The 72,089-nt window shown below is 30.6% G+C and overlaps 3 protein-coding genes and 2 long non-coding RNA genes across 13 annotated transcripts; 3 read left to right on the forward strand and 2 right to left on the reverse strand.

Moving 5' to 3' along the window:
* Positions 1 to 5,795: 5,795 nt before the first annotated feature.
* On the forward strand, positions 5,796 to 13,147 carry LOC107950307 (kinesin-like protein KIN-5D). Of its 2 annotated transcripts, none has more exons than XM_016885123.2 (23): positions 5,796 to 6,017; positions 6,420 to 6,644; positions 6,736 to 6,865; positions 6,996 to 7,151; positions 7,526 to 8,002; positions 8,182 to 8,279; positions 8,361 to 8,517; positions 8,676 to 8,745; positions 8,848 to 8,924; positions 9,036 to 9,089; positions 9,177 to 9,257; positions 9,363 to 9,474; positions 9,699 to 9,785; positions 9,868 to 10,043; positions 10,403 to 10,564; positions 10,648 to 10,755; positions 10,842 to 11,000; positions 11,086 to 11,169; positions 11,280 to 11,485; positions 11,971 to 12,072; positions 12,156 to 12,265; positions 12,389 to 12,540; positions 12,620 to 13,147. In XM_016885123.2, the coding sequence occupies exons 2-23, from the start codon at positions 6,475 to 6,477 to the stop codon at positions 12,866 to 12,868; spliced, it is 3,177 nt and encodes a 1,058-aa protein (XP_016740612.1). In that variant the 5' UTR covers positions 5,796 to 6,017; positions 6,420 to 6,474; the 3' UTR covers positions 12,869 to 13,147. The 2 variants fall into 2 exon arrangements, with proteins under 2 accessions (XP_016740612.1, XP_016740615.1); XM_016885126.2 differs by having other exon boundaries at positions 5,808 to 6,017; positions 6,425 to 6,644.
* On the reverse strand, positions 11,473 to 19,455 carry LOC107950305 (uncharacterized). 5 transcript variants are annotated; one of them, XR_001697981.2, is made up of 4 exons: positions 18,985 to 19,455; positions 14,616 to 18,839; positions 14,325 to 14,362; positions 11,473 to 11,961 (listed from the first exon to the last, which is right to left on the reverse strand). XR_001697981.2 is itself a non-coding variant. In XM_016885121.2 (4 exons), exon 3 carries the CDS (start codon positions 18,730 to 18,732, stop codon positions 14,629 to 14,631), a length of 4,104 nt encoding a protein of 1,367 aa, XP_016740610.2. In that variant the 5' UTR covers positions 18,733 to 18,735; positions 18,808 to 18,839; positions 18,985 to 19,454; the 3' UTR covers positions 14,175 to 14,362; positions 14,616 to 14,628. The 5 variants fall into 5 exon arrangements, 4 of the variants coding, with proteins under 4 accessions (XP_016740610.2, XP_016740611.2, XP_040946276.1 ...); XM_016885121.2 differs by lacking the exon at positions 11,473 to 11,961 and having other exon boundaries at positions 14,175 to 14,362; positions 14,616 to 18,735; positions 18,808 to 18,839; positions 18,985 to 19,454; XM_016885122.2 differs by lacking the exon at positions 11,473 to 11,961 and having other exon boundaries at positions 14,175 to 14,362; positions 14,616 to 17,756; positions 17,844 to 18,839; positions 18,985 to 19,453.
* Positions 19,456 to 21,949: 2,494 nt separating this feature from the next.
* On the forward strand, positions 21,950 to 25,895 carry LOC107950883 (uncharacterized). Of its 3 annotated transcripts, XR_005911483.1 has the most exons (3): positions 21,950 to 22,476; positions 23,034 to 23,169; positions 25,301 to 25,895. It is a non-coding gene; the product is annotated as an uncharacterized lncRNA (long non-coding RNA). The 3 variants fall into 3 exon arrangements; XR_005911482.1 differs by lacking the exon at positions 25,301 to 25,895 and having other exon boundaries at positions 23,034 to 23,271; XR_005911481.1 differs by lacking the exon at positions 25,301 to 25,895 and having other exon boundaries at positions 21,950 to 22,442; positions 23,034 to 23,271.
* Positions 25,896 to 38,145: 12,250 nt separating this feature from the next.
* Positions 38,146 to 39,614, reverse strand: LOC107950884 (WUSCHEL-related homeobox 3). Of its 2 annotated transcripts, none has more exons than XM_016885806.2 (2): positions 39,156 to 39,614; positions 38,146 to 38,656 (listed from the first exon to the last, which is right to left on the reverse strand). In XM_016885806.2, exons 1-2 carry the CDS (start codon positions 39,483 to 39,485, stop codon positions 38,375 to 38,377), a joined length of 612 nt encoding a protein of 203 aa, XP_016741295.2. In that variant the 5' UTR covers positions 39,486 to 39,614; the 3' UTR covers positions 38,146 to 38,374. The 2 variants fall into 2 exon arrangements, with proteins under 2 accessions (XP_016741295.2, XP_040946278.1); XM_041090344.1 differs by having other exon boundaries at positions 38,146 to 38,653; positions 39,156 to 39,609.
* A 25,357-nt stretch (positions 39,615 to 64,971) lies between these two features.
* LOC121215561 (uncharacterized) lies at positions 64,972 to 65,837 on the forward strand. The gene is made up of 2 exons (XR_005911484.1): positions 64,972 to 65,266; positions 65,636 to 65,837. It is a non-coding gene; the product is annotated as an uncharacterized lncRNA (long non-coding RNA).
* The last annotated feature ends 6,252 nt before the right edge of the window (positions 65,838 to 72,089 follow it).

Here is a 72,089-nt window from a genome sequence, read left to right on the forward strand (position 1 = left end):
ACATATTTGCTATTTGTCATAGCTTCTTTTCAAAGTCAGTACATGACTTTAAAGCTCTCTCTCTTTTTTTCTGTATTCATAGTCAAATAATATTATTTTTTCTTAATGCATCATATATATACAAGGGTGTAACATATATAGTCACATTAGAGGATCATTAGTTGTCCAATCAAATGACTATAAAATCACACATTTATTCACCATTCACCATGGACTTTATCAATTATTTTTTACTATGATCAAAATAATGTTCATCACCTAAATGGATCAAATAGCATTCATATTGTTATTTTTATACTCATGAGATCTTTGATTCATGGCTTCCAAAGTAAATTTCAAAATTTACAACATCTCAAAATTTCATAGAACCTAAAGATGATAGATCCTATCCAAGCCATATAAAAAAATCACATTCACCATCATAAATATGTACAATATGATCTCGAATTCAAATATATGATTATCACATTATATATTCTCACTAGAAAATTTCATACCAGAATAGTGATCTTATTATATAAGTATCTTTTTTGGTTTTAAGAAACCATCCCAATTCAACATTTTAAAAGTATTCGTTGGATTTAGTGACGTAACTTTTCGATTTGGGAAGGCTCACCCGAATGGTCATAATACTTCTGTTAAATAGAAACATGTTCAACTAATGTTTGAAAAATGCCATCACCATTCAAAATGAAAGTAATTTTTCGATTCATTAATAGATTTTTCCCAAACTTGCATTTTCATTTCATCTTCCTTCTTTCTTTCTTTTTGGCTTTCATTGCCCAATTTTTAACTCTAGGCTACTTCTTTTGGATTTTGGCAAAGCCTCCAAAAAGTTGGCTTCTCTTGGTATCACCTGCCATCATCTAAGCTATCGAATGGGACATGACTAAGTTGTAGTGTCAATGCACTAGACCTATGAGTTTGATGGTTGAAGCCACGTTTGATAATGGTTTAGCACGCATTTGTCATTTTTCTGTTTAATCCATGATGTTTTTTGGTATTGGCTTTTGAGGTTTATTTCGCAGAATGACCTTGGCTGGAGGTAGACATTCGAGCGGTGGTTGGTGAAGACTCCAAACCCCTGCTAGTTTAGGTTATTTTTCTTATTTTTCGAGATTTGTGTTCACTATGAGTTAGGTTGAACTTGACTTTATTTTGATTGACTTGTCATACTTATTTTTGTATTTTTTGAAACAACTGGACCTGCTGTAACTATCCTTCTCTTAATAGATATTATTATTGGTTTTTTTAATTAATTAAATAAACCTAAATTTAAATATGGAAAATACTAGTGGCTTGTAAGCTTTAAAAGTTTTAAATGGTTAGATTAATTTGAGAAGGTAAGTTGAAAAGGTATATAAGTAGAGGGGCATGTGCCTCCTCGCATCACTCTTTATCACGTGGGGCGTCTTTGCCACCTCATACTAACCCCACTTTTTTTTGTATTTTTTTTCTCCTCTTTTTCGATTATTTTTGGGTTAATTTTTCCTATTCCAACTTTTTTGACATTTTACCTAAACTTAACCACCTCCGAATTTAGCAATTATTTTAACCTCGTAATTAACTTAATAAACAAATGGAATTTATTATTTATCTATATCTATAATATATAAAAATACGAATTTAAAAAAATTGAACTAACAAGAATACTTTTTATTTTTTATTGCATTATTAAATATACAATTAAAAATAGAAATTGTGATAATTATAAATTTTAATTGATAATTCAATAGAAGTTGTGATATTTACACATTTAAAAATAATTATATTTTTATTTATAAGTATTAATTAAAAATTTGTGCTAATTTTAAAATAGATATATTATTTGAGTGGGACTAAACATAAAATATAGGAAAAATTTGTGATAATTATAATTATAATTATTAATTAAAATTTTTTATATAAAAGATAACTTGTGCTAATTTTATTGATGTAAATTTGAGTTATTAGTTAAATAGAATTTTAAGCATCTTAATTATAACTTAATTATTATTAGAGTTAATTTTGTTAATTAATTATTGAGTTATTAATTAAATAGAATTTTAGGCATCTTAATTGTAACTTAATTATTGTTAGAGTTAATCATGTTAGTTATTGTTTTGAATAATGTTACTTGCATTAATTATATAAAGTAAAATTATATTATAGGTTGATTATGTTAAAAGTGATTTAATTATTATTTGAAAATTTTCTATTATGAAATTTGAATGGATAGGTTAATTGCTTTAATTATATTCAATAATTCAAATAAAAATTATTTTATGTTAATTATTGTAATTAAAAATAAAATATTTAAAAAAATTTTGATTAAATGTTTTAACACATAAAATCACATGCAACACATGTAATATTAAAAACTAGTTTTTAACTAAATGTTTGAGATTAAATAGTTTGCTAGTGACCTATAGGGATGAAAAAAAAATCCAAATTCGCTGAGTTTTGAATCATCTAATTTGATAAATTCTTTTTCTTGGATTTTGGTTTTGGATCATGCAAGTTTAGTTCTCCAATTAATTAGATTGGGTTGAAATTAGAAAAAAATTTCTCAAGATAATTACCAAAATATTCTTTTATATATAATATTATTAGTTTAAATTTGATAATAAAATTTATATTAATATTAAAATATTAAAAACAAAAAAATATCATTAAAAATAATAAAAATATATAAAAAATTAAAAATTATGACATATTAAATTGATTCAAAATTTGATATAATCTTTTTTTTAATTGAGTTCAGGACAGATAAATTAATATTTAATTTTAAATAAATCAAAATCAAATTATATTAGAAACATATGGAATTGAGATTGGAATTGACCCTTTCCATGTAAGTGTCCAATATATATATTAATGGTGTTTGGTACACTAACTCTTTCAATTTGTAGAATTTTCTTTGTCTTTCCTTTTCAAAAATATTAAGTTGTCTATTTCTTTTCAGGTAGATATGTATGTATTTGTATATCCATGTGTTTTACCTAAATTCAATTTTCCATTTGATGTTGCTGAGTATACTAGGAAGTCTATATACTCTTTTTTAAACTCGTTACATTTATCAAGCGGATTATTATTATTATTATTATTATTATTATTATAGGACACATAACAGTTTTACAATCCTTTTAACTCCATTGAGTAATTGTCCTCTTCCGAACATAAATGCATAAATTAGGTACATTGAATGAGATAAATTAATCTTAAGTGCTCAATTGGAATATGCACATAAAATTTTAAAATAATATACATAAAATAATTTTAATTTTAAACTCAATTGGAAATACTATATATTACTACGCCTATGATATATTTATTATGTGGGTGAAAAAAAACCTTTAAAATAAAAAAAAATAGAGATATATTAATTAGATAAATATGTTCAAACAAGTTAGATAACTTGTACATAGGTTCAGGTGCTGACATCAGGGGCATAGCTAAGGGTAGTTGATTGAAATAATAACATTTTTAGTCCCTCTCAATTATTAAATATTCCATTTAAGTTTTTTTTAAACAAAAAATTTCTCTTTCACCTCAGAAAACTTTTAAATTGTATGTCTTCCTTGCTTCATCCGTGGTTAACATGTTATCTAGAATTCGATTCCACTATAACTCTTTCTCCTCCGATTAAAACAGACTGCAAGCTTTAATTATAAAAAAGAAAAATGACTTTTCTAGAAAATGTAATAAAAAGAGTTGAAATTCAAATTTCAAAATTTCATCCATTCACACGAAATAAAAAATTAAAATAAATAAAAGGTTTTCCTAATGGGTTGATGATTATTGGTTAAAAACAAGTTTAAATTTTATAGAAGAAAGCGAACAAAATTTTAAATTATTAGAAGACAAAATTAGTTGTTAAATACAAAATTCATCTTGCAATGGGTCCCTTTCTCATTGGTTCTTAGTGGCTCCCAACTTTCCTCATAAACAGAAACCTGCTCTCCTCACTCTCCCCCAAAATCTTAATCACATTAAGAAATAATGATAACCTTAATCACATAAAAATGAATGGGGACTAATTATGGATTTAGTCCCTCTATTATGTTCAAACTTGAAATTTAATCACTCTGGTTTGATTCATATCGTAATAAGTTCAATTTGATAACACTGTTAATCTATAAATAAAGTAAAAGGGAGAAGTCAATTTTGATTATATTCATTCATATAAAATCCTTAGAAATTGGAAATATATATTATATAGATACTGGATATGGATTAATATATTAAAAATGTAAAATCTTAAAAACATTATCTGAAATTTTTGTAAATAAAATAAGTGAATTGGAAAAACTATTAATACTGACATAAGCAGAGAATACAAAAAGTTGTAATTGACTATGAAAATTTTAAAAAGATGAAACCAAGAGTGAATTGTAAAAAGGAAATATTAAGTAAATATATTTAATAATTACATTTTTCAATATTAATATAATATAAAAAAGTATATTAAATATTATGATTGAGAACTTAATGATACTACTTTAGTTGATAAATTCAATTGAATATTAATAATACCAAAGAATTATGTAAAATACTTTAATTTTACATTTGTGTAAATTAATCTCTCCCCTCTATATACACAATGGCATGTTTTTTATTCAAAATCTTTTAAGTTTTAGAATTTTAATTGTATTGCAAATTTTAAATATTTATTATTTTATTTTTAAATCATTTATGGAAATGAAAATAAATATTATTATTTTTTAACTCACATATATTGAAATAAAAAAATCATGCTTAAAACTATATGAAAATTTTATAATCTTGAATAGACTTTTAAACATTTATATTTAAATAATTTTTTATAATTATATTTTTACTGAATAATATAATTTCAAATAATTAATTAGATCATAGTTATTTAAAATATTTTAGAAAAAATAAAACAATCTACATACAAATATTATAATTTTAGTTTATGAGCTTTTCAAATTAATCTATTTTAATCTTTGTATTTTTTTAATTTTAAATTTTTCAATCTTCACCCTCAAATTTGTTTGCCCAAATTCTATTATTAATCTTGTAGATTTAGTTTATATTTTTAAATTTGATTTTAATCTTTATATTATTTAAATTTTAATTCAAACGATAATCATTAAATCTATTGTTCAAAATGATATGATTTTTTATGAGTATTTTGTTGAATTAATAAACTCATGTGACATTACAGATTGATAATATGTTTATCGCATAAAATTTTAAAAAATAAAAATGTGACAATCATTCTGGTGGTGAAGGTTATAATTTTAAAATTTTAAAAATATAAATTTAACAATGCTCAGATAATAATACATATATTAAATTCACATACGCACTTACAGCAGAATTTAACTAGAAAAATAAAATCTCAAGTTTAAGAAAAGGATAATTTCGTAATATTAGGGAAAGTGAGAGGCAATTATGCTAATCTCCAATATCCGGTTTTTTTCTAGTTCATATTTTTCAAAAGGTTTTTGTTATCCCCTTTGGCTTTTAGCCATTCGTTTCCATTTATAACGGTCGGATATTACGATGTACTGAGCTTCCCCCAACTTCGTTGCCGTCCCTTCACAGTTTATCCATACTAACGCCGTCAAAATCAAACCATATCTCCTGCCTCCGTCTGTCTAGGGCTGATAAAAAAAACCCGTAGTATAAAAACAAATAATTTTTGTTTAATTCATAATTGTTTTTAATTTTTATAATATAAAAACAAATCTTTTATGTATAAATTATTAAATATATAAATAAAATTATTTTTTAAAAGTGGACCACTGTTCCGAATCGAAAACTTAAATTTTTTTAATAATCGAACCGAAAACCGAACCAATATCATAGTTACAGTCCCCTTCTTGGTGAAGCTCTCTCTCATGTTCATTTTTAAAAAAGAGAACGAAAAATGATTGCCATTTGGATTTTGATTAAGTCTCTCTCTATATTTTAAAAGTTCGAAAACTCTCTCAGCTTCTTATTCTCTTTCTACAATCGTTGCCATTTGAATTTCCATTTAGCTCGCCGGCATTTTGTTTTAATTCAATGTAAGCTCTCTTTTAATGATTTTTCGTCGCCGATTCTCTTAATTTAGAAACTCTAAATCGGTAATTCCGATCCAAATCTATAGATAAATTTCATTCACATTTTTCTGCTTGATTTTTTATGTACATTTTTTTTACTCTGAAGAGGTAAAACATCTTTTTCTTCCAAATCTGTGTATAATTCACCTTTCTTTTCTTTTCTTTTTGTTTTTTATTTCATTCAAAATTTTGATCTTCTGTGGACTGAATTAATGTCTCATTAGTGTCGAGTTAACTCACTGAGTTTGAGCTTTTCTTTAGTCACCGCGTGTACTTAAAAAAGTTTTAGATTCGCTAAAGAAACGTACTAGTATCTACATCTTGAAGCAATACTACGTCATTTACACTGAATCCGAGTTTTCTCAGTGTAGTTACAATTACACAGTGATTTGAATCGCAAGAGTCGCTAGAGCTCTCTGCAATGGAATCTGCACAGCAGCAAAGAAGAGGGGGAGGAGGATTGGTATCGCTATCTCCATCGCAAACGCCACGTTCAAACGATAAATCGGTGCGAGATCTGCGATCAGCCGATTCCAATTCGAGTTCCAAACAAGATAAAGGCGTTAACGTTCAGGTTATTTTACGTTGCAGGTCAGTGTTTTCATTTTTTGTTCAGTTAGTATTTATTTAAAGGATTAAAAATTAATAATAACAATTCCGGTTTTCTTTTTCCTTTTTGTAGGCCATTGAGTGAAGATGAAACGAGAATACATACTCCGGTGGTGATATCGTGTAATGAAAGTAGAAGAGAAGTTTGTGCTGTACAGAATATTGCTAATAAGCAAATTGATAGGACCTTTCTTTTTGACAAGGTTTCATGCTTGTTATAAATTTGCATTTCATTGGCGGAGATTAAATTTTATGTTTTGTTAAAATTAATTGCTTGGCTCTTGAGAAAATGTAGACAGAGTGAAGTTGGAAACATTAATTGTTTTTTGCTAGGTCTTTGGTCCGTCGTCTCAGCAAAAGGAGTTATTTGATCTAGCTGTGTCTCCCATTGTGAATGAAGTTCTTGAGGGTTATAATTGCACTATCTTTGCATATGGCCAGACGGGAACTGGAAAGACATACACAATGGAGGGGGGAGCAAGGAAAAAGGTTTGGTTTTGTTCTAGTTTGTTAAGGTTGCATTTGGAAACTTGAATTTAGAAAATCGTATTAGTGTGGTAAAGCATATATGAATGCAACATTCATTATTATTTTTCAAAACCATTGATTCTTTTATGCCTATGTAGTTGTGAATTTGAAATTCTTTTTGTAAATAAATTTCATGTTTTTATGCCTTTCAAAAATATAATCTTATTAAATTACAAAATATTTTAGATAGAATATATGCTTTTTTATTCTCACAATTTTTGTATAAAAATGAAATTTGAATCCAAATTTTCAAGGTTATGTTTTCAGGCATAGAATAAATGATTTCATGATCTTTTGCTTGCTTTCAGTTCTAAATGAACTTGTGGTTTACGCAGAACGGGGAATTCCCAAGTGATGCAGGTGTTATCCCTAGATCTGTTAAACAAATTTTTGATATATTAGAAGCTCAGAATGCTGAATATAGTATGAAGGTTACGTTTCTAGAGCTTTACAATGAGGAAATAACAGATCTTCTGGCACCAGAGGAAACTATGAAATTCGTTGATGATAAATCTAAGAAACCCATTGCTCTTATGGAAGATGGGAAAGGGGGAGTTTTTGTCAGAGGCCTTGAAGAAGAGATAGTTACAACTGCTAATGAAATTTACAAAATCTTGGAAAAGGGCTCTGCTAAAAGGCGAACAGCTGAAACTCTACTTAACAAACAAAGTAGTCGTTCTCATTCTATATTTTCAATCACAATCCACATTAAGGAGTGTACTCCAGAGGGGGAAGAAATGATTAAATGTGGGAAGCTAAATCTCGTTGATCTTGCTGGTTCTGAGAATATTTCACGTTCTGGTGCGAGAGAGGTATTGTGTCACGATCCTGAATGTATAATTTTCTATGGCTATGAGTCTTATGTATCAATCAAATGACAAAAAACGACAAAAAATTCTATGTTACTCTCTTCAAAGACTGATTTTGTGTTGCCAATGTTAGGATATTTGAACCTTTTAATTGTTGATCCCAAGTTAATTGGCTCTTATAGGGCAGAGCAAGGGAAGCTGGAGAAATTAATAAAAGCTTGCTCACTCTTGGTCGTGTTATCAATGCACTTGTTGAGCACTCTGGTCATGTACCTTATAGGTATGGATGATCAATACGTGAAAATTTCTCATTAGCATCTTGTTTTAGTTTGGATAAATAATATATATTTGCAAATGGCAGAGATAGCAAACTAACAAGGCTATTGAGGGATTCTTTGGGAGGGAAAACAAAAACATGTATAATTGCCACCATATCACCATCCATCCATTGTCTGGAAGAAACACTCAGCACTCTAGATTATGCGCATCGTGCCAAGAATATCAAGAACAAACCAGAGGTCAGTGGATTAGTCTTATGAATCACCGTTTGAGCTTTTCATTGCTAATTCTTTCCCATTATACAAATGAACTATGTCCCATTTCTCTTTTATACAAAGTTAAAATATTTGATCTCTTTGCAGCATGCTGAAATAATTGAAATTTGTTACTATGACAGATTAACCAGAAGATGATGAAATCTGCTTTAATAAAAGATTTATATTCTGAAATTGATCGGCTGAAGCAAGGTAGTTGGCTGTTCTTTAAAATTTTTGCCAAGAAACTTAATTACCTCATCGTTTGGTTCTTATAAGTAATAATTTTTTGCTTCCCTTTTTATGTTCTACCAGAGGTGTATTCTGCAAGAGAGAAAAATGGCATTTACATTCCACGAGATCGTTTTCTCCTTGAAGAAGCAGAGAAGAAGGTAGGATTTAAACCATGTGATTGAATGGTAGAAATGTTTGTCCCAAGTTTCATGGAGGATTGAATTTATTAGTAATACACTATTACTAATAAATATTAACTTTTACCTCAGGCTATGGCTGAAAAAATAGAGCGCATGGCACTTGAATCAGAATCCAAGGAGAAGGTCCTTTTCTTGAAATCAACCCTTTAGTTCTTTTCTGATGTAGGATTCAGTGGTCAAGCTAATTATTCTTTCTTTACTTTTCTGCAGCAAATTACTGAGCTTCAGGAGCTTTACAACTCACAGCAGCTGATGACTGTGGATTTAAGTGAGAAACTTGAAAAGAAGGAGGTATTACAGTTTTGGACGGTCAACGTACAAATATCATATTAGCTCTTTTATTGTCTTATACCATGACAGAAGTGACATTCTCTTTCTCGTTTCCTTTTTCACCAGAAAAAGCTCGAGGAAACTGAAATTGCATTGTTTGATCTTGAAGATAAACATAGACAAGCAAATGCAACTATTAAAGAGAAGGAATTTTTAATATCTAACCTCCTTAAATCTGGTGAGTTGGAGGTTGCTTGGGCAACTTGTCTGGTCTGTTTTTTTTAACCATTTCATTATCTTCATTTTGATGGTTGTTTTGTCACTTTTTTTCATCAGTTACATGGTAAGGTCTTCTTGAGATGTACATGCACATTTCTGATAGAAAATAATGTATAGAATAATCGTTCTGCTTTTTATCTTTTTATAGTTGAATTTTAAATATGCCCGTTGCTAACTTTTCAGAGAAAACACTTGTTGAGCGTGCTTTTGAACTCCGAGCAGAGCTTGAAAACGCTGCATCAGATGTCTCAGATTTGTTTGCCAAGATTGGTTAGTATCCTTAGTACCTCACGTTATTTTTAGCAGGCTTGTTCTCTAAAGGTTTCTTTTCCGAATGCTGTTATGCTTTCAGAAAGGAAGGATAAAATTGAAGATGGAAACAAATCACTTATCCAAAAGTTTCAGTCCCAGTTGACCCAGCAGCTTGATATCTTGCACAAGACTGTGGCAGCTTCTGCGACTCAACAAGAGCAGCAACTGAAAGACATGGAGGAAGACATGCAGTCCTTTGTATCAACAAAGTCTGAGGTATGGTTTCAACTTGAACTGTCATTTCTGACCCAAACCTGACTACTCAATCCGATTAACTCAAATCCGAACTCGACCCAACCTGCTTTGACCATAAAATATCAACAACTCAAACCTACTAAACCTGAATTCAAAAAGGACCTGAACAAGTAACCCGAAATGACTTGAACAAAAACTCGACTAGGAAACCCAATGATCCAAACCTAAAAATTTTAAAACTGAATTGACCCAATCTAGATTGACTTGATCCGAAACGAATCTAACCCACTCAAATGACAAGTCTAGTCTCAACAACACATTTGAACATATTTAAGGACTCGATTGATAGCCTCTATAGCTTATCCTTTGTATAACTGCAGGCCACAGAAGAACTTCGAGGAAGGTTAGGGAAATTGAAGAACATGTATGGTTCGGGTGTCAAAGCTTTGCACGATATAGCCAAAAAGCTTGATGGAAATTTTATGTCAATTACGGGTGATCTAAATTCTGAAGTTGCTAAGCACTCATGTGACCTAGAAGATGTAAACAGTATTCTCATCACTAAGTTTCTAAGTGGACTTTCCTTTTCTACTTCTGCTTATGAAGTTATTTATATGTGGTTCAGCTGTACAAAGGAATTACTGCCGAGGCTGAAGCGTTACTTAATGACCTTCAAAGTAGTCTTTACAAGCAAGAGGAGAAGCTAACTGCATTTGCTCAACAACAGCGAGAGGTTCGTAACTTATTGCTTCATGTCTCAGCTAAACTGTAATTGAGAGGTGTTGGTAGCGGACTCACTTCTTTCTATTCCATCTACAGGCACATTCCAGGGCAGTAGACAATGCAAGGTCAATTTCTAAAATAACAGTGAATTTCTTCGAGACTTTAGACATGCATGCATCCAAGCTGACCAAAATTGTGGAAGAATCTCAAACAGTAAACGACAACAAATTGTCTGAATTTGAAAAGAAGTTTGAGGTACTTAATGGTTCTTAGTTCAGATAGTTTTGCTTTTCTTAAAGCCAGTTAAAGATAACTTCAATTCATTATATAATACATGTAGGAATGTGCCGCTAATGAAGAGAAGCAATTGCTGCAAAAGGTGGCAGAACTGCTTGCAGGTTCAAGTGCTAGGAAGAAAAAGCTGGTAACTCTATACATGAGTTCTAATTTCAACATTCTTATGAGCTGTGTTTTCTTGATCTGTGCTCAATAATTATTTTGGGAGTAATTCCTTTATTTCTGTTTTCTTTTTAGGTCCAAATGGCAGTCCACGATCTCCGGGAAAATGCATCCAGCAAAACCAGTAAACTACAGAAAGAAATGTCTACCATGCAAGAGTCCACTTCTGTTGTTAAAGCAGAATGGAATGTTCACATGGAAAGCACAGAATCCCACTATATTGAGGATACTTCTGCTGTAGAAAGTGGAAAGAAAGACATGGAAGATGTTCTTCAAAATTGGTATGGTTGGTTTTCATTCTTTTGTTTTTTTTTTCCCGATAATTCAAGTAAGCAAAGTTTTGCAACAAAGTTTGACAATGGTTACAAACCCACTCTCAGAGAGTACATTAGCTACTACATTGAATTCAAGTACCTATTCCTACCAAATCATGTAAATATACGAGTTCCAGGCAAGACGAAAAACCAGTGTTTATTGTTCTACCCTTAGCTCTCCTTACAGCTCAATGCAAAGCTACCTGCCAAGAGTCATGCTGCTTGGAACTTCCAGTAGCTAGTGTACTCTTTGAGAGTGGGTTGCTTTGAAAACTGGCCTTCACGAGATAGATGATCCCTTTTTTCAGTATTATCCCCACATGATAAGAATTCAAGAAGAGATGTTTGTCATGATGATGTATTTAAGCACAATTTTCCCTGGCATCAGTATTCTGTTTGCAATGGATTGCTTTTAAGTAGGCACTGAACATTCTACAAAATTCCTGTTGCAGTATGAAGAAAGCAAAGATGAGTGCTCAGCAATGGAAGAATGCTCAAGAATCCCTTCTCAGTTTAGAAAAGAGTAATGTTGATTCTGTGGATTCCATTGTTAGGTAAAGCTTTACTTCCTCAAAAAAGTATTTTAGACAACTTCAGATAAAGATCACTGATCTTTGTTATCTTTTTATTCAATTAGGGGAGGAATGGAAGCCAATCAGATCCTCCGAGATCAATTTTCTTGTGCTGTATCCACTGCTCTTGAAGATGTAGACACTGCAAACAACAGTTGCCTAACATCCATTGATTGTAAGTATCTAGATTCTTACAACTAAATGAATATAAAATATACAGCTAGACCTGTCAATTCTTACTATCCTGAATCTGAACCAAATAGAAAAGGAATAAACTAATGAACAAAATTATGAGCAGATTCATTACAACTTGATCGTGATGCATGTGGGAACATGAATTCGATGATTATTCCTTGTTGTGAGGAATTGAGGGAACTGAAGGGTGGTCACTACCACAAGATTGTAGAAATCACAGACAATGCAGGGAAATGTCTGGAGGAGGAATACATGGTAAGTTTGTAGAAATCAGCAAGCAAGACTGTAAGAAAATGTTATTTATTTAATTTTGGTTGGAAACTCGTAATCTCAGGTGGACAAGCCATCGTGTTCAACACCAACGAAGAGGGCATTCAACCTACCAAGCATGTCATCAATAGAGGAACTGAAAACGCCTCCATTCGAGGAACTATTAAAGTTGTTTTGGGAAGCAAAATCAGCGAAGGTAGCCAATGGAGATATAAAACACATGTTGGGGGAATATGAAGCAGCATCAGCAGCTCCCCAATCCCCATCCCAACAATTGAAAGATTCTAGACTTCCTCTCACTGCTATTAATTAAAAAGTGAATGGACTTTTAAAACAGATAAAAACAAGAAATTAGTATATTATATTATATTATATTATATTATATATATAATATTAGTATAGTGGTAAGAAAGAAAAGGTGTGTACAGTGCAGATACAGAACCAGAATACGGTGTGGCTGAACGACTCCTTCCCTTGGGCTTCCATTCATTGTTTGTTGAAAGAATTCAACTGGAACATGCAGTGAGTTCTTAAATATAATACTAAAACAGTGATTTATTATTATTATTATTACTACTACTGTTTGCTTCTACCCTCCATTTGGTGGTTCATGTTTGAGTTGAGATTTTCTATTCTTTAAATGCCCCATCTCGTAAACTTTAAATATACTCCTTTATTAGTTATATTTATGTTATAAAAAATTAAGGTTAATTGCACAACCATTCTCAAATTATGATTAGAGATGGCAATGGATCAGGTGTTCTTCTGCTCCCCATGTTCACTTGTAAATAACCAACTCCAACCTTGAAATGACATTCAATTATAAATGATATTTATAATTAAAAGGGGATTTTATCTAAACTCAATCTCAATCTCACCTTGTAAATTTCAATAAAAAGTCAACCTGACCCACCGCAAAACCCAATTCACAAAAAAACCTATAGGATTGGGATGTAAAAATACCCCTATAGGGTTGGGATGTCGGTTTAAGGTTTTTTTTTTTGCTACCCCAATACGCTCTAATTGAGTTCATAGAATGTTGGTATATCCGTACAAAAAGTACCAATTAAGTCTTTCAATCAAATTGTAAATAATTTATGCATATTACATGGAGAGTTTGGATCTTATGTATAAAAAATAATAACCCTCCTAAAATTTATTACAATTTCACATGTTTTAAACATACTCCATATCCGAAATCAAAAATGTCAATTAATGTAAATTGACAGCTAGGTTGAATAAAAGAGCAGACATGCTTTAAATACTCAATTAAAATATATGAAGTTTAAGGACTACTATACAATCCAAGCAATATTTAGCAATGCCTGGGGCAATTAGCCCAAAAAAAAATATATTCCGTTAATTAACTTTGTAAGCCAATTTGCATTAAAAATGGTATTTTTTTAAGAATGGGACAAATTTGATAAATGCTTATTATCCCATTACATTAATAGAGAAAAATACTACAACAATGTTATTTATTCGCAGCTTTTGTATCAAGGGAACAAGCTGGTCAAAGTATATAGAAGATATGCAAAATATGCTGCTGTTATAAATAACTAAGATCTGCTCCAGTAAATATGTACATTAAAAAAAAAACACCCACGTAAACCTTGACATTATCAAAAATATAGATTATATTATTATGGTGATGATTAACAGAATCATGAAGTATTCATTGACCATCAGAATATCAGTTTCTAGTCTACATTTTGTTCTAAAATCACTATCTATATGTAAGTGTAACCTTCCAATTTATAAATACATACCTTGAAAGCTTTCTACCCTACCTAAGCTGGACTTTGCCCTGCAAAAATGTCAATGTTACACTCAGTCAGAAATCAACAGGGTCAATGACAAGCACCAAAAATGTACAAGCCATATTAGGAGTGTCATGACAGAGGAACTTACTGATACAATCATACAAGGCTAAAAGCCTTCTAAGTATCAACTAAATTCATAGTAAATATACTAAAACCACTGAGGTTAAAATGGTGAGCAAAGAGTTATTAAAGCACCAACTAGTTAAAGAAAATTTGCATAGAACAATCGAAAACTACCTCAAGTATTTGATCATAATAAGCTTGCATCGAGGTGTTCAACTGGTTTTTCTCTACCATCATCAATATCATCAATATCTTCATTAGTGGAATTTTCTTGACATTGTAATTCGCCATCTTGCACAGGATTTAGGTCAGGAGGCTCCAATGTCATTGGATGATCCTGCTGAGTGGTACATTGCTCAGACTCATGACTAGAGTCAGCATTATCCTCCGCATTTTGTCTATCACAACACTCCATCTCCATCTTTTTATCATTGTCAATGCATGAATGTTCAACATTAAGCTCAGAGCCTAATTCAAATCCCGACTGATCCCCAGTGTCATGAAAAGCCACCGTTACAGCTACTTGATCGGATTGCTCAGCAGTATCCTTTTTCGGCCTCTTCCATTTCTTAGTAGATGAAGTTCCATCATCCTCAAAATCTTCTTCTTCTCTTTCTCTATGCAAATAAACCCACAATTTCCTCTCTCCATCAAACTGTACACAAGGATCACGTTCATAGTGCAAGCGGTCTAAGGCTCCACTAACAATCTGGTTTACTTGTGCATCAGAAACTTCTTCGACGACGTACTGAGAGTCTCTTATCAAAGTACAAACATCTGCACGTGTGCCAATACTTCCGGGCAACCTGGCAGCAGCATCTCTCACAAGACAAAGAATTGTAACATGCGGTGGCCGATCACGTTTCAGCATAAAATGGTCTCGAGCCTTTGAAGTTGGCTTACCTCCACATCTTCTCAAGGGAGCAACTATAGACTTTTTTCCATCAGCAGCTGTGTAAGAGAAGGCCCTGTCAGGAATAGAATACCTAAGAAGCTCCTCCCTACGGAAATAAGCTCTCACTTCTTCAGAACTTGAGCTAATGGTGTTAAGGCTTTTCTGAGCTTTTAGGTCTCTGAACCTTTCTTTCTCATCTAAGTTGACTTGCATCAGTTCAAGCGGAGGTGCAGGAAGACTTCCTATTTGTTGGAGAGTCTCTTGACCATTTTTTAGCCAATTTGCAAAAGAATCAACCAACTTGACAAGCATTTTGTGAGGAAGACCCCAGGCTTCGGGTGATATCACCTCCTCAGCAGTCTCAACATTGTTTGAGCTATGCATAGCAGGGCCAACCCAAGACCAGCTTTTTGTGGACTTCTCATAGGCAACAAGTACCTTCCAACCTTTTGCTCCCAAAGGTGCTGTTTTTGATGAGAAAATCTTCAGAACTCCCCGAACTAAATCTTGAAGCGGCTCTTCTGTCTCAAGGATACACGGATCTCCAGGATTTACTGCCACGCGATGAACAATATCATGAACGGTAAGAAAAGGCACACTTGGTTGCACAAGATGGTCTGAACTGTTGGTAACTGTGTTGTCACATGAGAGAACCCCATTCAGATCACCTTGCTGCTTTCCATTCTGCTCCTCTCTAGGTTTACCAACCTCTAAGGAATCTTCAGGAAATGGAGTAATCATTGCCATACGAACTGCAGAAAGAAGATGTATAATTGAGAATGAGAATCCAGTATGAATGGTAGGGGTAATCAAAGTAAATGGCTTTTTCTGTGGTTTGGTTTCCATCTCCAAATCTGTGGTTCCCAGATCTGCACCATGAGGCTCAGAAGGTTCCATATCTGAAGTAACTGTATCAACCTCCAATTTCCGTTTTCCCTTTTTCTTCACGAAAGGAGAATCATCAGTTTGCTGCTGGGGGTTAGGCTGCACGTTGCCATCTTCACCTCTTCCGTTGACATCTTCCATGTACCTCTTCCCTTTCTTCTTCTTTGTCACTTTGTTGCTCCCTAGCAACGAAGCTTCAGACTTCTCACAGCGATCATATGCTTCAGTGTTCTGTCTTTTCTTCCCAGTTCTACCCAGGTTAAATTCATCTGCCAATGATAGTGCCACAGGTGAACCATCCTCCTCATCAAGATAATCATGCTGATAATTTGACTGAGTAATAAAATGATCATAGGCAAGTTCACCGTTCTGCCTTTTCTCAGTAGGGTAGGCCCTCAATGAGGACCTACGTAACCTGTCACCAGGTTCCCCTCGTAAATGGCCATTCTTGACCAACTTGGAAACTTGTTTCCCACCAACCTCATCGAAAACTCTAGAACCAGAGTTAGGCAAGGGACTGCTTTCATGCATCTTACCCTTCTGTTTTCTTTCCGAATAGTAGCTTTCTACTCCGGCCACGTGCACATTTTCCTCAAAGCTCTTTTTGAAGTAGCGGTTCATTCCATCAAGAGGCCATCCATCCTTCATAGTATATTTCTTTGAAGATTTGGTCTTCTTAGAATCAAGGCCAGAATTCAATGAAGACAGGCGAGGATTTTCTACGATGCCACTGGTGTATGCCAACTTGCCTCTCATTAGAGGGTTGCTCTCCTTCTCATCATCAAATTGCTCAGATGAGTCAGATTCTGTTTCTTCGTTTTTAATAAATGCTCTACTACCTTTTGAAAGGGCCATAACTGCTCCTCCATTTTGCAAATAGTTCCCTCTAATCTTCTCCTGCGATGTTTTCTTTCTACTGTCAGATTTCAAGAATTGGTCACTCATCAGTGGTGAGGAAGCTTTATAAGATTTAAAACTGAGATCAGGAGACTCCCGCAGTGTTTTCCATTTCTTGTGCTTAATATTCCAATCATCAGGTCTAACAGACAAATCCACAGAGAAATCTTCTCCTTGGTTTTCATTTTGCCAAAACAGTTCAGTGCGCTCAGATAAGTCAACTCGACTCCCTTGCAATGGCAGTGAAGGAATTCGGCCTTTTATAGACTTTATTTGATCTCCGGCTGCAAATAGTGGGTCGTTTTTGAAACGCTTGGACTTTTTGGGAAAATTATAAGATGTTCTCATATTAGGAGGCTTTGAAGCGTTCGCATTCCTATTCCTACCATAGGAAAGGAAAGCATGCTTTGAAGACAAAGGCGAAGCCATGAAACTATCAGTGGCTAATTCTTCCCCTCTTAAAAGATTGTACTTCTTCCTTGCTCTCAAAGAACCAGATTTGCCCATGATGCTATCATCGAGAGCATTTTGGTTTCGCTGAATACCTGTTCCAAACATTGGGTCTTCAGCATCATCTAACCTCATCCAATCCCTTGCCCTGAGTGCTGCAGACTCATATTTCTCTCGAGGAAGTGTTCCTGGCAAACCATATGGCTCAGAATTCATATCTAAATCAGGGGAAAAGCGGCTGCCAAACTCTCTTGCAAAAGGAAGTTTTGACTCACCTGTCTTCAGTTTGCCTTTTGGATTCTGCTTCCTGTATTTTGATGGTTCCAAATCCATCAGCTGTCCTCGCGATGCAAACTCTAAAACTGGTTCAACCCCAAAGCCAGAGTAGCGACCTGATTTCTGTGGAGCTTTCCAGTCCTTAACTCTTTTGCTCCAAAAACCATCAACCAAATCCTCTCCATCAGAGGATGCAGAATCCTTATCTTCCAACTTCTCATACATCAAACTATTTTGACTTCTCATAATATTCAAAACACGAAGCCGCTCCTCAATACTGTATCCCCTACAATTAAGCCAAGCATCCCTCATTTGAATAAGATTGACAACCATAGTATTCTGATGCTTCCTCAGATGATAGTAATGCTGCCGCTTCCGAAAGAAATTCATGCCCTCCCGATAAAGTGCAACCCTCGGCTCACACAACCCTCCTTTCAACATATCAAACAAACTCTTAATAGGACTCCCAAAGTGAAGATTATTACCATTAAAAATGTCGATCAAGGTCCGCATAAAGGTATCCTGATCCATATCAGGTAAAAACTTAGTAAGGCTAAACCTCTCTTCATCACTTAAACATTCATTCCACACATCAAGAGACAAAATATCTTCCAATCCAGGAAGATCATATAACTCAAAAGGAACCAAACAGGTCGAGTTCCCGACTTGGCAAAATTCAGCCCCGGTTTCACCTAATTCCAACAAATCAAAGTCATCCGAACCTGCTCCTGAATCAGCATCATCGTCAAATTCATCATCAGAATCAACGGCTGAGCTTGGACGTTGAAGCTCGTCCTCATCACTTGACACAGTCATCTCTCTACTACCAGGCGAAAACTCCGAATCAAAGGGTGAAACTTTGGAATTACTCTTCTCAATCGCCATCATAACCTTAAGCACCAAAAAAAAAAAATCTAATCCTCAATTCTACCAATTTAATATTTCAAAAAGAATTATTTTCACCGTTTTCCGAGTACAACGAACTCATCAGAAACCTAACAGAAACAAATAAAGGAAATAAATTCTCAAAATTTGAAATTGCGAACTAAAAGAAAAACTGAAATACAGTAAAAATAATTAAGTTGAAGAAGCAAAACAACATTCAAAAGAATATAAAAACATATATATGTATATGTATACCTCGTCCGAAAGGAAGTGAAGAAATATCAGCGGCGAAATTGAAGATTTGGAGATCTCCTTTTCTTCTAATTTTCTAATCAAGAAAAATAAGGAGGAAAAAAAAGCAAAAAGAAGAAGAAGAAGAAGAGAGAGTTAAATCTGAGAAGCCCTAAAGGGAGTTTTTGAAATAAAAGAGGAAGGAGATGAGGGGATCAGGGGAAGGGGAAGGGGAAGGGGAAGGGGAAGGGGGGAGTTGAAGAAGACGGAAGTGACGTGGAAGGATGGGAGCCCTTGGATGGAAATTGCAGAGGAAAAGACGAAAAAGGGCATAGGGTTGAGGGGGGGGGCGGGGGAAGAAAGAAAAGAGAGTGGAAAGGAACTTGACTGGACTTGACTCAGTGAGTTGAGTTCGTGCGGGAGAGAAAGAGGGAAAGGGAGAAGCAGAAGAAGAGAAAGGCTCGTGATTTAGCATTTAGGAAGTTTCCCGCCGTTGGATCTTGGCCCGCTTTAGGCGCTATTTTGCCTCTTCGACGTCGTTTAAGTCCCTCAATTCCTTTTTCATTTTTATTATTTTTTACCTTTTTCAATTTTTTGAAGCTTTAGACTACAGCGGGAAGGTGGTGGTAGTTAAATAGACGGTTATGTTTCTCATAAAAAGGAATTTATCTACTAAAATTATTATTTCCTAAATTTTACTTTTCTTTCGTACAATGCAAGAGTTTAATGTGGAATATAATATATTTCATGTATAAAGGATATGAAAAACAAATATTAATATTAAATAAATAAAATATGCAAAAATGAAATCATAAACTTTTTTTTTTATGTCTAAACCTTAATTTAATGTATATATAAGATATAAGTTTGTATATCCGTGCGTGCACTAGTTAATTTTATTTAATAATAAAAATATGTATTAAGATTTATTTATTTATTTTTATATACAATAAAATTTATAATTTAAAAACAATAAATTTTATATACAGTTTAGACAATGGATTATCCATTATTATGACATAAATATAGCATTAACGATATCAATTAGAAAGAAAATAAAACAGCTATTTTATTTGAATTAAAAGCTTACTTTTTATATTATTTTTATCCAATAAAAAATAAATTAATATTATTTTGTTATCACTTTTTGAAACGGTACTTTATTCTTATCATTGATTTATTGAAAAAATATATATTTTTTATTATATCTTACAATTAATTGTTATCATTTATTCATATTGATAAAATTTATTGAAAAATTATATACTTGTTTTGGTGGCATATTAAAGATTAACTCTTATCTTACTAAAAGAATATTAACTTTTATGAGGTTTATTCTTTTAGCATAATGATAATCAAATTTACTATAAAATAGTACAAATAATAAATGGTATGGAACAATCGAAGAATCTAACAAATTAAAATATGTATTTATAGGAACCTATGTGATGGTCTGATGGTCAAAAGGCTCACTGTCCTAGGTATGCTATAGGTTCAAGTCGCACTAATTACGTTCATTATCGAGCTTTGCATTGTTATTGTAATTTACTAAAAAAATACATTTATAACGGCATGAGAAAGTTATTTCATCCATCCAAAAGGCTCCATTTCATAAGTTTGTACAAAATTAACAAAATTATACAATAAATTGAATATTTACTAAATTAAAATTAATATAACATCAAAATTAAAACCCAAAGTTAAAACTTAAAATTAAAAAAAATTAACATCACAGTTAAAATTCAAATTTAAAACCAAAATTAGCTTAAATTTAAAATAAAAAATAAAAATAAAACATATGAAATGACTTTTTTTATTAGACATAAAAAAGACATAAAAAAATGTAAAAATGACTAAAATGTAAATATGTAAATAAAAAAAATATACTCTATATAACAAAAAAAACTAAAATGAAATTATTTAAATGAAATAAGAACTTCAACATAACCATACAAAATACAACATGAACTACAATGAAATTAACCCAAAATTAAACTTTTAATATTAACTCTTCAAATTTCTTTTTCTCTTTCACATTTCTTCTTATATATTTAAAAAAAAATCATTTTCTTTGTAACTTTTATTCTCTTTTAATAAGATCGTTTACCTCCAAATATGTACTATTCATTACCATTTCTGACCCTTCATCCTCTGAAGATCTCTACGTTCTCATTGAGATCATCTATTGATTTGAGTCAAGCTCCCTCCTCGATATTCACCATGATATGATCACCCTTATGGCACCTACTAACAAAACCTCTTCGACTCTTGTGTTGGAAAAACAATGGGGTCGTTTGATTCCAATGTCTAGTAAAATATAGAATGGAATCTGTCAAAAATCAACAATGACGACCTCATCTCTATTTTTTTGTAAGGAACTCTAACATCTTCTATACTGAAAGGTACAATAAAAATATCCTAAGAAAGAATGATTGATGGGTGAAATACTGTGGGATCGACCATATAGGAAGCTTTAAATATTTGAGCATGATTGTTTTAGTTTGTCAAGTTAATCAGTCAAGAAAAATGAATAAATTTATCAAACTTTTAAATTGTATGTTTATCTAATTAAATATTTAATTTAAACATAAAATTAACTTATAATTTTAACTATAGATAATATATAATTGATCATGTAAATTAAATGAAAAAGTAACTTTTTTAAATTTCTATTTATCTAATTAAAATTTTATAAAACTTTTAAAATTTATGTTTATATAATTAATATTTAAATTAAACATAAAACTAACATAAAATTTTAATTATTATATAATATATACAGAAATAAATTATTTCATCTAATTAACTATTTATTTTAAATATAAATATTTTTTATTTAAAGATAATAAAAATTATCTTTTAAAATAATATATAAATTACATAAAAAAACATAATTGTGTCACTTGTTGCAATTTTAGGGTACCTACCTTGTTATATTATATATATATATATATGATTTATGTTAAAAGATAAAAGAAAAAAAAATTGGGTTGTTTTTCTTAAGCAAATAAGCCCTGTGCCTGGTAAGTACAATTAGCCTGTCCCTTACCTCTCCATTCAAACCTTTCAACTTCTGTCGCACTCTCCTCTATCAAGAATGGGTCTCTCGCCACTGCCCTGTAGAAAACGGGTGTTGCTCTTCTGGTAGCCGTTGTTTGCTTCATGGGTTCAGTATCATTTGCTTGGTCAATTTATTCCCACTTTACACACTCTTTTTTTTTTTTTTTTGAAAGCATGTTTATCAAAAGATGAAAATTCTGGTTATTTTCTAATGGAAGAGTGATCTCTTAGAACACAAATTGTTGCCAAATGCATGGGGTAAAAGGTTAGAAATTAGCAAATGCGAAATTGTACTCATCCATAAATTACTATCAAATTCCAAGCAACAATGGTTTTAGTCGGATAACAATCTGGGTTGATGTAGATCATAAAGAAAGATGACAAAAAACAACAGCGAGGGTAAATTTCTTGTATTTTATCTGGTGAGGAGCCAAGGAGGGTCAATTACTTATATGGGTCGGTGGTGTTTGTATCTTTGTAAAGTTATTTTATGTGTTTTAGCAAACATGGCTCATTATATACTTCTTGTGAAATTTTGTACCAATATCACTGGGTTATATATTCAATTTTTAAAATATAGTTTAAACGTGTTTTTCACAATTCAATGTATTGTTGCATGTTTTAATATGATTAAAAGAAAAGAGCTTACAGTCATTTCGACATTGGATTAAAAAAGTCAAATAATTTTTTCTTTAATTTTAGAAATGATGATTGTTTTTCTTTCTATACTGCTATATATTAAGAGTCTGAAAACGAAATCTGTATATATAGAATAAACTAGAATTCTGATGACAAATCATTTTCAAGTAATGTTTTTCTTGGTTGAATTAAGAAGCTAGGATTTGGTTCTTTAAGCTGATCATATTATAATTCCAGCTCTAGTGCTTTTCCTTTATCATGCTATGTGTGTGTGTGTCTTATATGGATTAAAATTCATGACTCCGCAAGATAGGTAGATAATTGATAGGCCATGAAAATGTAGTCTTAAAGGAAGGCCTTTGGTGTATTTGCAGGTGAAAATAGCAGTGAAAAACTAAGTCTAATGAAGACAACAGTGCTTATAGAAAGGTTAGTTTTGGATTTTAAGGGCAAGCTGATGGAGACCATAGTTCGTCACCAATACTTCTCCTGATAGTTCTTTCTCTGAAGGTATTTGATCAATTAAAATTTTGTACTCTTTAAAAAGGATAAATGATCAAATTTTATAGTAAAACTTCTCAATTGAATGATTAATGATAAATTTGAACCTCTCACATAAGTAGATTAGTAAATTTGTACCTTATCCCTAGTTTTATTAAATTGAATTGTGGTTTGCATTTGTTAGTTTGCTAGCAACAATAGAGTTTATTTGTTAAAGTGGGGCTCAACCTCCTTTTTGAGATTTTGAGTAGCTTTCTAACTAATTGACTTTAAGTTTTAACTATATGCATACATATTATCAATTATCAATCTTAAAAATTAAAAATTCATAAACAACAATAACAAAATCCAGTTTTCCCGTACAATTAAAAATCCATGTACTTAAGTGATTAAAAAAAGAGAGTAATAAACAGCACTTAAAATGTTACTTCTCATTGAACTTTTTTGTTTGAAACCTCATTCTGCCTCTATTGCTTTTTCTTTGTTGTTGAGTCTTCTTTAGTCTTGAATATGGATGCAACTACTCTTGGTTACCATCATTCATTGATTGTGACTAGTAGAATTTACACAAAGACAAAGTTAAAATGCATTCGTTCATAATTTTGCAAATTAATTTCACTAAAAAATAAATTATTACCTAGTTGATAGTGGATATTTGTGTACAACTCTAATTATGTCCTGGTTGTTTACATATGCTACAAGTCATCGTTCTACCAATTTTGGTTAGCCTCTTTGTTTTCTTTGTCTTATTAGATTCATCTTGCACCATTTTTACCCTCTTCTTTTTGGGCCTTCTGGCATGATATTGAACTTTGGTGGTGATATTTTTTCATTTCTAATCTTCTCCCACAAGTCAAGTTCATTTATTGGTTGTAAAGCGTACTCATATGTCCTCCTGTACATTTCCTTGCTATACCATTTTGCCAAATATTTCTCTAGATCCTCTTTTTTGTTGTAAATGGCACACACTGCATGTGCACATGGGATGCCTGACAAGCCCCATAATCTACATGAACAAGTCACCCTTTCTAAGTTCACAATATATGTGATCCTACCACGCATGATTTCATATCCATAATTTCCATTGAAATGCACATTCCACTTAGTAGATTCTTTTATGCTCTTATCAAGCTTAGCTCTAATTAGAGGACCAAACAACCCTTTCCATCCAAGTATTGTTTTCCTTTTACTAACAATTCGTTCCATGAAAGCCAACCTCATATCATTTAGCATACATTGGCTTTGACCTAGCTTGTACGATGCTAGCATTGAATGCCTCGGCTAGGTTGTTATCTGTCGAATCACACTTAGCGTTATAGTTGAAATATGCTTTGCAAAACCATGTCTCATTTGCATCTAAAAGAGCTACAACTACCATCTTTTTTTCTTTTTCAAAAGCAACACACATTTGTTCAAAACATGGTACATTAGCGGCTTTCACACATGCCCAAAAAGCCTTTTGCAAACCTTTTCCTCTGAACCCGTTCGGACATTTTCCAACCCAATTTGCCTATACATGCCTAGCACACCCTATGCTCTGCATGTGGGAATAGTTGTTTAAAAGCCTTTTTTTAGCCTACAAAATTAAATTAAACAATATAAAAATATGATATACTTTAAACTATGCAAATTAACAAATTAATTAAAGGTAATATTACCTTTTGTTGATCTGATATGAATGTCCACCCATATCCATCAGGAGTGCCAATGTCTCTTTTCAAAATCTTAAGAAACCAAGTCCATGATGTTGTAGACTCGACCTCCACAACACACCATGCTAGAGGAAACATTTGGTTATTTGCATCCCTAGCCACAGTAGTTAGTAACTCTCCTTTAACTATTCCTTTTAAATAGCACCCATCCAATCTTAAGATAGGCCTACATCCAGCTAAGAAACCTCTCCTCAGAGCATCAAAACAAGTATAAAACCTTTGGAATAATCGTGGAAATCCAGGAGCAAGTTTTTATGTCTTAATTTCAATTGTACTCCCTCTATTAGATATTCTTAACTTTTCTGCATAATTATATAAAGCCGCATACTCTTCAATCACATCTATCTCCATCTCTTTTAATACCTTTAGCTTAGTTCTTCTAGCCTTACTGATATTGATATTAATACCAAGCTTTATTTTCACTACAGATTGTATGTAATTAAGCTTGATAAATGGATGAGCAACAATTAATTCTTTGTATCTATTTGCCAAGAAAGCTGTTGAAGCTTTTTGCACCTTCCATTGAGGGTTGCACTTATGTTTCTTTCCGAACACCTTCACTTGAAAGTCTCCATTATTCTTCTCCACAGATGCAAATATATAGTGTATATAGATATATACATATATATTAGATTAGATAGCTTCTTAGACAATTAATTGTATCTAGTAATGTATATATATTAAATTATTTTGTTTTAAAATTATTTATTGTTATAGATTATACATATAATATGATAAATAAATTAAAACATAATAATCAAATAAAGACTATCATGATCCGGATAAGTTAACAGAATCATTTGTTGGTTTAAAGTATATTTTTATGATTCACTTAACTTGTCTGTGAGTTGAGTGGCACATTTTCGTTAGGAATGGTAATGGTGTAGGGCGAGTGGATTTTGTAAACTCCACCACCACTCCATAGTTGTAATATTCTATTTTACTACCCATCCTACTCCACTATGTATTTGTAATTTTAAAAGTTACTACCATTTTTATGAATGTTGAATACATTCATCTTCACTCTGTCGCACTTCAACTTAATTCTTATTAATTATTTCTATTATTTTGAATCTTTTAAACATAATTCTCAAAAAAAAAACATAACATAACTTTCTTGAATTAAGACAAAACTCCCAAGCACCAAAAAGAAAATTACATTGGAAAGTAACAATTTCCAAGCAATTAATTTCTTTTAATTTTTTTATGTTAGAAACTACAAATAAAATATCAATAAATTAGGCTAAATCTTAACTTATTATTTTAGGGGTTTTAATAATTTTTACATTCTCATGCTTTTAATATATAAGGATAAAATAATAATTTTATATAATTAAATGAGATTGAGTTGGACAAATAATTGTCATAATTATTTTATATTAACAATTTTAAAAAAATCTCATCCTGTATCATTTTTTCTTTTAAAATCGACTCAATTAAGAGTGTATTAAAATTTTTCAAGCAATTCAGATTTTTTCATGCCCAAATAAGATTTTTTTTTTTACTTCAACACCCGAATTTGATTTAAATAATAAAAGCATTATAATTTGAAATTAATTATTATTAAAAATAAAGAAAAAATGGATTGGACCGGATCAACTTAGGCTTCAAAATTTTATTGGAAGCAGGCCATGGCGGTGGCCCGGCTAGATTTCAATAGCACAGCCTCCCTTTAATAATATCATCATCATCAAAGGGCCATATGGAGCACCACTTCAAAACTCTAACAAAAATGACATTCTCTATCTTATAGGTGCAACTCCATTTATGAGCATCATAAAAGGTTAAATTCTCTGTAAAAGGGTCTTGTTTAATATAATTTTGGTGGATTGATTTATTTAAATTTGATTTTTTTTTTTGGTTTCTTTTATCTTTTGAAAGGTGTTGTTCAGTTTTGATGTCAAATAATTTGACATGCCTTACTTTTTAAAAACATGTGATAATTTATAAAAAAAATTCTTCTATTTAAAGTTAAATTGCATTTATATTGAAAAATGAAAAAAATTAGTATTTATATATTTCGAAACGTGCAAATTAGCTCCTCCGTTAAAATTCATCTGTTAAATAATGACATGGAACGTTAAATCCATGCTAAAAATTATTTTTTATGGTAAAGGATTAAAATGGTCACCCAATTATGTCTTTCATTCTATTTTGATCACCTAACTATTAATTTTTTTGATTTAGTCACTAAACTTTTTGAAATTAAATATTTTAGTCACTCAGAGCTGACGTTGACTTTTTTTTGGTCTAGTAATAGAATTAGTCATCTAATGTGTTTACACATTCTACCAATTTGATTCTAAATATAAAAAAATAAATCAATTTAGCTAGCTCTTAATGTTTACAAAATTTATCATTTTAGTTCTGATTCTAAAAAATAATAAAATTGGCCCTCAATATTTACAAAATATATCAATTTAGTCCTAACTCTAAAACTTTAAAATATATATTAAAAAAATCATTTTTAGCCCTTTATAACTCATCGACTAACCCATGTAAAATATTAAAATAAGAAAAAAGAGTACCCTCTTTCAAGTCACTTGTAAAAGAACTCTAAAAAGTTGAGATAAAATACACACAAAAAAATTAAGATCCAAAAGAAAATAAAGGCATTAAAAACATTATTTGTTCAAGTAATAATGTAACCAATTATTCAAGACAGGTTCCAAATCAATTAGTTTCGTCCAGTGTGAATATTAAATTATAGTAAAAGAAATTGTTGCAAGTGACTTAAAAGATGATATTCTTTTTCTTATTTTAATATCTCACATGGGTTAGTCGATGGGTTATAAAAGGCTAAAAATGGTTTTTTTTAATATATATATTTTAAAATTTTTAGAGTTTGGAGTAGATTGACAAATTTTGTAAATGTTGAGGCCCAATTTTATTGAATTTTTTAGAATTGGAACTAAAATGACAAATTTTGTAAACATTGAGGGCTAAATTTGTTGAATTGTTTTTATATTTAGGATCAAGTTGATAGAATGTGTAAATATTATAAAGCTAATTTTGTTACTAGACCAGTAAAAAAAGCTCACATTAACTCAGAATGACTAAAATATTTAATTTTGAAAAGTTTAGTGACTAAACAAAAAAAATTAATAGTTGTGTAACACCTCAAAATAAGGGGGTTAGATGAAACAAATAATCAAGAAATAAGTCTTAGATATGATGGTTAATTAGCTAGTTCATTTTTTAGAGATCCTAGGTTCAAACCTCATCTCTCTCATCTTTTTCATCAACTTAGGATAAAAGAACACATTATAATAAATATTAAATAGAGTGGAAAAATAAACAAGTGTGGGCAGTAGTTGAATTGGTTAAACATTCTCTTTTTTCCCCTTGGCAAAAAGGGTAAATTACTTTGCAGTCCCTTAAAAGTTTAAAAACTTAGCTATTTAGTCTCTTTTCCTAATTACATTAGGATTTTGATTTATTTCTTTCGTTCCAATTAGAATTCCTCCCTTTATTCTCTATATATATCTTCAACTTTTATTTTCTCCCCCTTTTCTTTTTCATCATATTTCACATTATTTTGTTGTTGAAAATTATTTCTTTGCTTACCCAGAATCAAAATCAATCTCCGTTAAAACGTTTTCCTACCGATTGTCAAACTCATCATCTATAACCTTTGTACCTTCGTAAAAATTTCAGTAAGTTTAACCATTTCAATTAGTAGAACTCGTAAATTCTGAAATAGCATCAATCCACGCTAATCTTTCAAATAAATTTTAATATTTTGTGATTCTTGCTAAAATCCTCCATTAATCTTGATTAATTCTTGAAAACAAATGTTAACTTGTGTATAAATATCATTTGAATGATCCGTTTTAGGTAGCCCAGATCATATTTGAACGTGAGGGACATCACTCAAGATCCCAGTGAAAGGTGTGTGTTCTTTTACAAGCGAATCGGAGCAAAATCGTGTTTAAGATAGGGCAACACGGGCGTGTAAACTACACAACCATGTCTCCCTAAAACCCTAGGATAGTTCGTTTCTTACATGACCAAGACCCCTTCATACGGTCAGTCACACGGGCATGTGGACCACACAGGTAGACCGCACGGTCCACCACACGACCATGTGCCTTAGAAACCCTAGTGTAGCTTATGAACCACATGGCCTAGACACATGGCCTGGCCACACGATTGTGTCTCCCCTATAACTTAATTTTGCAATTTCCACATGACAACAGTCTATTACACGGTTTGGGCCGTGCCCCCTATTTCTAAAATTTATAATTTTTCCCTTTTTTAGATTTTATAGTTTTACCCAAAATTTTATAATTTGTTATGTTTAGGCCCTAAATGGTTTTTAAAATATTTTTAGTGTTTTATTTTTTTCAATTAAACCCTTGATAATATGATTAATACTAGAACCCATGATCTAATTGACTGAACTAATGTTATGTGAATATTTGTATTTGTGATTGTGTGTACAACATGCCTTATGTTACCAATAAACTGAACACTTAATAAACATTACTTTTGGCTACCGAGTTGATTGGTTATAAGCATATTATTTGCTAATGTATTAAACTGTCATAAGCATATTGATTGCTACCATATTGCTCTATTAAAAGCATAGTTAAATGCTATCGTATTGATATGTTTGAGCTTGCTATATTGCATTGAATGGGGTGAGACACTGTGAACGGAGGAAGTTCAGCAGTTTATCTACACCGTTGAGTGGTTTATTCACACCGTTTGAGCAGCTTTTATTTGTATCGTTTGAATGGTTTAACCATACCGTATTAGCATCTTCAATTTGTAAACATGTTGTGCATCCACAACCTTCTAGAAGCTTGTCTGCAATAACTTTTTAACAAAAGAACCTGGTTCATCTACCCTTTTTATTACTAGTGGTTTATCCACAATGAGCGGTTCGTCCACAACAATGAACGGTTTTATCCACAACGTAGTGTAACGGTAGAAGAGTTTTGGGGAACTCTTACTGTGGTGTGTAGCGATGGGGTAGAAACCTTTTCTGATAAAGTGAAATTGCATTGCATTTATAAGGATTTGCATTACTGTGAATATATACTAAGATATTATGATAATGAGTTAATCTGAAATATCAGAAAGTGTATTTATCCTTTGAAGTTGATATTCTATATGTTTTGCCTACTGTTTGCACCGCTTTTCTTGTGATGGAACTCACACTGAGCTTCATAGCTCACTCCCCTCTTTACGAACAACCACTAGGTTAGGACATGAACTTGGCATATGGAGGGCTCGACTTAGATTGACCATTCTACCATAAGAATATCTTAAAATTATTATTTGATATTTTTATTTTTCAGAGACTATCGTTTTATTTTGAACCATGGCATAAGACTTAGGTTGGTTTTAATTAGCATGCATGTCTTTAAATTGTTTTTTAATGTTGAATTGTGGATTATAATCAAATATGCATAAAATATAGATTTTATTAAAACTAAGTTAAAAATCACTTTTTTTGTTACAAGATTATAAATAAAATTTCAATGATAATCATTCTTTACAAGAAAGATGTTAAACTAATTGTTTTTTTAACTCATGAATTTTTCTAAACATAGGCTAAGTTTTCTTCTAAAATAAACAAATATTTTAAATCGATTGTTTTATAAACCTCGATTGCTACTAGGCCATTCCGATGGTTGATGTAATCTCCCGAATTCGAGCCTAATGTCTAGTCCGGGTTGGTGAGGTTACAAGTTGAGTGATCAAAATAGAACGAAAGGCAGTTGGGTGAATATTTTTATAGTTTACCCATAAAAAATAATTTTCAACACAGATTTAATGTTCCACATCATCATTTAACAGATAAAATTTAACAAAGGGGATAATTTGTACATTTCGAAATGTATAAGGGCTAATTTTCCTATTTTTCAGTAGATGGGCCGAAATGTAATCCGGCCCTAAATACAAAAGCTTCCCTAGTACTTTTACCTTTGATAACGTGATATATATATTTAATATTTTTATAGATATGAATAAAAAAATTACACAGTTAACACAAGGGGAAAAAAACCAACAATTGATTGGAAGAAGTGAAAGTGTAACTTCTTCCCCAAATATTTGGACCTAAACAGAATTAGGTTCAGACCATAAAACAGAAAATGATATTTGTGGTTATATAAAAAAAGAAAGATAAATAAAATGAGAAAACTTATAATATTTCTCCAATTGTATAAAGAATAAAAAAGCGTACATGTCATCAAAATATAGTAAAAATATCATAGAGACCCCTATATTAGGTGTTAAATTACATTTTGCCCCTTCTAAAGATAAATTAATTCCTATACATTAGATTAAAGAGTAAACTGGTCCTTTCTATTAAAAAAATCAGTCATTTCTATTGTAAAAAAACTAACATGGCTGACAGAGTACACAAACAATGATACGTGGCATGCTACGTGTACCTCATGCTAACGTACAAAGACCAGTTTTTAATAGCAGAAATAGATAAAATTTTTAATAGAAGGACCAATTTACACTTTGATATAATTTATAGGAACTAATTTGCCTATTTTTTTAGTAGAGGGGGAAAAGTGTAATCTAGCTTCTAGTACAAGGGCCTCCATGATACTTTTACCCAAATTATATTACAGAATTAATGGAAAAAGTTTCTTAGTACTAGAAAAACACATTTTGAAAAGTTGAAGGACTAGAACAATCAACTTGTTGTAAGGAACTATATTTGTCAAAAATGCATAGACAAAAAGCTTATATAAAGTTTCATCAATTTAAAATAGGAAAAAAAACCCAGACTCCAATTAGTTGATGTTTAATGTTTTGAAATGTGAAACAAATTGAAACTATGGCAAGTGTAGAAATGGACAATTCTAATGGATCTATTAGGGCTCATAATAAATGTCCACAAATGACATTTTTATTGGGTAAACTAGAGATCAATGATCCTTCGAATAGCTTTGCAGAATTTGACAAAAATGTTTGGGTTTTTCTTCATCACAAAATTTAGGTGGGAGAAGGTTATGAAGGTGATGGTCATCGATTCCACCAATATAATCCTACACCTAATTTGCAAATTTGAGCAGTATAGGGAGCATGGTCGATCCCTTAAAGACTGGGTTTACTGAAAATTGTTTCTTTCTCGACCAGATTTATGTCTGGGCAGTTGTCGTGCCCAAGAAGTTTGGGGGGATAAAATATGAAACCTGAAATAAACAGAGAGAAAAAATTTGTAAAAAGTAAAAGCTGAAGACAATTAAATAAGAAAAACAGTGAAGTAAATTTGAAGAAAAATCAATTAAATTTAGCTCAGCTTCAGGCGAGGGTTTTTCCGTCTTTGAACCGATCCTCGAAATTAGATGAACTCCTCTTTTCCAATAAGCTAGTTAAAGCTACCAAAGACGCCTCGGACACCAACTCTTCATTGTGTAAATTAGTTATGGAACGTCCTATAACTAACCATTGCCGGTCGAACAACCTACGAAACGTTCGTGATTTAGAACTCCGGCAGCTTTGCGTTCTAAAAGAGCCTAGCTCGAACCAATGCCCTCAACCGCGTGAGACATTTAAATCTGGTTACTACTTCTCTTGACGGAACCAAACAACAATCCCCACTTGGCACGCCAATGTGTTCACGGAAAACCAATTAGACAATCGATCCTTTTGAAATTCCAACTGTACGTCTAACCACACTAACTCAAATGACGTCTTTTTTTACTTAGTGTTGATTTGACTTTGTGAGTTGATGAAGTCATACTCTTAATCCGGAGAAATAATAAATACTGGAAATTAGGAGTTGAATTGCTTGGGTTCGTAACTCACGGGTCTTGACGAAGTTAACACCAACCTAAAGCTGAAATGAGTTTAGTTGACTAAATTTTGGGGCATATTAGAGTTTGGCATATCTGGAGAGGGTTGGATAAATGAAAAATAGGGTTGAAATGGATAAAAAGTGGGTGGTTTAAGTATGTGGCTGGAATTTTGTTTGGGTATAAAAATGGTTTTAGCCTACTGGGAATGAGAAAAAGGTTTGAAAAAGAAAATGTAAGTGGTGTAGGTTGGTGACAAGCTGGAAATTAATAAATTGAAAGTAAAAAGGAACCAAATACAACAAATAATTTCGTGAGAATGAAGGAGATTATATTCTAAATGAAACTTGATTATGAAATGAACATAATACCACCTATTTATACTAGTGGCTTTGAGCCAACTTTCCTAATTTAAAGTTACTATATATAGAAAGTGCATAAAATTAGGGAAAAATATTCTCATGATCAAAATAAATCCCTACATAATCTCTTACTAAGTCAATCAGAAAATTTCAGCCAATTACATCTTTTCGAAATTCCATTTCGACCCCCCTTCTTTTGCTTCTTCCTTCAATTTAGTCCAATTGTTTTCTTTTTCTTCTATTTAGCCCCAAATTGCACCCCTGTATAAAATTCAATATAAACACGGAAAAATCAGTGGTGCATTCTCAGGTATACTAGTGGCTTTGAGCCAACTTTTCTAATTTAAAGCCACTATACATAGAAAGTGCATAAAATTAGGGAAAAATATTCTCATGATCAAAATAAATCCCTACATAATCTCTTACTAAGTCAATCAGAAAATTTCAGCCAATTACATCTTTTCGAAATTCCATTTCGACCCCCCTTCTTTTGCTTCTTCCTTCAATCTAGTCCAATTGTTTCCTTTTTCTTCTATTTAGCCCCAAATTGCACCCCTGTATAAAATTCAATATAAACACGGAAAAATCAGTGGTGCATTCTCAGGTATACTAGTGGCTTTGAGCCAACTTTCCTAATTTAAAGCCACTATACATAGAAAGTGCATAAAATTAGGGAAAAATATTCTCATGATCAAAATAAATCCCTACATAATCTCTTACTAAGTCAATCAGAAAATTTCAGCCAATTACATCTTTTCGAAATTCCATTTCGACCCCCCTTCTTTTGCTTCTTCCTTCAATCTAGTCCAATTATTTCCTTTTTCTTCTATTTAGCCCCAAATTGCACCTCTGTATAAAATTCAATATAAACATGGAAAAATCAGTGGTGCATTCTCATAAATTGACCAATTTAATTACATAAAATATGTAACTTCAGCATTTAATCAGAAGGTATAAGAATAGGATACATCATTAACATGATAGAGAGTTGAAAGAGATATAAATAGATTATCTATCAAATAAAATTGTTGATGAGACTTGAATCTTGGTATTTGTTAAGCTGCCAATGAGTTTGAAAATATTCCCTAAACTTTCACCAAAGTATCAATTAATATGACATGTTAAGGTCAAACAGGATCAAACACTCAACATGTCAAGTATCATCTCCAATGGAGATTTTGTCTCTTAACTCTATCGATTAAGTTCACAGAGTAAGACCGCTTCATTGTATGCCTAAGAAGGTGAATCATGCACATAGTTTACCTTTTGAAATATTATAAAATGCTTTCACTTTATAAATTTATTACTTTTTCAAGCACTTGAAATTCTCAAACAGAAACAAGATACAAATCCCCTACTAGGGACAACGTCAAACTTGTTGTTGAGGCCTAGTAATTTTTTTTTCCTTTCATGAGAATGACAGAAAATGATAGAAACTCACAATTACTTGACAAATGTATATGAAGAAGGTGACGCTTGATCAACCTACTATGGTGTAGAATATTCAACAGCGTAAGAATGAAATTGATATTAAAAATGTAAATTTTTATTATTGCAGTAACTTATAAATTTATAACTTTTATGAGGGTTAAATTCTAAATTTATGATTTTGAATGCCAAGACCACTTTCCTTTAGCATCTCCACTAAACCTTCGAAATGTTGATTAAGTCGGTTTAGGAATTTTTCTTACCAAACAATCGAATAAACTTGATGGGAAAGTAAGGTATAATTGTGTTCCATGTCCTTATACTCTTTAGATTTTCAAATTTTCGTTTTGTTACTTTTAATTACAGAAATTTAAACCCTTCATTTTAGGTAAAAAGTAAAGTCGAATTATAAATAAATTATATTAAATAGTGGACTTTGAATTTCTAAAATTAAAAATTAAAAGGATTAAAAGTTAAAAATAAGTAGAAAACCAGGTAGATGGTAGTTTTTAAATCATAGGAATGACAAGAGTAACAAAATGCAGGCGAGACAAAGAAAATAATTTAACTGAGCCAAGAAGGTCCATATGTGTGTCGTCAAAAGACAAAAGTAGATTATAGCAAGGTTGTAGGATTTGTGGGACATAGTTTCTGAATTTTTCCGACATTGGGCTTACGACAGCAAAATGATAGTGTTAAATTGCTTTTCGTGTGTCAGCAGACCCCAAATTACCTTTTTAACCTCACGGGTAAATAAATATATATGACCTAACCCACCATTTCATTTCATTTCATACATTTTGTACTACAAAAATTATTAAAGTTTTCTACTACCTAATAATTCGGATTAAATACTAAATCCGGTGAAGTTAAACTTCTAAGCATAGACAAACTCTCCTAATATTTTAATATTTTATATTATATAAATAACAATAACAATAATTAAATTTAATTAAATCTAAGTTTGAATGGAATTTATTTTGATTCCATCGGACTCGTAGACAAATATGTGAAAGCTTATCCAATTCAGCCCCCTCTCCCACCTCCGAGTCAGTCCAGCTCTGGCCCATGAATATCTATTTTTGGCTGCATTTCAAATTCAAAGACCATTATTTTATAGTCATTTACAACCTATATTTTCAGAACATTTCTGCCATTCATTTCATCTCCTTTTTAATTTCCTTTGGGAAAACCTTATTTGTACGAAAATTGAAGGGTAATTTTTTTTAAAAAAAAAGTGGCCATCTAACAGCCTACAGTGTTTTGAAATCTAGTTTGGGCTAAGATTTTAATGCAATGTTGGGTAAGTTTTTTTTAAAAAAAAAATGAAATTGGCTTACAAACTGATATATAGTAATTATTATTGTGTGCTTTTTATTACGTTTGCTTGCTTTCTTTTATGTGGTAATTAAATTATATCGGCTGGACGTATATCTTTTGTCCCTAAAGTTGAAATATTACATTAATTTTTATGCATGCTTTTGTTATTATTATGTTTGCCTTCAATTGCTCTTCTTCCTTTCTTTTTTCCTCCCTTTTTATTATTAACACTTCCCATTAATTGGAAAAGTGATATATATGGTACGAATATGTGTTTAGACGCAATTATATACTTTTGATGTATACCTATCATATTATTCAAACATTGTTTTTATCAAATTTAATAACTTATGATTAGATTTAAGGTGTTTTGAATCCACATTGGATTCATACCAAGTTTATGATAAGGGTGCAACTAGAAATTTTGTAGTGGAGGGCCGGAATTGAACTCAGGAGCCAAAACAAAAATTTACCAAAATGTAAAGGCCTAAACAATGAATTTTACCAAACCCCGGGAAGGGGGGAGTAGGTGGTATCACCCTTTCTTATTATGGTATCAATACCGTATATATTTATCTAAACTTGATCTGGCTAAAAATATAAAATAAATATGTTATTTAATCGTGTTCATAATTGTAAATAGTTACCCTAATCTGTTTAAACTAATTTATGTTATTGTTTAATTTTTTTAAATATATCATTTTTATGTAATATATACTAATTATATATACCTTTTACTATCATTATGTAGTCTTTTTCTTTATTAAATTCTTAAATAACATAAATTTTAATATTCATATTATAATATAAGATGTTTAAGTTTTATATGCTAAAAATTACATAATTCTTATTATAAACATAAAAATAGGTTGAGCTTAAGCTTTGGATATTAATCTCGCACCCAATTTGTATTTTAAACAAGATTAAATTTTTGTTCAAGTCACTTCTCGAGCTTTATATATTATAAACTTAAAAATAAGTTAAGCTTAAACTTTGAATATTAGACTTGTATCAGATTTATATTTTAAACGAGTTTAATTTTTTGTTTAAGTTACTTCTCAAGCTTTTTTTTTATGTCTAAATCTTTTCAAATATTTAACGAATCTTTAAACTTGAGCAGATAGCCAAACAATATATATATATAAAATATGTTTTGCTCATAAAATACGAAATCTAAAAATTAGATTTCATTAGATAATGTGCATGTTTTTTACGTAATGACAATCATAAATAATTCAGATTGTAGGGTCGCCTATTTGTAGTTCAGAGAAAATGGGAGAAGGTGAATGGGTTGACATTGAAAGCTTGACTCAAATTTCAAAGGCAATAATTTGAATGTTCTCAAACCAATAATCAAACACCTACATGGACTTTCTATATAGGAGTTTTCTTAATTTGATTAAAACTTAGTTTAATATTTATTATTAGTTATTTTTGCATGCTTGGTCAACTTTATATCTATATTATAACTCATTTATAGAATTAATTATTTAGCAAAAAGATATATATATTATTACTTAGCAATTTAAATGGATTTTTTAAAATATAATCAAATATAATAAATTAACCTCCAAACCCATATTTGTTTTTCTAATACAAATATAACATTCCCCATTATATATATATAATACTTTATACCAGTTCTTAACTTACAATAATAAAGCCTAGTGGACTGGTTATGTATAGTGTTAAAGTTAAACAGTAGATTTTGCTTTTTGCTTTTTGCTTTTTATTCCATAAATTAATGTAGGTTATTAGTGTATTTACTATCGAGTACCATTAAACATGAATAGGGTTGAGATTTAATCAATATATTTTAAAATACTTTTATTTTTTATTTAAAATTTTAATTCAATCATTGATAAGCTTCGTATTTTTTTAATCAAAATTTTTCATTAATATATTCATGTAATAGGATCAACTTTAGAAGCAAACCATTATAAACTTAATAAGCATATCTAATAGTAAGCAAAATTTGACCCAGAAATACCATCGGTGTCATTGTCAAATGTTGGGTAGGAATTATTAAATCGAAAAAGTAAATAGGGACTCAATCTCAAACTTATCAAAATACAAGGATTAATGCTACATTTTGACATAAATTTAAAAAAGAAAAGGGGGGAAATCCATAAGAAAAAAAAATGGGGTTTCTTTCTTCATGTGAATTTTTATTAATAATTGATTGACTTGTCTGAAAGATCCAAAAATGAAAAAAATACAGCCAAAAAAAAGGCTGATTTCTGTGTGACTAGAGGTCCATCAGGTACTGATATAGCCCTTGCATAAGGGACAGCTTTAAGATACACAAAAGACAAGCTTGAAAAATTTGAACAACATTTTCATGTTCATATTCTAGAATTCTGATAATGTTTTCGAATTTAAAAAAAAAAACAGAAGTGAAAAATACAGTGCAGATTCATAGGTAAAAATATAACAGTACTAGTACCACAGATACATTGCAGAAAGTCAAGAAAACCAGAAAAAAAAAAGAAAAAAGAAAAAGACAAGCAAAATTACACCCACATTTCATCTCAAAAAAGAAAACAAAAAAACATAGAAACCTAGTTACAAGTTACAACCTAGGCCTCATCCAGAGAGAAAAAAGGTTTTGTTTTTTGTTTTTAAATTAGCCGTTGTTATTCTTGTTGCACTCTTCCTTGAGATTGGAAGCAGTGACTGGGAAAAGTTCAAGGGTTTTAAGGGGAGGTGGTCCAGTGGTGGCGGTGGCGGTGGTGAAGAAGCATGGTGATGATAAAGAGGGAGTACTCAAATCAACCATCATCAGCAAATCACCGCCGTACATCTTCATCATAGACTTATCAACATCCATTCTTTCAGATACATCAAGCTTCCACGTGTAGTTAATCCCTTGCTTTGCTGCTGCTGCTGCATCATGAACTCCCACCTGCTATAAAAATTATCACCCACAAAAAAAATGGTTAACTAAATAGTAAAATGAAATGGGTACAGAAACAAATGGGGGCCAGGTATGTTTAAATAAGCTTTGGATTTTTGTTCTTTTTAAAAAAATATTCAATATTGTTTTTTAATCCATTTAAAAGCTAAGAGTAAATAAGACAAGTTTCGTATTTAGTTTCACAATATATTGAATTAGAGAGAACAAAAAAGGAAGCACATGCATGCGTACATCTTTAAATTTTATGCATGTGCAACATCTTACAAACCTTGTAAGAAAACCCTACATAGATCCTCAAGTCATCATTATATATTTATGAAATATTGAAAAAAAAAGGATAATATTATATATTTATATATTCTCCTATGGACAATTTTAACTGTTTCTAACTGGGTAGGAAAGGTGAAGTCAATAAAAGGGTAGTCTTGTTTGATAGCTAACTAACATTGGAATAAAAAATATATATATATATTAGAGTTAGTTAAGTTACCTGAGGAAAAGGAGGGGGTGAGTTATAGTAAGAAAGATGTTGAAAAGGAGGGGAGGGGAGAGAATCAAAGTAGTGATGAAAAAGTTGTTGTTGTTGTAATTGGAGTTGCTTGGTAAGTTTCCTTCTAAGCTTCTGTCTTTCCCTTGCCTTATGGTTTTGGAACCAATAAAACACATTCTTGCCTTCAATTTTGCCATAGAAAGAGAGGTGTGAAGTGATTTGTTGGATTTGTGTAGCATTTGGGGTCTTCACCCCACTCCTATACATCTCTTCCAATATCATAACTTGCTCTGGTGTTGGACACCACCTAGAAGACCCTGCTGGACACATCTTATGGAAACCAGAACACCTTGCTTAATGTCTTGTAGTAATTTTGATTGGAAAATTGAGACTTGGGGTTTTGCGGTAATGAGAAAAAGAGGGTACATACATATATATATTAATAGATGGAGAGATGAGAGGATAAAAGTAAATACAATGGTTATAATGTTTATAAGAGAAGTAAAGTAAGAGAAAGAGAGAGAGAAGGGGAGGGGGGGGGGAACAGCAAAGGGGGGTTAAATGGAGTGTGAACAAAGTACCAAGTGCAGGTTGTCATGCTGATGTTTCCCTGTTTGGGGCATTCAAGTTTGGGCTTTTTTTTATTCAGTCTAATACCAATAGATTTCGTGAGTGAGTGTGAATAAATGGGTAGGAGGGAGTTGAATGATTATAATGTCAATTTCACCATATTATTGGAACAAAAGGAGGATGAAGTAGGCATACCCTAAGTATAGCCAAAGTCTTAATGGTGTTTGGTCGGAGACAATAACAGTATTAAGTAAATTTAGATTCAGATCCTCTGCAGATTTAACTGTCTTTTTGCATAGCAATGAGTTAGTTCAGCCACCATGATTGCAGCCCAGTTGCTTCCTCACCAAATAAATGTCTTCATACTCCTTTCGAATTTTTTTTAATTGGCTTTAGCATTTGACTTATCAACAAAGAATAATGATAATATATGTTTATATTTTTTTTTATATAATCGCAGAAGTTGATCAGAGATTAAATTCGTGGTTTTGAGTCAATTGCAAACTTGATATTGATTTCTTTGTTTATTTATTTGTGGTTCCATTAATTATATGGATTTATACTTCACGTAACCATATGTATTTATATATTGATAACTACTATGGTTTCTCCTACATTATTCGCCATTGATTCATTATTTATTTATTTTTGATTAAATTGTAGAGTAAAAATTTAAAAGTTATAATATACTTATAATTTTTGTTCTCTTCATATATTTGAAATTTAGTCTTTATACTTTTAATTTCAAGAATGTAGTCCCTCTATATTTCAAAATTTAAAATTTAGGTCCATTTATTAACATCGTTAAAATCCTTTTGTTAAATTTGCTGGTGTGATATTTTGAAATTAAAAAAAATCCCTTGGTATCCATGTAACAAAAATGACATTGTAATAGACTTGAATTTCGTATAGAATTTTAATGGTGTTAACAATTCTAAAAAATTCACCTCAGCATACTAAATAAAATAGTTAGACTAATGAATGACACTATAAAAGTTGAGGCACCAAATTATGTCAAAATTAAAGTATATAGATTAAATTTCAAATTTGAGCCAAATAAAGGGATCAAAAATAAAATTTAACCAATCTCATATAATCTTTAAAAGGTAGATGGATTAGAACTGAAATTTAGTCATTATTTTCTCATGTCAAAAGAAAAGAAAAGAAAAGAAAAGTGTCTAACTTATGTCAAAATTAAATCTCAAATTTGAGTGAAATATAGGATCAAAACTAAAATTTAACCATTCTTACACAATCTTAAAAAGATAGAGGATTAGAACTGAAATTTAGCAATAACATTTTCATGCCAAAAGAAAAGAAAAAGAATGAATAGGTTTCTTATGTAATCATAGAAAATAGAAGGATTAAAATTGAAATTTAACCATTACTTTTTTAATTTAAAAAGATGGACAAGTGCCTTTTAAATAAGGCATTCGTAGTATAGTATAGATGTCTCCTCATTTCATCTAATATAAATTCTGTATCTCTATCTATCTCTATATCTATGTATAGTTAATTCTACTAGCTAGACACTTGCACACGGTTTGATTAAAGTCACAATGAATATGGTATTTACTAGTTTCTTTTTTTTTTTACTTTTTATCTTATTTTTTATAATTTTATTAATAAAAATTTGAAAGCATTTTTTAAAATTATTTTCTTTCTTAATTGAATTGATATCATAAATTAACCAAACATCAATTGAATTAGATAAATATTTATTTTTTCTTTCAAAATAATTAATAAATATAATAATATTTTTTTCTTTTTATACTATTTAATATACTATATATATACATACAATTGTGATTTAAATCCAAGTTATTTCTAGAGTAAATGAATATCTAGTTAACAGGTCACAACTTGAGATTCACAAAAGATAATTTTATACCTTAAAAGTAAAGTGATATCGGTTCGGTTTGGTCAATTTTTTTGAGCCATCTATCATAATTTGGTTTGGTTCAATTTTTAATTTTTTTCATATTATTTTTTTATTTTAAATTTTTAGACTTATTTTAACAAAATAAACTTTATTTAGTGATTTTTAAATATTGTTTCATAAATATTTCTAAAAGAAAATAATTTTAAAAAAAATCTAATTTATTTTTACTATTTTAAATATAAATTATTTGTTTTATATCATAAAAATTAAAATTAATTATATATTAAATAGTATAAAATAAATTTCATTTCGGGTAACCACAATTTTTAAATTTGTATTCCATACTCAAAATTTCAAATTAAAATTTTTTTTTTGCTTGATACTACCTTAAAAGCATATATAAATATATTATACACCATTTTAATATATATTGCTATATATATTGCTATTACAAGCTCTGGTTACGAGGTTTCTTAGAGCTTCCATGGTACCTAAAATAAGAGACATCATAGTTAATATACTCGTGATTTATTTACTTGCTTATTCTTATATTACAAAGTGGGGCTATCCGTATGGTAGACATTGCCTAACAATTGTGGGGTACCCCTTATTTAAAAATGACGTCACCAGCATCTACACTAGTATAAATACATATACACACATGCATCTTTAAACACATATTACTTTTTACATTTATAATCTTACACGCACAAGGGGTAATTTGGTAGTAAGAAGTAAGTTGAAGTGCAATGGTTAGGAATTTTTATTATAGTATTATAGAAAAAATAATTCTCTTTTAATTACAGTTCAATATTTTCTCATGTTATGATTCAAATGAAATGTGATTATAGAAAAATTTACTTTATAACATTTGGAATACATTGAAAGGTATTGATTAGAATCTCAAGGAAGTTATTTACTAATTTATCTTATTTTGGTAGAAAATAATAGCAAATTGTGATTACATCAAACAACACTTAAGCCTGTGAAGGGCTATTACAATCAGCTAACAACACCCTTGAACAGATAATAGTAGATCATCAAATACACATAAACTCATCAAACCAGAATTCGCACACTTAGCCATTTGATCTGCAACACTATTATGCACCATTGGAACATGACGAACACGTACCTTCCAATTTCTGCCTAAAAGTTATATATCAGAATGTAGTGATAATTTACTAATTTATCTTATTAAATAAAAGATAATATTCATGTATTTAATTTTTATAATAAACTTTATTCTTAACAAATACTTGGATTAAAGATTTAGTAATACAATTTAATTTATAATTCTTAAATTATTTTTTTAATTTATAATTTTAATTGAAAGCAAAATTGTTTCAATTTTTTGCTTGCATATATTTTCTAAATATAATAATACATATATAAAACCATGGACATATAAAATTTGCTTTGAAATAAATTTAAAAAATTACATGAAATCATGTTTTGTTTTAACTAAAGGCTAACCCATAGAAATATAAAAAGAGTAGTTGATTTCAAGTATTGCTCTGAGTAAAACTACAAATAATTAAATCATAGTAATGTAAAACCATAGGTGATCTAACCCACAATTCCTACACAACTTAAATGGAACAATTCTACCCATATTCTACAAAAAGAAAAGTATTTCATACAAGTACAAGCGGTAAATCAAATTTGTAGCAGGGAAAAAATTAAATCAAGGAATAAAAACTTACTTGCAAGGATTCTGTGGAAATAATAGAGAAAATCAAGTAGGAAAGAGGAAGGAGGCAATAGCTTTTTTTTATTTTTTTGTATTTTTTATTTTTTTACGTTTATTAATATACTAATACCCTAAACCAATATAAAATAGAGCCAATTTTGTCTTAGTATTTTTTTTTAACTTTCCAATCTACATGGGAAAGTAATTTACCCACATTTTATTATGAGAATCACATTGTCATGTTCATGGGAAAGTAACTCCCAATAGAAAGTTAGATTCCAAGGAAAGTAAATAAAATTTGGCATACCAAATGTTAGAATCACTTTCCAAATGATTAAATTCTCAAGAAAGTGACTATTTTCCATCATACCAAACACTACCCTATTGTAAACCATGGTAGAATTTTCTATCCAATCATATGTTGAAGATGAAATGATGTTATTATGATCTTAACACCTTTGGAGGTTAAGATTAGTGTTAATATTCTCTCAGGAATATTTTTCTTAACTAATGCAAGGTCAAAGTCATGATATCAAAAGTTGTCTATTCCCCTCTCCCTATATGTTCTACAAAACCAAATAAGTACTACCCATGACCTTTATTAAACCTTTAAATAGGAGGAATCTTATATCTAAAGTTTCCAAAAGTTATTTTGGCAAATGTTAAGGTTTTATTCAATTTCTACTAACATCCATAACCTCCACTAAACCCATAAATCGAAGGAAAATACACTCTTAAGTACATTTGAACCCGCGTCCTCCTAGTTGTTGCAACAACAATGATGCCAACTGGGCTAAGGCTTAATCTACAATATTATGTAACTATCGTTATTGTTATGTTTAGTAGTTATTGATAGAAAATTTATAATTTTTTTAGCCAATATTATGTTAACATTGTTATTACAAATTGCTGATATGTATTGTGACACCCCACACCCGACCCAGTCACTGGATTCGAATGCGTTATGTCACATTACGTTGTCTTAGCAATTTATACTAAATTGAACAATTTCTAGGTAAATAGTATACAAATGTGATAATTTTCAAGAAATTTTCCATTGATAATTATAAACATGTATGATAAAAGCTCAATGACATCTACTAACGTGCTTCGGGGTTATACGAGGTTAGATTCGGGGTTAGAACTCGAATCCAAACTCAATTATCAAAATTCAAGTGAGTGTCTCAAGACATTGTGGTCCATGTCTTGAGACAAGCTTCCTATGTTTCAAACCCTTAGCTTTGATGTTTGGTGTATCGAGACATTAGGGTTCATGTCTTGAGACATTGAGCCTTATATAAAGAGACATATATCGAGACATAACTCCCTTGTTCCGGACCCCTTACATTCGGTGTTTTCTATCTCGAGATATTGAGACCTAGACTTCATGGTCTCGAGACTAAATCTTCTATTTCTTGAGACATTTTAGCCATGTCTTAATATCATTACCCTGAGAATGAACAACTATATCATGTTTGTTCTTGATGTCTCAAGACATGTTCTTGATGTTTCGAGACTTGCTTACTAGAGTACCTATAATGCACATTCTAACTTAACAAAATGAACAACTATTCCTACTTAAACATACCCATTATAATACCAAATCAAGATACACCTATTTAATGTCCACACAGATGTATAAAACATTCAAAAACATATCATTCAATGCATTATGTTTTAACATAATTAGTTAAATGACTTAATACTTATGAACATGTGTTCTAATCTATTAATCAAACATTGAAACTCATCAAGTAAAACTTCAGAGGTCCAAAACAAACCCAAACATACTATGCAACCAAAATACTAACTAAAACTCGTAAATTATCCTATTAACTTAGGTACATGTCTTTTTACAACTATTTTCAAAATGAAGATCACAAACATTATGTAACATCCCATACCCAACCCGATCGTCGGATCAGAACTACAGGGAGCTGCACGTCATAACTGAAATATAACTAACACATTTATAATATGTAACGACTCGATAGTTAGGGGCGTCGAACGGTGCATTCCCGGGACTCAGTTCCTGTAAATCAAATTTGTAAGTATTTATTAAAAGTATTTACGAAGCTAGTTGTGTAGTTAATTAGGTTCCGATTAAGCGAATTTGCTTGAAATTAAAAGTTATTAAGTATAAGGACTAAATCGCGTATACAATAGAAGTTGAATTATGATTTAAAAATAACTAAAAGGACTAAATAAGGAATTATACCTTTGTTTCTTTAAGCGGACGATAAATGGGTTAAAACAATTAATAATATGATATATATTATAATAGTTAATAAATTTAAAAGTATGTAAACAATTATTATATAATATATAATATATAATATATGATAAAAACAATAAATGAGATAAAAAGAAAGTAAGTGGAAAAATGTGAAGAGAAAGACAAGCAAAATAAAAGAAAGAAAAAGAAAGAAGAAAAGAAGGTAGGACGCATGACATCTAAGGGTTTTTAAGGTTTAAATTCAAGTTGGTTAGTTAATTTAGTCTTTTTTTTTGTAATTTTTACGTTTTTAGAATCCCGGTACTTAGGGCTACCCAACCCATATTGTAATTTTTAGTATTGTTCAAGATCTTAGATGTTGACATTGTTGAATAGTTTAAGTATTAGGGATTAAATAAATAGATTTTTAAGTTAGAAATGGAAAATGACTAAATTGTGGAATTAATTGTTGATTTTGCACAACAGAGACTAAATTGTGAAAAAATTAAAATTAAGGGGTCAAATTAGAAAAGAGGAAGCTAAATGTGGTCTAGAGTGAAATTAGTATAAAATATGAAGTTAATTGTGAAGGTTAAAATTAGTCTCGGTTTAAGGACTAAATTGAAGAATAAGCAAAATATAGTGTGAAAATTGAAATTTAATGTGAAGTTGAAATGTGTAGTATTAATGTGGTTTAATTGTTTTATTTCGAAGCTAACGTCGTACCGGAATCCTTAAGTAAAAAGGGAAAGGATAAAATCGACGTTGAGTAGCTTAGAAATCATGGTCTGTGTTTATGTAATCCGGATTAAATAGTAGATTATTGCATATATAATTGTTTACATATGGTAAGCATTTAAGGTGAATACTTTGATACTTGAGAATTGAATTAAATTCATAAGTGAAATGAAATGGATTGATTTTGTATATTATGAAATATATTGACTATGAATATATGTGTATTGAGAAAAATGTTATTATTATCAAATTGAATATATTCTTATATGTGACGATATATATTTGTGAAATTGAGACATTGGTTGTATTGAAAAGTGAAATGAATTCCTATTAATTGTATCTGGTTGAGTCGGATATAGATGGCATGCCAAAAGATAGGAAGAGTTCAGAAATTACTTCGACCTCGAGTCGATGAGGCACTGGGTGCCAATTTACTTCGGCTTAACCGATGAGACACTAGGTGTCAATTTATATAGCACTATGGGCAGTTATTACTTTGGATTTATCCGATGAGGCATTGGGTGCCAAACTGGTTTGTTGGTTAGATCCGTGTATTTGTCCGAGTCTGTGTGGTGTTAATAAGGGAAAGTACAATAATAATTTATGTGATTGATATTGAAATGACAAATATGATAAATGAATATGAGACATATTGAAATGAAAAATATGATAAATGAGATGAGATATGATAAATGAATTTATGAATTGATATGTGAAACTTGAATGAATTCAAGTATTGATCAAAGATATGAATCATGCCATTGCATAAGATGATGTATTCAAATGTTAAATGAAATGTCATTGATATATATACTTATATATTTGAACATGTGAAAATCTTAGTAGATGTGAATAAGGAATGAGTAAAAATTATACTATTGAATTGAAACACATGAACGTATCTTACTTGTTGCATTTTGCCTTTTAAATACTTATTTCAGGTTTATGTTATTAAGAATATAGAAATACCACTGAGTTTTACTTAGCGTGCGGTTTGGTTTTCCGTGCGCAGGCTAAGTACTGTTCGAATTATTGTCGACTCAGCATCAAGTCACAAATCCCGAGCTCAAGTGTGGTGATATTTCATTTTGTAATGGCATGTACCTAAGGAGTTTTTTGTTGATATCGTTTATAAGATATGGTTAACTTAGTTGCTAGTGAAATGATGTTTATATGTATATATGGTTGTGGTTCAAGTTATGTTGATATGCTAGCCTAGTTTATATTTTGGTATGTGCTTAGTTTCATATTTGGTAACTTTAAAAGTTTGAAAGTTAGTTCAAATATGGTAAGTGTGATATGAATGAAAGTCTTGAATGTTTGATGTGTTGTTGATGTTTTTGAACATATAAAATGTGGTACCAATGAGGGTACATTGGTTAGGTATTAGGTGATGAATTTGGTATATTTTGGGCATGTTTCATTGTGTTTTGAATAGGTTAAACGATTGGTAATTGAGTTGCTTAGTGTCCAAGTAAATAGGAAACGGTAAACTTGAGTTTTAAGGTACTTTTGGGTGCACACGGCCTGGTCACATGGGCTTGTGTTACACACGGGCAACACACATGGGCGTGTGACCCAAGTTAGAGAGTTACACAGCTTGGCCACACGGGTGTGTGACCCCTGAAATCAAAATTTTTGTAATTATTTTCTAAACTTCCAAAATTATTTCAAATTAGTCCCTATCTATTTTTTAGACTATTTTTAGGGTCTCGTAGACTCGTAATAAGGGCTGTAAGAGTAAATTTTACTATTTTTAGGGTATCGTAGACTCGTAATAGAGGTGTAAGAGTAAATTTTACTATGAATTGGGGTGGATTAGCAAATCTAAATTAAGTGCATTCCACTAACATTATCAAAGATAAATTAAAAAGATAATCGTAGACGGAGTATGGACTAATACTTTGATGCTAATAATTGGAATAGTCTTATATGTATCCGAATTTTGACATTCTAAAAGGGATAAATAGTGATAAGAGTGTAGAGAGTGGAATACCAAGTTTAGAAATGCATAGCATAATTTATTATTTGAATATATAAGAATCTAGTATGAAAGTATTAGATTGTCGTGACCTACCCTTGCATATTATAATGTTATTAGTGAGTTTATATGTTTATTATGATTGAATTAATTGTTTGATTCATTAATAATGCTCGTGACCCTAATCCGATGACAGAGAGGGGTTATGGGTGTTACATAATACATTTTCCGCTATTCTGACTTAATGCAGTTATTTAATTGACCACACCACATGACTTTATTTCGATTATGAAACCTTGATCTAAGATGCAAAATATTTCACAAATTAGTTTAAACATATCAAATGTATGCTTAGTTCGAAAATAATATTCTTATCAAAACTAGTTACAAATAAGACTTTAACCCTGAGAATCCACCTCTGGGTCACCCCGCTAAACACATATTACGACTAGTAAGCACAACTGCTTGGACACGAAGGATTATGGTCTGGTCCATTCATGAACTATCTAATTCCCTTATTATCTACAATACATAATATTACAAACACAAGTTCAAATGAACTTATTGAGTTATCCATACCTCGTATTAGTAGAAGGCTAACAAGTTGGCACTTCGTGATTTAAAATTATAGTCTTACGGTCTATACCAGGACGGTTCACCAATCTCATTGGCGTTTTATTTACAACCCACAAGTTGGCTTACTTGTAATTGGTATATTGTTTTCAAGGACACCAAGGCTTACTTACTCACATATCCTGAAAAACAATTCAACTTACTCAACTGCGTTCGATCTACTACTGGCGTATTGAATACAAAAGTTTGCGTATTCAGCTATACAAAGCCTTGTACACAAAAAGCTTTCAAATAGTATATTTCATAGATGTAATATCTAGATACAAATTCAATAACGTTTGACCTCTTGACGGATTAACTTTACGAACTCCATATTCATTAATTGCCTAGGAAGCCTATATACAACTTCTTCCTTGAGAGGAAATCCTTGTGGGTTCTTACTTGCAGATGCATGAAAGAAAACCTACAGTGTTTTTTACACCAAAATATACAAGTAACCAGATAAGACAATCTCGGCTAATAGAACCTTTTATGGACTGTTATTAACGACTTGTCCTGACGGACTCAAATTCATATTACGATTCTTACAAAATCCTGTTTCAGACCCAAGTCTATGAATTCATGATTTACGAAACCTACTAGCGGATTCATAATGAAGTCCCCATTTACGGATTAATAAAGAAAGCCTACTCATCTCACTCAAGAAGACAAAACTGATGATATGTCTTATCCTGCCATTACTTCACAATAACAAAACCCATTCTTGGAGGTCTTCTCTTTAAAATAGATGACAAGTAGGTTGATTTTTTTTAAAGCGAATCTCCCATTTGTTGAATCATACGTATGAGATAGTCATGACAGACTATCATATCTTTCATATATGGACACATATTCACAGATAGCTCGTCTCTTTTATTTCTCACATAATAATAGGTTATAAGAGAATGAACTTATTCTTGGCGGAATCATGCAAGCGGACCCCTTCGTTGCAGAATCCTACTTATAAGATAGTCCTGACGGACTTCCACATATAAAATCGTCTTGATGGACTTCCACATATAAAATAGTCCTGCGAACTTCCACATATTTTTTCATAACTTTCATATGCCATGGTCATGGACTTGCTTACATATATGAGGCTCAAAGCCTTAGACTCCGCAGATTCTCAAACATTCATAGAACCCATGCATATCTATTTCCACAGATATCTCTGTACAATCCAATCGAACCTATGTAAAACCAAAAATCTTGCATATACATTCTCCGTACTATCCGCTCAAACCTCCGCAAAGCCGGATAACACGTGGCACAAAGGGCACAACGTGACATTTTTTTAAGTTAGTGTTAATTTTTTGTTTATTTGCTATTAAGAATTGATGAAGTCGTTATAATTCTATATAATGTTAGAAATTTAATCTTTGATAACTTCAATTAAGAAGATGACGGACTGATTTATGACTCATGTCTATTTGAATGGAAATATTATTTCAATTGAGGATGGCATCATGTTTCAATTAAAAGCTCCTTTTAACATGACATTTAGGAATAATGTTACCTTAGAGGACATGAAAAGGAAGATTCTTAGGAAAATCCAGGCTAAAGGTACTAAATGAATTTTTATTCTGAAGTATAAATTTGTAAGGTCTAGAACAAGAGGTTGTAAGTATTAAGCAGTGGATCTTAAAGATAATAAAGAAGTCATGATGGTGGTGTTGGGACACAAGAAAAGTGGTAACATTGTAGTGGAAGTCGAAGATATTCTCATTAGTGGTTACAAAATTTCTAATTATTCAAGTGCATTGATGATCTCGGCAGTGATATAATATATGGAGATTACCTCAAATATTACTTTTTCTAGTATTAATACCCAAGAGTTAATGATGCTTGATATCCATAAATTGTATGAATGTATGTTGACTATATTTTTGTTCGAATAACTTGAACTAATCATTTCTTATCATTTAGAGATGCATACATCTTCTGGTAGAAAATAATCAATCAGTTAGAGGATGTAAGCTCTGGTATGATGTTCAATATCAAAGGGAGTTGGATACAGTGGGAGTATGTTGAAGTAACATTTCAACCATGTATAGTTAATCTAAAAACCATCAAAAGTAGACTGAAAATTAGTATCCCTTGCAAACGCTTCAACAAGTACTACTACTATATTCTTATTATATTTTCTTGTTACTAGTAGCTCCTCTACTAGAAAGTTGTCAATAAAGTAGCATCTTCTTGTGTTATTGTAGCTTCATCACATAGGAAATGTGAAATGCATAGGTCTTAGGTCTCTATCACTTAATCAGAATGCAAATAAATGCTAACATGAATGTAAACAGCCCCAATTTGACTAATATGATAGAAATCAACATGTCTTGAGTGGGGAATGATTCTGTTAACAATTCAGTCGCTGCTAAGAATAGAAGTTGCACAGCCAAATTCGTGTCTAAGGTAGTGGGCGCATCTTCAAGCACTAAACGACGAAAAATAAATAATCAGAACACAAGAAGGTTGTTTACGTAATTCGATTTCCTTACGTCTGCAAAGCCTAGTTCAGTGTGTAATATCCACTTTCTCTAACAATTACACAAAGTGATCCTACTTAATCACACCCCATGATAATTTCCCACGCCCTTATACTTTGAAGACTCAACTCCCACTACTAAATTCACCCTTTTTGAAATCAACAAGTAAAATCACAACACATTATAAGTTAGATACAATATAATAATGAACAAGATAAACAAGAACTCTTGGCAGCTAAGTTTTTAGAGATTTGATCCAATCCAACTTTCTTGATTCAAGGGATTAGATAACGGTAATCTTATTCAATCTAATCACCAATATATGATTTTCAAAGTGATATGATCTTCCATAATGTGGTAGATACCATCCATAAAATCAACATAGCCCAAATAATCAATTCAATAAATTTCCTACACCTTAAATATAGAAACCATCTCCATACACACCGTCTCCATACACATTTGGTGGGTAGAGGAGTGGGCACTCCATCTGGCACCAAATTGCCAATTTCATTTTTTCAACAGATTTTGTTGTCAGGCCATTCTATATTCAACTTATTGCAATTGAGACACTAGATATTCCTCATTGATGTTACATTCTAAGATATATGTCTTTTTTTAATCTTCGTACAAAAGTTTTCATTATAGAACTTTAAACTTTAGTTTTAAGATTTAGTGTATATGTAAGATACTAAAGATTATATAATTTTTAATTTTCTATGAAAAAAAGTGGGTTCGGTTATTTATAGGTAAGGTTCAATTAGGGTCTTTGATAGGAACTTAATACCTAAGATTTTTATTAATTTTATTTCGACTCCCAATAGAAAATTTTAACTTCGCCTTTGAGTAGTAGGTTCGAGACTCACTATGCTCAATATATGTGTGGGTCTCCAAGTCCCACCATTTGCGGTTGCCATGTGTGAGTTTTAGTTCAGTTGGTCAAGGTCGTCAGCTTTAGTTTCAATTGTACTAGTTCTTAGTCCATTTTTTTTGTAGTAGTTTGATTATACTTTGTGATTACTTGGGTGTTTCATTTGTGTTGTATTAGTTTGATATTTGTAGTTACTCAGACATGTATTTGTATTCTACTTTGAATGTATCTGTTATACTTATACCCTTAGAAGGCAACTGTGGGTGCCTCTTCATCTGGTACCATCAATAGTGAATGACTAATCACCCGCATACCTTTCGTCTACTCTCTTTTAGCCACCCACTACGGATTGTCCATGGAGACCCTTGGAGAGACACTGAGACATAACAATTTTGTACTATTTCAGCAAAGGGGATAGCAGAACAATACTAGGCTCAATAACAACTGATGTGTAATGGACCTTCCACCTAATTGACTACACGAGCAGGCCACCATCCATATTGTCGATGACATGGCACTAGTGATAAGGGGGCCTCCTCCTATATATATCCCAACACACAAAGAGCAAATGATGTTCTTTCTCCTTAAGCATTCAATTTGATACCTAGACTCTTAGCTTCCTCCTCTCCATATCTTCCTAAATTCTCCTACCTACATTCCTCCCTTCTTAGTCCCTTCCTCGATTCTCTACCTATCACGAGTGAATTGACCTTCAAATAACTACTGTTTTTAAAAAATCATAAAATAAATAATTTCCTTAGCCACGTAATAATTATTAATTATAAAAAATTGCAAATTTCAACATACTGTTAGGAAAAATTATATATATAAAAATATAAAAGGAAAACCCTAATAGTCTAAAAGAGGGTAGTAGATGAGTCTTAATCAACAGCAGTGATAAAAGAGAGGGGTCTTGAATTATCGTCGAACCCCATGTCCCTATCATCGTCATCATCACCACCACCATCATGATTCTCCATGAATATAATACTCGTGCATGTAGGTAGGTAGATTTCTCAGCTTTTAGGACCTTCGCCCGCGTTGCCTCAAATGCTCCAATGCTTTTCATTTATGTATATATACTATTATAAATTTTTTTATTGAGTTACCGACTTTAAAATTTTTGCGTAATATTTTATATAAAAATCATCTCTTTGTAAAAGACAAAAAAAAAACCCTAACCCAAGCATCAATTATCATATTTTTATTTTTTTTTTGTTATGTATAACTGTGTGAGCTGTTAAACTGCTGCTTGGTTCATCCTTGTAATTTTCCTTCATAAAAATGATATTTATTTCTAATATATAAAATATGAATGTATAATATGTATAAAAAAAAGTCATCAAGTCTGATTAAAATACTGAAAAAACCCAGGCAGGCAAAGCATGCAGGAAGGGCAGCCAACAAAGTCTTGTCATCTGTGATTGTGATTACTGCTCTAATTGTAGGCTTCCCATGACTGTTTATGGAATCATTTTTTCATTAGCATTTTCAGGTTTTTGAGCACTTTCAAAACTGTTGCATGTTTCAATATATATGCTCTACATGTACATATATATTATAACTATAATAGCATCTACACCATTCGTTAGCCCCCATCTCGCAAACCGCGTTTTAGCTGTAAGGGTTCATTCAAGCTCATTATCAGATTCGTAGGGGTCTCCCTCAAATCTCAAGTCTCAACTCTTGAAAAGCTCTTTCTTTGTCTCTCTCTTAGATATTTAGTTTCACTGTAAAGCAAACGTAAGCCGAGGACAAACCCATAAATGCATGCTGTCTAAGGCCCTGCTTTTTGGTTTTACTCTTGTTTTGGTCCCTCTCTTCTACTGAATTTTGAAGTTTAATCTTTCTAGCTAGTTTAATTTAGCATAAGGCCATCTCTTTACTTTTGTACCGTTACTAGTGTAGAAACTGATAACACTGTTCACTGTTGCTATCACGTGGAATTTTATTTTTTAAAAAAACTAGCACATAAGGCTGTTGTCGAGGGCAGGAAGGGTGTTGGCCCTTTTAAATGAAAATTTTATTATTTAGTTCCTTCAAAAATTGCAAATTTACATGATAGTTGTATTTTGAACTTTTTAAAAAATTATAAAATTTTGATTCATTTTATAAAATGATAAAATTGTAACCATTATAAAAATTTATAATTTAATTTTAACCAATTTAAATAATTTTCTAACATTGACCCTATTAGCACATAAATATATTATTGATTGTATACGGTTGAACTATTTAACTAAGTGATAATAAATATATATATATGTTATCACTTTATACATAAATTGAGGATATTATCATTTTAGACCTAATAATAATATTATAACAAAAACCCTGCTGCTCCCTAGCATGGCCTTATCTTCATCTCTATCTCTATCTGTTTCTCCCTACCAACATTCCCCATTAAACCTCAGCCGTTCAACTATATATCCTCTACCTATAACTTTCATTTGATGGAACTTTTCTTTTCATGGATCCAAATGAAGCATGATCATTATGATAGCCCTATTTTATCCATTATATGACTTACAAAAATCACAACATTCATAAAAGAAAAGCACTACGATTACTGCGCGTTGCCTGCTCCATAAATGTTAAATCTCCATATATGTACATATATATATATGAAAGACAAGTGGGTCTCAAGAGCTGAGAAAGTTGGTAAAGCGAGTAAACTCTCACGTACTCCACCTCTACTTCCCTATTTTTCTTTTTATAATTTAAAATTATGTACCCCTTAAACGAATGGTTGAAAAAATTCTATCAATTTAATCAAACCGAATGGAGTCAGCTATCTCTATGTAAGAGTTAGGGTTTAAGTTTTATAAATGGAAAATTTTTCAGATTTTAAATATAATTAGATTATATATAAATGTAGTTGAGTTTTAATTTAATTAGTATCTATATTGTTGTTAGTGTAAGAAAATGTAAATTTTAGTATGTTGAAATGTAGTATATCTTCTTACTTAAATATCACATGAATTAATATCAGTTATGATAGTTTTAAAAATTAATGTAGGAAGATAAGAATAAAAAAAATCCAAATAAAGGAAAGGATTCCATAAGTTGCATAATAAGCTTGTTGGGTTGCTAAGCACCAAGTGTCTAGTCACAAATCAGTACCAAAACAAATTGCAGAAGAGAAGTAAATTTTGTCGAAAAAACTAGGACAAATACGTCAAATCAGAGCTGAGCCTGCATTAAATTTGTTCATATGTGGGCAATTTGGATTGCTTTCGTCATGCATGAATGCCTGGATTTTTCATATATTTGATTGGACGCCTCCTTCTGTCCCCCCCCCCCTTTCTCTACATTTTTTTTCTCCACTGTCCTACCTTCTTCTTTTATTACCTTTTACAACTCTTTTTTTTTTTCTCTTTTCTTTTTTACCGTAAACCCACATTGTTACGTACTGTAAATAACCATGCAATATATCAATGGCCGTTGGAATGGGATACTCTTTAGCTCATTTCGAAAGTTGATGATGGATCACCATTCTCATGAATGTAAAACTTAAATCCATTAAAAGTCATTCAAATTTAATCCAAATTGGAATTTCGAAATGAAACTATATCTATGATCTATAACTGTAGATTAAAGTAGATATTATACTTGGACTTCGGTTGGGTGAAGGGAAATGGGAGAAAATGGAAAAAGAGAGAAGAAAAAAGGGAAAAAATAAAAATATTGTTTTCTGTTTTTTATCTTATATTTAAAGAATTGACTTAGATTTATTATATTTATGGTCCGCCTTTTCTATAACAATCACTTTTTATGATAACATTTCACTATAACAGTCAAATTTTAGTAGAATTGATTTTTTATAATTTTCAATAACAACTTTTTACTTATAACAACAACACTCATGATTATGAAGTACATTATTTATTAATTTAGTTCTCTATAACAACATATTTTTTAAAATTTTAAGTAAAATTATAGCTATTTCATTTAATAAGTCTATTAATTATAATTTATTAAATAAAAAAATATCTTAATTAAAATATTATTTCAATAAATTATTTAAATTTCGCATGAAAAAATCTATTAATCATATTTTATTAAATAAAATAATCTTTAATGAGTGGAATTAAAGATATCAATTGAATAAACTATTAAGTTTTCTGACTAAATATTCTACTATGAATTTGGAACATCATAAGCTTAACTTAAATTTAACAACTTATGATAAATTAATTAATTGAATTTAATAATTCATATTGACTAATTGAACTTCATACTTAGTCATGTCAAATAATGTAAAATAAAATATGCATAAAAGCAATAATGCATGCTGTAATGACCTGGTTTCCAATGGTATCCAAAAAAGTTATTTTGGAATTATGAGTCTATAAATATCCTTATTTAATATGTACGGAGTTAGGGTATAGATGTATTGAAATTTGGTTAAAGGATTTAGCCGAGATTGTAAGTAATTATGGCTCAAGGACTAAATCGTAAAAGTATAACCACTATAAATTTTTAATTAGATTAAGGTTTACGGATTTAAATAGCAATTAACCAAAGGATTAAAATGGAAAATAAACCTATTTTAATTAGATGTTAGTGGATGATGATGTTGGATACAATTAGATTAAACTAATTAAAGATTAAAGTTTAATTAATTATGATTAAGTTAATTAATTAGGTTTAATTAAAATTAAGCATAGTATATAAGAAAAAAATTAGTGGAAAAAGATAACAATAGGCATCATCTTCTTCCTCCAACATTGTCCACCATAACCAAAGAAGAAAGAAAAGCTTTAAAACCCTTAAGACATTTGACCGTCGTGAGGGAAAGGAAAAGAGAAAATCGTCGACGAGTGATGCACGAAATCTCAGTTTGTACATTTAGGATTTAAGGTCATATTAATTGATTGCATTTTAATCTTATCTGCACATAGAAATGTCAAGGTGAGTAAATAGGGATAAATTGAACTATTGGATCGAGCTTGAATATAGATTGTCAAAATAGAGGACTAAAGTGAATAAAATGTAAAATAACATGAATTGCTTGAAATATGATATGTTTTATGGAATTAGGTGAAATTATGTATTGAATTATATGAATTACATATGATATGTTAATGAATTGAATCACGACAGTGAATATATTTAATAAATGGTAACTGTACTAAATTGTAATAAGTTGAATATTGTACCCTATTAGTTATTTGGGCTATGTTTAAAATAGTTGGCATGCCATAGGATTGGATTGAGTATAGGATTATGCGATTATGTGCTAGGATGCACCTTGTGTGCCAATAATGGCTTTGTGCGCCAGTATGCACTCTGCGTGCCAGTATGCACTTCATGCACTATCTTGAACTTTATGTACCTAACTGTGCCCTGGCATGCATGCACCGGGGATAAGAATCTACTCAAAAATAATCAATAATATAGTGGTGCACTGCAAGTGTGAGAGGTCGAGTTGTCATATTTGTAGTGTTACAATAGAACACTAGAGTATTCCAAAGATCAAACCCAAGAAAGTTCGGGGACTGGGTGACTCCTAATCGACAAGTATGCAACAAAAAAGTCTAGCTAACAACCCATTAAGCTCTATATTACGGTAATTCATGATCGGGGATAATTAAGGTAAGTAACTACCTAACACTGACAAGGATCAAATTGTAAAATCATAAAACTACGAAATTAACAATTCAATAAACGACAGTGGTTGGTTGACTGCTATGTTGTTAATTAGTCTTTGGATTAGGGATCTAAAAAGCCTAAACTTCTAATTGGCTCAATTTTACCTTTCAATCATCATTTTACCAAATTAGATAATTCAGTCCATTTTATCTCTCGACCTCACTAAAGTAACTTGGGATAAACAAATTGATGCTCAATAGATCTCCTCTCAGTCTCACCTATCTATATGTTCCCTTAGAGGCATAAATTCTAATTTTTAAAGTTTATTCAATTTAGTTTAGTTTTTACAATTTAGTCCTTATACCAAAAACTAACCAAACAACATTTTCATCAACCAACCACCATAAATTTAACTACTCATCATCATTTCCATGCAAGCAACAATCCAATATACATTCAAATCATAGATTAAAATAAGCACAAAAAGAGGGTCAAAGAAACTTTTCGGCATTTTTGGTTCACTGGAATGGAATAAGGCTGTAGTGGAATTGAATAAACACAATAATGGTTTGGTTGGACGAAATGGAATGAGTATTGTAATAGTATTCATACATTTGGTTGAGATAAATAGATATGTAATAGGAAAAAATACACGAATGACGGAATAAGCCCTTTAATAAATTAAAATTTGTTTTTATTTGTGTCTATATTAAAAAACCAAAACCGTTAAATGCTAAAATGACAAATCTACCCTTTATTTTTTATAAAAAAATAAAAAATCATAAAAAATTATTCAAATGACTAATATATTGTTTAATGTCTTTTAAAAATAATCACACTAATATATGAATTATTTTTAAATAATTTAATAAAAATATATAATTATTAAATATTTTCATTTTTATATAAATTAGTATTTTTGAATAATTATGGTATAAATTAATATTAATATTTAAGTGATTATAAAAAAACATGTTATAAAATTAAAAGAAATATAGAATGGATATAAAACTAAAAGAAATATAAAATGGACAAAAGAGAAGAATAAAAGATGAAAGGATTATTCAACTTTCAGATTGACCTACTATAAGCTTATACATGCCCTTTATTATAGGACTTCAAGAACCATAAATTACAAAGTATTAAGGATCATGTTAGGGATTGACTCGATTAAGCAACAAGTACCAAAAATAGCGGAATAAATTGATAAATTGAACACACAAATTTAACGTGGAAAAACCCCTCCAAAGAGGATAAAAAACCACGGGCAAAGATAATTTTAATATAATGGAAAAAGAATGAATAGTACAAAAGATAGAGATAAAACTAAACCCCAAACCCCAAAAACAAAGAACCCTCAAAACGTAAACACAAAATTCTCTAAATGTGTTATGAGTTCTAATCTCTAATGGGTGTATTTACTAAGGTTGTAAAAGAGCCTATTTATAGGCTAAATTTATATGTCAAATAATAATAAAATAATCTAAACTAATCAGTGCTTGCTGAAATAAATAAACAGAGTTTAACTAAAAGATTATTTTTCAAATTTGACTGAAAAATAAGAGTCATACTTAACAAATCTCCACCTTGACTCATATTTCTACAACGCCATCTTTGCCAAAGCCCGCCACGAGCCTATCTTGAACTATGCAGAAAATTAATTGAGTCGAATCTGTGCTTAGAAACTGGAAGACTTCTAGCCTTCGACTTGTACACTACCAAATCAAAACTAACCCGGGTCTAATTTTCACAAACCCAATGCCCTAACTTTTCAAAACCTGTGTCCAAAAGAGAATCTCTCTTCAACGAAACGGTCATACATTTTTCCCTCCTATGACCAAGTTGCCTCCGCTCCAAACGAGTTGACTTCGACTCTGTAACAGATGAGGGACGTCCGATTTCACCGGTCATTGTAGAACCATCATAATATAAAGACTCCCAGTTTTTTTACCTTTTAACAAAACAAGAGCTCCACGAGATACTTTAATACCGCTCGACTCGATGTTGATTCTGCATCCTTTCAAGTCTAGAATACTCAAGGAGATGAGATTCCTTCGTAAATCAGGTACATACCTGACATCTGAGAGTGTCCTAATTGTCCCATCGTGCGTCCGAATTTTAACAGTTCCAATACCAACTACCTTACTAGATGAATCGTTTCCCATGAGCACAACTCCACCTTTAACCGAACTGTATGTAGTGAACCATTTTCTATTGGGACACATGTGGAAAGAACATCCCGAATCTAGGATCCATTTGGACGTGAGCTTGGAGTTATCGCTCGTTGACACTAACAAGAAATCATCACCGCTTTCATCGGCCAAATTAGCACCAGCTACATCTTCTTCGTTACTCTCAGTAGCTCTTTTATTTCGCAGTTTATAACAATCTGCTTTGACGTGACCTAACTTTTTACAATAGCGACACCTTTTGTCTCGTTTCTTTGATGCCATCAAAACGGAAGCTTGCCTATCTGCCTTGCTATCCAAATGAAGCTCATTGTCGAGTTTGTCTCTACTCAACAAATGACCATTCACATATTTGAACGAGAGTTTGTCTCTAACATAAATTAGGGTCTCCTTTAAAGACTTGTATGAAGAGGGTAAAGAGCACAATAATAGCATAGCTTGATCTTCATCATCAATATGAACCTTAACGTTCTTTAAATCATTTAAAAAAGTAATGAATTAACTGATGTGATCTCTAAGAAGCTCACATTCGTTCATGCGAAACGTAAATAGACGTTGTTTCAACACTAAACGGTTAGCCAGAGATTTAGTCAGATAAAGAGTTTCTAACCTTTTCCACAAGGCGGATAAGGTTTTCTCCATCTATACCTCCTGCAATACAGTATTCGCGAGGCATAACTAGATTGTAGACAAGGCCTTTTCATCAAGCTCTTCCCATTCTGTTTTATTTAGATTCTCAGGCTTTTTCCCAGTAACAACCTTTTTCAAACCGGATTGAACTAGAATTACCATCATCCGAACTTGCCACAGATTGAAATTTGTCTCACCATCGAACTTCTCAATTTCAAACCTTGTTGTTGCCATATCTGAATGGGCTGATCTATGAAAATTGAACTAGCTCTTATACCACTTGTTAGGGATCGACCCGATTAAGCAACAAGTACCAAAAATAGCGGAATAAATTAAGAAATTGAACACGCAAATTTAACGTGAAAAAACCCCTCCAAAGAGGATAAAAAACCACGGGCAAAAATAATTTTCCTATAATGGCAAAAGAACGAATAGTATAAAAGATGGAGATAAAACTAAACCCTAAACCACGAAAACAAAGAACCCTCAAAACGTAAACACAAAATTCTCTAAATGTGTTATGAGTTCTAATCTCTAATGGGTGTATTTACTCAAGTTGTAAAAGAGCCTATTTATAGGCTAAATTCATATGTCAACTAATAATAAAATAATCTAAACTAATCAGTGTTTGACTAAAATAAATAAACAGAGTTTAACTAAAAGATTATTTTTCAAATTTGACTGAAAATATGAGTCATACTTAACAGATCAACATTAGGGTACCTTATAAATTATTTAGGGGTTACAATAGGATGAAATTGGGGGTTATAGACATCCGTTTTATCAAATGATTTACAAAAAAAATATGAATATTGAATATAAAACAATAAATTTGTTTTGCCTTTTTTACTAGGTATAAACACCCAATTTAGTTTTTTTACTCAGTTTTTTTTACTCTCCTCTCTCTCATGTATCTTCCTCTCTAGAATTTGTCTTTAAACCCCAAAAATTATAGCTTTTATTCCCAGTTTTGGTTAACCACCATAGTCATTATTGTCTTCCACCTTCCATCACCAATTAAATACCCAAAAACTAACGAAACTTCATCTAAACTTTATCTCCACCTCCTCTTCCAATTTTTTTGGTTAGTTTATCCTAAAATTCACCAAAACCCATATATCCATAATAAAAAATTCCCTCCATTGTTGGGCACCATTGATTTTTCACCTTTTCTCTCAACAAAAATTGAATCTTAAATAATTTCAAATCACCCAAACCCAAGATCAACTTGAGTTTTCTTTTATGTTCTTCATGTAATATATAAAAAAACTTGTTTTGGATTCTTTGCATTAAGGATTTCTGTCACCTGGAATGGGTTGTTAATTTTAGTTATATGTGTAGAAGAAGCAATTGATTTCTAGGCTAATTTCAGTTATCTGTACATTAACTAAAAAAGTTTTGTTATTGTAGCAATATTCTTGTTCAATTGTGGTTTAAACAATATTTTTGGGGTATTTTTGAGAAAAATAATATGAGAGGCTGGAATAGTCATTATTTGGTTGTATTATTGAATGGCTATTATAACCATTTAAGGAATAAGGTTGTAATATCGATTCAGTCATTTAACTCATTCGGTCAAGCAAACAACGGTTTAAGGTTTTTGCATCGAATAAAGAATGAATGGTTTTGCCATTCATGCGAACCACACATGGCATTAAAGTTTTCTTGATAGTTTTTTTGATGAAGATGAAGGTAGAAACAATGGTGGTTAAAAATAACACTAAAGTTCATATTTTTATCTAAGAAAAGAAAATGGAGCTGAGCTATATTAATGACTTTGGATTAAATTGAAAATACAAAGAGAGTTGGAGTACTAAAATGTAAATTAAACTAAGCTACAGTAAAAACTAACTAACTAACATTAAAACCAGAAAGAGCTTAAAACTATTATCTAGAAAGGAAGAAGCTAACTAGAAAGCTAAAAATATGAAAAGAAAGTAAGGTGAACAGCTTTTTTTTAGTTCTCAACCAAAAGTGGATTTTAAGATCCAATTACAACCCAAAATTTTGAACTAAAGTACCTCTAGACGTTGTATTTTGATTGATGTTGGTGTTGGACAAAAACTACACTTACAGTAAATTTGCTCCCCATCAGGGAATGGTATCGCGATACCCAAAATAGTATCAAAATTAGGGGTCTTTGGGTCTCGGTGTCGTGATACTTATCTTTGGTATCAAGATATCACTGGAGTTTGCCTCAATTTTTTTCACGTCAACTTCTTTGGGGTATCACGATATCCATCGGATCGGGGTCGCGATACCTACTCTAAATGATGATCTTCTTGTGTTTGAGCCATTATCGTTTCCCTACACCAACTCAATCACATCATTAAGTCCCCCATGGCACTATTTGGTCAATTTCAATCTAAAAAGGGTGTAACACTAAGCAAAAAAAATTATTAATGCTTAAAGCTAAAAATCAATAAAAACATATAAAAGACACTTAATTTGTTTGAGAATAAGCTCTTTGAGTGTATTGGAGAGCCTAATTTGATGTATCAAACTACGACAGATCAATGTCTGTTACCCTACTTCGATTTAACCAATGATGCACTTCGGTACAAGTTCGGTGTGTTGGTTGAACGATTCGAGTATCCGTTAGAGTTTGAGTCAGGATATAGGGGTTACAAATTATAAGTTGGTAAATAATATGAATATGGTAATATTTGATGCTATTGAGCCAAACATGTAACTATGAGAATTGAGATAAAGAAGATATGTGGTCATATGTGTAAATCAGTAAAAAAAATAAGCCCTATGGCCAAAATGAATACGAATGAATCGTCAGACCCCAGAAACGAGTTGAATAGTATGAAATTAAAGTAAAAGAGATGAATTTCATGGTACATAAATGATATGATGTCATTCATAAATGAATGTTTGATAATGGATGTAACAACCCGGTTTTGGCTTTAATCAGAATAGTGGTTTCGGGACCACACATCCGAGTCTAAAAAAAATATTTTAGTATTTTATTTGGTGTTTATTATGTGTGAATTTTCATGTGTGAAAGTTTCGTGAATTAATATTATGGTTTGAGTGCTTAATTAAAGAAAAAGGACTTGATCGCGTAAAAAAAATAAAAAGGCTAGTTAATGTGTAAAGTGTTAAATTGCTAATGCCTTTTTAATATGGAGTCCTTAATAGGTTATTAGCCCTCTATTAAGTAAGTGGGTGGTATTGGTCAAGAATGACCTTGTATTATAAGGTATATAAATTTTATAAACAAAGGTTAAATAAGTAAACTAGTAATGTGTTAATATATGTTAAATTATATCAAAATATAATTCATTATTCTTCATCCTCTTAGAACCGAAACTAAAGAAAACAAAAAGAAAAAAAAACACATAAGCTAGGTTCGGCCAATTTACAAGCTTAATTCAAGGTTAGTTTTGTTTTGATTTTTGATAATTTTTACGTTTTTGATATCGTTGCTAAGTTATCTTTAAAGCCCATGCTTGAATTTTGAATTGGTTGTGTATTTTGTGATATGCCATTGAAGAGAGCTTGCTGTTTTTGTTGTTAGATGATGGAAAATAAATATATGTTGTTAGATTTTTCATGTTTTAATTAGTAATTTTTAATAAAAATGTGTATTAAGGACGAAATTAAGAAAAGTGTAAATTGAGGGACTAAAATGTGAAATATATGTCATGCATGGACTTACATGAGCTTATTGAACATTCGTCTAAGCTATGGTACAATGAAAGTTTGTTAATTTTATATTTTTTTGAAGTAGAGACTAAATTGTAAAAAGTGTGAAATGTTATGGGCAAATTGGTAATTTACCCATTTGTGTGTTTTTGGACTAAACTAAATGAATTATTGAATAAAAGAGTTAATTTTTAATATGTTTAGATCGAGAAACGAAGAAAACGGAGTTGGATCGGGGGAAGTCAAAAGTAGTCGAGTAGTCGACTGTGTCCATCGATATATGAGGTAAGTCTAATAGCAATTTAAATGTTATTAATTTGGAATTTATATAAATATATCTATCATACATTTAGTAAGCTGGAACTAAAAGTATATAAATTGAATAAAATTTGATGATTTTTCTATGTGAAAGCCGAACATAGAATTTGATTTTGGGAGGTTAATATTAATGGTATAAATTACATGCATATTAACTAAAGTATGCTTTAGGTTCAATGATATGAAACTAATAGTAGAATTTACATGGATATGTAGTTCGAATGTAAGATTTAATTTCTTGAGTTGAATTTAAAGTTATGAAATATATAAATAAAGTTGAATATATGATACAAGTTCTTTGAGTTGAACTTAATATTATGAAATATATATATGCACATACGGTTCGAATATATATATTTAAAGTTATTGAGCTGAATTTAATGTATAAATTTTACATACATATGTGTGTGGTTCGAATATAGGTTACAAATTCTTTGAACTGAATTTTAATGTTGTAAATTATACGAAAGATCATCTTTGTATCTGAGATTTTTAGGCCTAATGCCTAGCAGGCTTGATGCCGGTGAATTAATTCAAACTTGATGTCTAGCAGGCTTTATGCCGGTGAAATGTATCAGGCTTTATGCCGGTGTTTTATGCAAGGCTCTATGTTCTATAAATCTTATGTGAGCAATAGTAAAAGCAAATAAAGGTGTTAAGAAAGCTAAATTATTCAGGTATGTGTTAGCCATTTGCTTAATTTGTGTTAAGGTAAGTTGATTATTTTTAATTTGATAATAGTTTGAAATGGAATATAGAGTATGAGTTAACCATTTGAGTATAAACATAATTTGGCATAATGATTTATTGAATATTTGGCTTTGCTAAATATTTATGTGTATTTGGCCATATGGTTTGTTTATATGAAAATTTAATGTGATTTTATTAAAGCGTTATATGATACAAAATATTAGGATCTTTGGTTTATTTTAACTTAATGATGGAATAAGTATTAATATATAAATATATATATTTGAATTTCTGCTTAAGACTTACTAAGCTTTAATAGCTTATTATGTGTGTTTTTGTTTACCTCGGTTTTATAGATTTTGGAGTCGTGTTACGAGCTCGGGGATCATCAGCAAGCCTATCACACTATCGACTGTTTTCTTCGGTATTTTACTAAGTTAAAATTTGAGATTATGGCATGTATAGTCTGGATGAAATAATTGATTTTGGGACTTGTATGTATATAGCCATGCGAAAAATGGCTTGTCTTTAATCATTAGTATTTGTTTTGGTTTTTGATTTATGGGTTCTTGATTAAGTGTTTAATTTTATAATTTCGGCTATGGCTTATTTATATGTAATATATGGTAGCTATGTTTTGTTGATAATATGGTGAATGATATGATATATAAATATATATATAATATGCGTGGAATGTATGGAATTGGTAATTAATTGAGTTGAATGTTTATAAATGTTGGAAGTGTAGGATAATTTGATTTGAGTTGTATTGATAATATGTTTGGGTGTAACTTGGTTATACAGGTTCAGTTTGTTTTCTTTAAAAAAAATGAGTTATCCATGATCATTTTGTTTAAGTTGAGTTTATGTGATTTTTAAATGGATATTTGATGTGTATAATTTTTATATTTGAAATTGATTATATTGGAGCATGAATTGAGCTTGCAACCGAATGAAATATTAAAGTTATACGTATATGACATTTTTTTTTTGTTTAAGTTAGTTATTAAGATCTTGAGACATGAGTTGAATATTAAGGTGATATTTAATTATGAGTTTTGACATGTTAATTGAATTTTTAATTATACTATGTAATAATTAGGTATTCAGAAATATCGTAAGATCATGTGGTGCATTTAAAATATGTTTGATTTAAAATATATGTGAATATATGATTCGGCTTGATGTTCATATTTAAATTGATAAGTATGCGAATTGATGAATGTCAATAAAGTATAAAAATGTTATAGGTAATGTCTTATAATGACCGAACATGTATTTATTAGCCTGGTAATGATATTGAAATATGGTTATTTGGAAATGGCTCATTAGGAGTTCAAGCGCAAGCTTGGGTCTTTTATAATGATGTATATTTGTCTTTTAAATGAGCTTAAATAGGTTAGTCGAATTGAGTACATGGTAATTAGCGAGGTGTTAATATACATTGATGTGAGCAGCTGAACATAAGGATTTTAATTACATCAGGGATTTTTATTGAATCGGTGTGATAATACATAATTCTTACTTAATATTTTAATGTACATTTTCTTGTATGGCTTTGTGACATGTTGAAAGTTGTATCTTATTTAGTAATGCATCGTAACCCTAATTCGATGACGGATACGAGTTAGAGGTGTTACAATGGAATGGTATAGAATTGGTATGAACTGAATGATTGTTAATGGTTAAGTAAGTTGGATATAGTTATACATCTTAAAATGTTGGAAAGGTTGTTTTGGACTTGTTATAAGTATGTTACATATGCAAATGGATGATTGAAATTGCTTGCCACTTTGGGACATGAATTGGTTGAATATTAAGTGCATATAAGCATGGTTTATCTTAATATATAGTGTCAATGCTTGTTATATATATCGTGAATCATAAATGTACCGTTGAGCCTTATTGCTCAGCGTACAGTTTGTTTTCTCCGTGCGCAAGTTCAAGTATTCCTCAAATCCCCGGGACTTGAAGTCAACATCTAGACTACCGTTTTCAACTCAACAAAGTTTGTAAAGTGTATTTTATTTTCGTGTTAAAGCATGTACCTAGGGGCATTTTATTTAATGTCACAAGTTGTTAAGTTGTAAATGCATTGCGTTTAATGTCACAAGTGGTTAATTATGTAAATTGATTAGTGTTAATGTTTGAACATTGTATTTTAGGCTGACTTTAATGATGAATGTTTGAAATTGAAGTCCTAAGATTAGTTTATATGTTGTTGGTGAAGTTTTGGTATGGTTCATTTAGGTACCAAATTGAAGTTCTTAAATTGCAGGGATCACATCGCAACGAGAATCAGTTCAGGGTTCATGTTGCGATGACGTAGCCCCGAGGTCAAGACAGACCTTAGTCAGATAGTCACATCACGACGAGAAAACCCCCGAATTCGTGATGTCAATTTGAAATTTTGTATTCTTTACAATTTGATTTATTTTGACCTCGAGTCAGTAAAAGAACTTTCATAAGCTCGTCTAAGGCCTATAAAAGATAATGCATTATTTAATTAGCATGGTCTACTTGTATTTAAATGTACATTGACATCAAATTAGGTGTTGTCCATTGTAGCTGCTCTAGTAAAGAATGTGACACCTTGTAACTCAGACCCAATAATCGGGTTAGGTATCGAGGTGTTACACATGCACCTACTATATGTCTTTTAATTTGTTGATTTGATTTTCACTTTCTTTCTTTCTTTCAGTTTTGAACATAATTCTCACTTTTTTTCTTTGGATGGAAATTCATGATATGATTTCTATGGTAGGTTTACAACAATTATCTCTCTATAATAGCATGTTATTGTAGGTGTATAACAACCATCTCTCTATAATAGGCAAAATCTTGATAGACAAATGAGTTAACCAGATACCTACTTAATCACAAAAAAAAGTATATATATATAGCAAAATTAATATATTGGTAAGGTTATATAGGTAATTTAAAATTTTAAAATCTATACTATAAATAAAGTGTCTTAATTAAGTTGGTATCATAAGTTAAATCAAACACCAACCCAATTGAAAAAATATTGTAAACTTACTAATATAACCAAAATCTCATTTATAAAAGTATTAGTTTTTTTTACTCCTAGAATGTATGAGTTAGTTGTATGTATTAATTAAATTATTTTTTAAATTTTTATCAAAAATTATAAAAATTCACAAATAATATGATTAAAAAATTAATAATAAATATTTTTAAATTTAAAATCTTAATAAAATGATTTCCATTTTATATACTGGAATTTAAATTTTTACACAATTAACAAAAAGCAGATGAAAAATTAAAATGGTGCACCAAATATTTTTAAAAACATACAAATTATAAAAAAAATAGATATCTAATAATTTGTATTCTTTAATACTATTTTAAAAACATACAAATAGTAATAAATAGATGTCTCATTTTAAAATGAATATAAAAAAATAGTCACAAAAAATAGATATCTATTTCACAAAAAATAGTCACAAAACAAACCGCTAATGAGTTAGTAATTTATTTTATGTATTTTGATTTATTTATTTATATTGTATTTATTTTATTTTTTAATGTTCATATAATTTATTATTGTGATTCAATATATGAAAAAAGTTGTATCTATAATATATAATTTTAAATATTTAAATAATTTAATGTGCGTCGTAATTGACTAGAATCCATATTCATCCCTTGGAATTTTTATATTCTTTAATACTATTTTAAAATGAATAGTAAATGTGTTCTGTTTTCATGTTTTTTCTTTTACGAAAAGTAAGTTAAACTGCAATAATGAAGAGAATAAATTAAAATTAGATTTGCTTTACACTTATCTTGTAAGATTGCATCATATATCGTTGAAGATGATTGAGTAAATACAGGCAGCCCCACTGTGCATCTATATATAGAGAGAGAGAGATTTTTACAGGGAATATGATGGAACAAGGAAGCCAATATTGTATTGGTGGATATACTAACTTTTTTATTGATATTAACCGATAATTTATGATTTTAGTGTAGTTTTTATATTGAACCATATGTTTTATTCTAGTCTTAATATATTTTAATGATCAAGAAAAAAATCAATTAAATAGATCTCAAATATATTTATCATTATTTTCAAAAAAACATTTTATGTATATTTTTAAAAATATTTATAAATATTAAATAATGAGATTAAATATGTCTCAAATATAAAATACTTTTCAATAAGATTCACAAATACAATATATGTAACAGTCAAGTTTTCAACAATATCAGAAACGGTAGTTTCAAAACTATATTTTCTTTGTAAATATTATTTATTAATATTTACGAGGTTATTACCATAGTATACCGAATTCTGGTCTAATGATTTTAGTTATGTGGAAAGTTAGTAAAGGTACAAATGTATTAATCCTAAAGTTTGTGGTTTTAAAAAATAAGGTATTAGGACCTCTTTTTCATAAACTGAATCCGTAAATATTTTTATTAAATATTTACAGAGTTATTGTACAAGTGAATTGAATTTTGGTTTGGTAATTTTACCAAATTAGTGGTTAACTAATATATAAGGACTAAATCGTAAAAATTGTAAAAGTTAATCACCATTGAATTTTATTAACTAAAATGCATAAATAGTATTTGTTAAAGGTTTTAAGTGAAAATTTACCACTTTTTTAATATTAACGGACGGTTAGTGTCTTTATTTAAGCAAAATTTATGTTTTAATTAAATTAAAAAATTGATAAAATATAATAAAACATAAGAAAATGAAAGTGGACATCTTCACTTTCACACTTCTCTTCACCGAATGCTTAAAAAACAAAAATTCATGGTTATTTGCTTCAAGTTCTTTCAGCATGATAAGATTTCTAAAGTCGGTTTTTTTTTTGTAATTTTTATATTTTTGATATCGTTGTAGCTTAATTTAACTGACTCGGGTTTTAAATCGTAAAAATGTTAAAGTTTTAAAATACCATGAATTTTTTTTGATGTTATTTTTGTTAAATAGCTTTGTTATAAGCTTAGATTTGATTATGGACTAAATTATAAAGTGAATTTTGTTAGTTTTGAACTTAGGGACTAAAATAAAAATATTTTTAAATTGACATAAAATTTATGCAATTTTTGAATTTAGAGGGTTCTACAAGAATGAAATTGAAATTGGATTGAAAAACGAAGCTTAAAATTTAAAGATATAACTATTTCTGTTTTAGGGGCTAAATTGAATAAAATGTGAAACTTCAGGGAACTTTTGTAAAATGAAATAGAATTGATATATTGTTGTAATAAGCTGTTAAAATATGCTTAGAATCAATAAATTGAAATGAATTATTATTGATTGAGATTTCGATCAATCGAATGATAATCGATAAATATGAGAAATTACAAATTAGTCCTCAACTTCTCGTTGGTTGTTGTTTTCCAAGTAAGTTCATAGGGACTTACTTTGTTAATTCATAATATAATTGTATTATTTTTTATTTCTTTCTAGCTTGAATTTGTAAGTATATATATTGTTGTTGACATCAAATTGACTAAATCGAAAGAAAATAAATATATGATAAATATGAATATGTACGTAATATGGAATGAACGAAAAAATGGCTATATGATTGGATATTTTGTACATGATGATATTTTATGGCTTAAAATGTATATGATTGCAGTTCAGCACCCCTGATTGCACTCCAATGCCCCTGATTGCACTCTAGTGCCTCTGATTTGCACTCTTGTGCCCTTGTATGTACTTCAGTGCCCCTGTTTGTTTTATAGATGTTCCTCAAAATAAATGAATGGTAAGAGAAATGATTTCAATACGAAATAATACATACATGTCTATGATTGAATGATGTGTAAATGATGATAACTCACCGTAAATGTATGTGAATTGTTATCGAAAATACAAAAAGCGAGTATATGGCTACAGAAATTGAAAATGGATTGAATATGAGGAATAAGATCCATTTTCATAGCTCATGTGAGCAATCTTATCCCATGTGTCTGAAGTATATTTATTAAAGTTCTTCGGGCAATAAGCAGGTTGTGAAGCTGAATTAGTATAAAGGTTCAAAGATGTATTAAATGTTGTACTTGAGTTTACTATGGTATTTGTGTTTCAATTCTTGAGTATATTAATTGTCGGGTAAGTTCATGTGATCTTTATTTGGACTAGTATTTGTTTATGCTATTTTGTATGTTTATAACTTATAATTAAATCATTATGAAAAAATGAATTGATCGTGAAGGGCTAAGTTGTGAAATGTTATTTGATTATTGAAAATGATGGTTCATGAAAATGTATATGGATATGTTACATGACTGTGAGAATGCCAAAGGATTGGAATGGATTAAATTGTTATGTGGCCAAACGAACATGGTTTAAATGTGATATAAATAAGAACTTAAGTATATACATATATAAATCGAGTACGAACTAGATAACATATGTTATGCTATATTGAATTGTTGTACATGTATATGTGAATTGCTTTATAAAAGGTTGATGTATGAGCAAACTAGCAATTTGATTATTCTATGGAAATATATATGAAAGTAACAGGATACCAAAATATTTTCGTATTTATCTACATTATGTTTCCATTGCTTAATTGTTAATTTATTAGGGTAAGTTAAGTGAATTTCATATGGAATTATTAAGCATCCGTAATGCTTATCTTGTTTTCTTTTTTGTCTCTATATAGGTCATTTCGTGGAATGCGTCGGTCGGATCAACCCAGAGCTCACATTATCCAGCCTCTGATTTGGTAGTATTTTCTTTATTCCAGACTCAATTATGTGGCATGTATATAAGTTTGGTTGTGATCAAGTGTTTTTGAGCTTTAAGTGATG

Source organism: Gossypium hirsutum, chromosome D03 (genome assembly GCF_007990345.1).
Source record: "Gossypium hirsutum isolate 1008001.06 chromosome D03, Gossypium_hirsutum_v2.1, whole genome shotgun sequence".
In the NCBI taxonomy this organism is placed as follows: Eukaryota; Viridiplantae; Streptophyta; class Magnoliopsida; order Malvales; family Malvaceae; genus Gossypium; species Gossypium hirsutum.

Excerpts from the sequence above, each read along its gene's own strand:
- LOC107950307 (XM_016885123.2), top strand. The coding sequence starts at position 6,475 with ATGGAATCTGCACAGCAGCAAAGAAGAGGGGGAGGAGGATTGGTATCG. Across the intron at positions 8,280-8,360 it reads TCTGGTCATGTACCTTATAG|AGATAGCAAACTAACAAGGC; the intron begins GTATGGATGATC and ends TGCAAATGGCAG. Across the intron at positions 8,518-8,675 it reads ATATCAAGAACAAACCAGAG|ATTAACCAGAAGATGATGAA; the intron begins GTCAGTGGATTA and ends TTACTATGACAG.
- LOC107950884 (XM_016885806.2), bottom strand. The coding sequence starts at position 39,485 with ATGTGTCCAGCAGGGTCTTCTAGGTGGTGTCCAACACCAGAGCAAGTT. Across the intron at positions 38,657-39,155 it reads CACCCCCTCCTTTTCCTCAG|CAGGTGGGAGTTCATGATGC; the intron begins GTAACTTAACTA and ends TAATTTTTATAG.
- LOC107950305 (XM_041090342.1), bottom strand. The coding sequence starts at position 18,732 with ATGATGGCGATTGAGAAGAGTAATTCCAAAGTTTCACCCTTTGATTCG.